Raw genomic sequence first — 72,089 nt, 5'->3', positions numbered from 1 at the left:
TCCATGCAGCGTTACTCTGTCTCAGCATTACTGTGGTAACCGACTACAGAACCTCTTGTTGACATCACTGCAGTCTGTTGAAACCAAGGCTGTCACACAGAAAGTAAGTGCACTGAAAACCGCAGCATAATCAGGGTAGTGGAGCAGAGCTACATTTTGATGATTATTTCAACTTATGTGGTGGTTGATGTAAGGCTTCAGCACAACCTTCAGCAGATGTGAAAAAAGAAGAAAACAGAAAAGAAGCCCAAAGAGAGGAGAGACACAACTGGCTCAAAGGTGAGGGTCTGTCTTGTTTCATAAGCCTTTGCACAGCATTTAATAACTATGAGGAAGTAAAGAGTTTCAAAGACTACACGGTTTCTTTTTAACAATGAATGTAGCAGTTGATAGTTACATTTGTGGCCTAAGGTCAAAAGTTAACCATCCTTAACTTAAAATTAATATTGGATTATATAACAATACCTATTGGAATTAACGGTGTAAATATGATTGGAAAACATCAGTGTTAGTCGGGTCACTCACAAATGAAAGGAAAAAGCTGAATTAATAAGTGAAGAAACATAATGAATGGAAATACCTTATTACAGGCACAAAGATGCACTGAATGTGTTGAGGGATATGAAAATGAAATGAATCAAATGCTATGGCCTTCACAGCCGCCTGACCTCAACTGACAACAACTGACACCTATGAAAGAATCTGAAGTGACGGGTTAGACAGCGTTCTCTACCACTATCTATCAAAACAACAAATGAGTGAACATCTGTTGAAAATCATGCTCAGCATCTGGAGAATCTATGTCGACGAGCTTTGTTCTTTCATATCCTTTGGTACCTTACTATATAATTTAACTCTGTCTGTGTGTGTGTCTGTCTGTGTGTGTATCTGTTCCACATTTTTCTCCTCACTGACTTGGTCAATCCATGTGAAATTTGGCACAGTGGTAGAGGGTCATGGGAGGATGTGAATGAAGCAATATTACATCAATTGGCCAAAGGGGGGCACTATAGCATCCGATTGAAATTACAGACTTTGAATGGGCATATCTCATGCCCCGTATGTCGTAGAGACATGAAACTTTGCACAGAGATGCCTCTCCTCATGAGGAACACATTTGCCTCAAGAACCCATAACTTCCGCTTATATAGATTTTCCGCCATTTTGAATTTTTGGAAAAACACTTCAAATGGATCTCTTCCTAGGAAGTTTGAGCGATCTGCATGAAACTGGGTGAACATAATCTAGGGACCAATATCTAAAGTTCCCTCTTGGCAAAAGTTGGAAAACTTACTAAAACTGAGCTTCTATAAGGCAATGAATATTGTGGAGGGCGTGGCTCATCACATAAAGGTGTATAACATCTCAAGGGTTTCACCCATCACCACGCAACTTTGTAGGCATATGACCACACATAATCTGAGGGGAGCCCTCCATTATTGACCCCATCAAACAAAATGGGGGCGCTAGAGAGCTCATTTCTTATCTAGGCCTAACCGCCATATGGATTTTTACTGAACTTGGTAGATATGTAGAACAGGACGCCTCAAGGTGACTGGAGAAATTTAACTCTAATTGGCAACTGGGTGGCGCTATAACAACAGAAAAATGCTTACAAATGGCTAAAATGCGACCGATCACTGTGGCTCCCCCGTGGCCGAGTGTTTTTTTTAAACACTCTATCTGCCTTTCAACGTGCTACCTCAACTACTAATGTACAGTTTCAGCCCACTAACTATCCCACTATTGGCGATGGTACTACTGTACTTTCAATAAAGCATATTCACAAAAACTCTGTCTGAATACATTGCTCTTCTTAATGGGTTCAGTTGACTATTTAATCTGCAATTTCCTATGACCTGTATCCCAAACACACACCATGTGAAACTGTATGTGGGCAACTGTGCACTCAGTGGGTATGGACTAGTGAACTTTAAAACCAACTTTAGGAGTAAGTTAACGTTGTTTCAGACCTCTGGACTATCGCCCACAGATATGTTCACTGATGCATTAGGTCTGGTGCATGTGCTCATTGATGTCTGTCTCCACTGGTTGGAGACACAGTCGACCAATCAGAGTGTAATTGGCAGGATTTAGAATGGGAAGGTTGTCCTCCTGCATAGCAAGCTACCTAACAACTATCCTGAAAAATAACAAAAGAAAAATGATCACGAGCCTGGAGGAGATTAGTGCAGCTGTACGTGATGTAGGTCAGTTGATAAATTGGCACATTTCTTTGATGAATGTGAAAAACTAATTTGGTTGGTGGGACAGATCTGTCACTTGGTACTGATGGCAAGGGCAAAACAATATACAAATTAACTCCAGTCTCCCATCACAGGCAATGAAAGAGGACCTCCACATGATGGTTATTTACCTAAACAAATGTACATAAACAACATTTGCCATCATGGTAATGCTTCAGTCTTACTTAATAAGCAGCTTTATGCTACAATGATTTCAACTCTTGTCAGATCACTCTGAGGGAAGGAGGTTGTGTTCCAGGGATTTGTTTACCTCAGGTAGCTGGTAAACTACAAAGCAGCAGGCAGGCCAGATCAAGCAGGTAATAATTTGATCAGCCGGAGCCCGAAGCTGCTGTTCTACATGATGGCTTTTCCCAGCAGCATAAAACTGCTGCTTCCTATAACTGGAATGGAGGATTATAGAGAGCCCATCAAACACACCAACAGTGATGTGTGAAGTCACAGAGAAACGTGAGTGCTACTTCATTCAGCTTCCTGTGTCTGTTTGTGGCAATGTCACTTGCTCACTGAATGAATGTATCTTTCAGCTCTGGTTGTACATGAGCTATACTTTGTCATGGTGGTGCTAAAATGCAGTGCATTATCACTGTGTGTTGAGTTATGGTTTGTTTACCTTGAATGCTGACATGAAGCACCATGTATTTGCTTTCATTTTAATGAGTTTGATCTATGGGAGCTTTCGAATTCATGAGTACCTCAACGTTATAGTATTAATAAAGACCAAAAAATGGTATTTACAGTAATTCTGACGTGGCAAGAGCATGATATTTTGAAACTGCGTGGGAGCATTGTTAGGGCCGGTTCACATGCCACGTTTCTTCGTCCCTCAAAACTGCTGTTGACATTCAGGATGCACGGAAGGTGCGCTCAAAAGTGAATGACACCATCATGGTGCCAAGCACATGTTTTACAGGGCATGATGGCTGCACTCTAAACTAACTTCAGCATTTGGAATGCAGCAGCGAGTGCAGCATGTCATGTGACAAGGAACAACCAATCACAGCCATCATATCTCCTTCATTTCTTCCATAAATATCAGTCTATGGCAGAGATGGGACCAAGTCACACATGTGCAAGTCTCAAGTAAGTCTCAAGTCTTAACCTTCAAGTCTCAAGTCAGTCCCAAGTCATTTTTTCTTGGGCAAGTCAAATCAAGTCACAGGTTATGTCAAGTCAAGTCAAGTCAAGTCAAGTCAAGTCCTGTAATAGGTCAAGTCAAGTCAAGTCAAGTCCTCTAATAGGTCAAGTCAAGTCACCTTATTATTGTAATGTTACCTGCAGAATCTGATCTTAATAAAGTGAAAAGGACAAGATATAAGTAACTGTCAGTAAACATTGACTTCATCACTGCAATGTTTACTTTGCGGGGACGACCCCCATGCGTGTGTGCGCACACACACACACACACACACACACACACACACACACACACACACACTAACCAAGGCAGTGGCCAAAATCACCCATTTAGCTCATTTAACCCTGTGTTGCTCGTTCATAAAACGTCCAGCCAGTCTTGTGATGAACCGATCGGAATGTTCACTCACGTTTCTGGGGTTAATGTTAGCAAATAAATTAAAAAACAAGTTCCAACTGATATAAGAGGGCCTGTTTCTCCAGTAAACACGTAAGGTATGTAGAGAGGGCATGACTGATTGACAGGGTAGTGATCCAATCATGACAACGCCATTCTCAGCCTGCGCTCCTACCGGGTAATTGACATAATTTTTTAAATTAATTTATTAATTTTATATTCTAACCAAAAACATGATAACACACAGAATAACACTCAAGTCATTCAAGTCATCGTGTCTCAAGTCAAGTCAAGTCCAGTCCCGAGTCTTTAACTTCCAAGTCCGAGTCAAGTCTCAAGTCTTTTATTTTTTGTCAAGTCAAGTCACAAGTCATCAAAACAGCGACTCGAGTCGACTCGAGTCCAACTCATAATGACTCGAGCCCCCATCTCTGGTCTATGGTAACTATGGAGGAGAAGCTTATCATTTTAGTGCAGGGCAACACAGAGCTTAACATCTGTCCCTACGGACAGTATTTTAAAAACTACACAAAAGACAATCAGCTTACAGCCTGCGGGCCAAATGTGGCCCCGAATAGGGTGCTGGGTGGCCTTTTTTTGTGCAAAAAAACATCAAAATAGAAGTGAAGTGAATGCTGTGTTGAGCTGCTGCAACTGGATTTGCCTCTTGACAAAGATGAATGAAGACATCAAACATCAAAAGGTTGAAAACAAGCAATTCATATTTGTTTATTAACTGCCCCCTAGCCTCCTATCATTTTGCGAAAGTGGCCTCGAGGCAAAGCAAGTTGAGTATCCCTGGCCTACACACTTAAAAAGCAACATTTTGCAAAACATCAGCTCTGACCTCAGGATTTCTGGTGAGTAGACTTTAACACAGTGGTTATGGTCGCTTATCAATGTCAGGCACAACCAGCCTCTGCACCCTAGAGAGTTGGTGCTGAGTAGGCACGAGAGTAACACCCAGTGCCCAACCGTTTTCCACTTGGTAAAAGGCAGAATGTGTTTCAGCCCTTACTTGCTACAGCAGCATAGACTGACTCATCATTTTCAACATTGCACAACATCTTGTGTTTGGATGAGCGAGCAGCCACTGTTTAATCATGGCTGACAGTTAATGTTTAATAAATCTGAGCAAGCTCAAACAGAATTTTCTTATCAGCCAAGTGAGACATTGGGACAAAGTGATGATAGAAAAAGTAATGTGGACAAACAACGCAGACACTGTGTCACTGTATTTGAGGTTGTAGCTTGTATTTCTGTTACTTTCTTTTGTGGTTACGGCAAGTTTTAAGTTAGTGTGATTTTGGTTATAGAAAAATGACAATCCAAGTGAAAATTGGTGCAGTCATGTTGCTCCATACTGAAAGTGAGAAATGTTAGAATCTTTTATATAGTGACTGATACAACAACAATAAAAGCTGTCATTTATAGGAGAAAGCTTTTAGCTCATTATGGCAATTTTCCCTGCCCTTCTTTGTACCTTTACACATCCCTGATCAGTGGGCATGCACTGCGGCAAACATGTCTATTTGGAAACGCAAAGCACTCAGAGGAACAGAATTCAGTTTGTGCAGGTGAATTACAAGAGAAGGCTCTTCAGGCACAGGCAGGCCTTTGAAGATCCCCTTTGGAGTACGCTCTCATCAGTGGGAATGCATTCACAGTTTGCAGGCATGAATCAATGCTCACACACAAGTGTAACAAGGCTTTTAGTCTGGAGTGTCTGATGTACAGCCTCTGTGTTGTACAGACAAATGGACTCAGAAGGCACATTTTCACAGGCCAAGTTTATTTTACATTTTGAAATAATGAGTTTTCTTTTTTTTTTTGTGGAGTGTTGCTGTGAGATTTTGAGCATCAAATATTGGCCAGAGCGTACAGGCTTGAAAAACGGTTAGTATTGTATATTTATCCCCAAAACCTTTGTGGTAACATGACAGTGTCCCTGTGCACAAAGCCAACTCCACAAATGGTTTTCCCAGACTGGTGCGGAAGAGTTTAACTTGACCTAAACGACATCATTACCTGCGGGATTAACTCGGGTGGTAACGGTGAGCCAGGCCATATCACCTGGAATCAGTGGCAATCTCACTAATGCTCTCATGGCTGAATGGGAGCAAATCCTTGCAGCCAGGTTACATCTTGGGAAAAACTTACAGAACTGTAGCAGCAGATTATGGTGATGGGATACGTTCAACTATCTCATATAGCTGCATAGTTTGTCATATAATGTAATGTAATGTAATACATAGTTCAAATGAGTCTAGAGTTTTTGTTTACAGAAACCTAATAATTAGCTGAGTTTACAACACTGATGCATAACATTGAAATATGATATGAATCACTACTTTAAAAAGAAAGTGATGGAAAACATTTTAGTTTGCCACATTTGAAAGGATTCAAAATGTTCTGATCCGTCTATCTCTCACCGCCGATCTGGGTCATAGTGTTAGCAGGTTTAGTAAATTGATTCATGCCTTTTTTTCAAGCTGTTTTGACTGCTGCAGCACACTTTTTACTGGCCTCCCAAAAAACACCACTGATAGACTTCAGCTCATTCAAAACTCTGCAGCTCAGCTTTTAACCAGGGGAGAGAGGTCAGTCTAAGCTGCTTTGCACTGGCTTCCTGTTCCATTTAGAATTGATTTTAAAGTCTTCCCTTTTGTATACAAAGTCCTACATAGGCTGGGACCGAGCTACACTGGTTACGCCCTTTATAGCTATTTGCTAATCATCTGCTGCTGGTTTATTGGAGGTTCCCAGCAACAACCGGAGGAAGATCGGGGATGCAGCCTTTGAGAATTTGCCCCAAAGCTGTGAAACACACTACCTACAGTATAGATGTCAGGGAAGCTAAATATTATCAAAAGAAAGCTAAAAACATATCTGTTCACTTTAGCCTTTAACTAGCTCTGATATCCTGATACAGATTTACGCTTACGCTTCATGCTGCTGCAACTCTTTTAAAATCTTACTTGATTTTATGATGTATAGTTTTACAACTCTATGATTTTATGAATGTTAATCCATGTTTTAAACTGTTTTTAATGTCCTTTTATATTGAGTGCCTTGTCTTTTTTATGTCCATTACATCTACTTTCATGTGAAGCACTCACTGCTTATACTGCCCTTATTGTAAAGGACCTTGTGCTGCATTTCTTGTATGAAAGGTGCTACATAAAAAGTCCATAGTCCATACCCATTGGTAGCTTTGTCACCTTCTACCTACTGTATGCCAGTCCTCAATGCCTATGTGCAGTTTCACATAGATTGACCACGTCAGTGAGTAGAAAAACGTGAGACAGACAGAATGACACACTGACAGTTTCCATGATTATGTACAGCATACCATACCATGACTTAGTCATACCAAAAATTAGAAAACAACAACATTGGTCCACAGGGGGAGCCACAGCCATCGGTCGCATTTTAGCCATTTGTAAACATTTTTCTGTTGTTATAGCGCCACCCAGTTGCCAATTAGAGTTCAATTTCTCCAGTCACCTTGAGGCGTCCTGTTCTACATATCTATCAAGTTTAGTAAAAATCCATATGGCGGTTAGGCCTGGATAAGAAATGAGCTCTCTAGCGCCCCCATTTTGTTTGATGGGGTCAATAATGGAGGGGTCCCCTCAGATTATGTGTGCTCATATGCCTACAAAGTTGCGTGGTGATGGGTGAAACCCTTGAGATGTTCTACACCTTTATGTGATGAGCCATGCCCTCCGCAATATTCATTGCCTTATAGAAGCTCAGTTTTAGTAAGTTTTCCAACTTTTGCTAAGAGGGAACTTTAGATATTGGTCCCTAGATTATGTTCACCCAGTTTCATGCAGATCGCTCAAACTTCCTAGGAAGAGATCCATTTGAAGTGTTTTTCAAAAAATTCAAAATGGCGGAAAATCTATATAAGCGGAAGTTATGGGTTCTTGAGGCAAATGTGTTCCTCATGAGGAGAGGCATCTCTGTGCAAAGTTGCATGTCTCTACGACATACGGGGCATGAGATATGCCCATTCAAAGTTTGCAATTTCAATCGGTTGCTATAGCGCCCCCCTTTGGCCAATTGATGTAATATTGCTTCATTCACATCCTCCCATGACCCTCTACCACTGTGCCAAATTTCACATGGATTGACCAAGTCAGTGAGGAGAAAAATGTTTACATCAGCCTACCTCTTCGAGCTCTTGCTTTGGGATCCCAAGATGCTCCCAGGCCAGACCCTAAGGAATCTTCTTAGATGAATATGTGTTCACAATAACAAAGAACAGGCTTCCAAGTGACATTGTGATCTGATAGTGAACCACCTTGAAAGGCTCTGTAGGAGCAGCAGGTCTTCTCTGACCTCAGTCCCTTCACCTTATCCCTAAACAGCCTGCAAAGGTAACTAATTTCACTTGGTTGTACTGCATTCTTTCAGTCATTACCCAGAGTTTATGGCTATAGATGACTGGTCCATTTGTTTTCAGGCTCAGCTCCCTATTCACCACAGCAGACCAGTCTGTTGCTTGCATCACTGCCAACATACCAAATATTCCAAGTTACCCTCACTCTAAATGAGATCCTGGACCTGTGCTGCTTTAATTTCTTTACTTGAGGCTGCATCTTGTGTCTAATGAAAAAGAGGCAGCCCACTTTTTTCTGGCAGGATATCATGGCTTCAGACTGGAAGGTGCTGATTTTCATCCAAGCTGCATCATACTCAGCTGCACTGAGATGCCCCCAGTGTGTAATGGAAGTCAAAGGTTGATGAGGTCAATATGAGCACGTGATCTGTTTCAGAGAGTTCAGTTTCTGTAAACATGTGGTGGTGTCACGTAAATGAGGGAAATCGGCTAACAAGCCAGTGGGTGGAGAGCACAGATCAAACTGCTGATGGAGCTTGCTGTTAGGCCTAGTGGTAAAGAAGTATACCACATCACTGCATTGTCACATGTTCGATCATTTTTCGATTAACATTATAAAAGAATAAAAAACAAAAATACAAGAATGTAAATTGCATTTACATTATACATTACAAGTATATTCTTTAGGAATTGGGGGCTACTGTTTGTGAGCATATCATTCCAACATGGCCCCTCCTCCCTATTGTATATACACTGCAAGCTACGATCATAGGAACGTTTGTTGTAATGGAAAAGCCAATACTTATGTAAGCTAACTGCAGGCACCTACCTGTCCAACAGAAAACACACCAACTCCACTCGCTTACTGTTCATCCTCGTCCTCTCTTTCAGTGCTTGCCAATGAAAGTGAAAGTGAAAGCCACTCACTCACTCTTGTTATTGAACAAGCTTTGTAGAGCATGTTTTTTAGCCTTGATATATTTGCAAGGTTTTTTTGTGTGTTTGTTTTTTGGCACTGTGTCCATGATTTTTGTAGCTCCTTCTTGGATGCCTGCTGCCACTACCTCGTTGCTATATTCTTGTTTTTGGGATAGGGCTGCGTGCCCAGAAACAACCCGGTCTCATTCTGAAGTTTGCGTAGTGACTTCTGCGACGGACACCTACGTAAAAAGCTGTCCTTTCATGTCAGAATGATACATGGCGCCTGATGCCATCAGAGGGAAATGTGGGTGGACGACAACAAAAGTTAAGGGGGAAAAAGTCTGAGTAGGGTGGGCAAAAAGGTGGTGGATGAGTCTGAGCTTCACCTGGGAGGCAGATGTTCGCATCTTGCATGAATGTAAAGCCAAAGCCTGTTACTTTTTTCTAAACCTAAGTACATGTGTATGTTGGCTAAACGTAACCATGTGCGTTTGTTGTTGAAGGAAAAAAAAGTGTGTGGTGTTAGTATATTAATTTTGAAAGAGACAGTATGCAAATTGTACATTTCCTGTGAAAACAGAAGTGTATGTTAAAAGGACACAATACTCGTAACAGGCTAAACTTGACACGGTGTCCTAGAACATGCCTATGGATATTCTCATTTATCCAGGTCAAAAGGCCTGTTTCCACTGAAGGAGTTCCTGGTACTATTTGGGGGGCAGGAACTATTACAGGAACGTCCGCTCACTCGTCCCTCTCAACCGCCGTGTCTCCACTGAGAGAGCGGAGTCGGAGGAAGGTTCCTGTAAAGTTACCGGGCTCTGTATGTGACGTAATCGTTGCGCGACCATTTTGACCGGGGCGACGTAGGGGCGTAGGGACGCCATTAGCCATTAACCGTTAGCAGTGTCTGTAATAACTCCGGTCACGGTCTGTGAAAAAAATTTTTTTTCCAGCGGATGTCTTAGTTACAACATGATTGAGCTAACTGGAGTAGTTTCATGTCGTATCCGACAACGGGAGGCTTTTAACAGATGATGTCCTGATGTTAGCTTTGCTGCTGCTGTTAGCTGTCCCTGTCAGCTGATGCTTTCTAGACATTGTGACTTCCCAAAACTGAATAAATACCACACATAGCAACACAAAACTGCTTTGCTAGCTCAATCATGTTGTAACTAAGATATCCGCTGGAAAAAAAAAAAAAATTCACGGGCCGTTTATTGAGTTATTACAGACATTGCTGACAGCTAATGGTTAGCCTAGCTAATCTACGATAACCATGTTGTTATTTACAAAACTTCACATCCCGCCTTGAGTATATCCAATCAGCACCAAGTAATCCCCAAGCTCCAGCCAGGAGTTTCTCGGGCCGTTCTGAGTACCTACTCCAAGGCCTGTAAAAGTTCTGGAACTCTGTACTTCGGGGGTGGTTCCTGCGGTGGAGACACGCACCAACGGCCCCAGCCCTGTAAAATTACCCCGAAGTTTCAGCGGTGGAAATGGGCCTATAGTTAACTCAAAGCAATTGAATCGAACGCAACTGGACTTAGTTTTGTCTTAGAAAGTCCTAGAAGATGTCCTAGAACATCAACAACAGATACACCCAGGCTACCTTGCACAACATATTGCTTTGTTATGGACCTTCCACATTGATATGACGGCAAAAATGGAAGAAAATAGGAGTATACAGGCAGAGGGCAGAGTCTCTGCAGATAAATACACCACCATGCTCTTCTAGTGAGACTAAGTGGTGATTGAGAGGGATTTTTTCTGGATGAGTTTATGCATTGTTTTTTCAGGAAATCCTGCATAGTATGCCTTTAAGCTCTTAATAGATACCCAACAAATGCACTCTGTATGACTAACATAGGTATTGGTTCTATATTATTTAATTTGTCAAAAAAAAAAAGTTTAAGCCTTCCCAGGTTTGCCTGCAGCATCTGCCCTTTTCAATGCGCTACCATGACAGAACATGAAAATGAATGTAAGCCACTTGGTTGGAGGCTTTTATCCAAAGCGCCTCACAGTAACATCAGTGCACCCATTTTTAGCTTTAGTGGTCACAGTGAAAACCCCTCTGGCAGTGTGAATGGGCATGAGATTCAGGCCATGTCTGAGGAGGTAATTTTCTGGTTCCTTTGGTGTCGAGGATTTGTCTGGAAGCAGAATTTGATGTTTCCTCACTTGATGATTCTCCCACATTGCACATTCAAGGAGCTTGTTGTACACTTCTTTTAACTGTAGATAATTTGTCAGACATGAGTAACTTTAAATATTTCATCTTTGTATGTCACGCACTGGGATAATTTGACATTTTCTACAGGAATCAAATTTTCAAACAGCTTGCACGCTTCACTGGGTCCCTTTGCCTCTCCCCCTTTTCCTCCATCTTCTTTCATTCCTCTGTTCTTCAGTGACATCGAGAGGAAAGCAAGTGAAGCTCTTTGAGGAATCCAACATTTTCCCATTTCACTGTGAGACAATCCATGGGGTTAATAAGCGTCACAAGGTGCTGCTGTGGAAGAGAGGGGAATCGATAACTCGATAGAAGGTGGTCAAGACAAAACAAGGTGCCCTGCGGCTGTGGTGCAGCTGAGGTGATTGAATCTGACGTGTTTTATTACAAGTCCTGGCTTGCTGCTCTGAAGGGCCGCAGGGCCTTTCACCTCAACGCCTGCAAGACAAATGCTATCTATCTGTGTGCACTGATAAGATGGTCTAACCTGCACCTTAATCAGCCAGTCGCCCCAGCCTTCAGGTTGGAGTCAAATTCACTCTCCTACTGTTCACTTCAATTATAAAAAAAAAAAGGAAAAAGAAATAAATAAGTATAACTTTGATCAAAATGTTAAATAGATGTGTTTAATTCTGCAATTAAACACCTCTATTTATTCATCAGGTTTGAATGAGGTCATTAGCTCAAGTGTGGCTTGCAGAGGGAAGCACAGACAGTAAACTCATGACTCAATGTAAGGCACCAGTTCCCAGTCCTTGATTTGTTTTAACCTCCTGATGCCTGAGATGAACAGTAACTAGACTAAACTGGGGAAGCGCCTCTTCAGAGGATTATGAATTGAATTCAGTTGGCCAACATATGGACTACAATAGAGGCTGTTCACATGAGATCATGTTTCTTTTATTTATTTATTTATTTTCCCAGTGCTGTGGGTTACTGAAGGTTACAGTCTGTTTTAAGTCTGGCCCTATTGATTTCCACAAGTTCCCTAAAGATGGAACAATCATGTGAGTGTTCCTCTACTGGTTGGAAAAAAATCATGCTGCAGCTGATCGAATGAATTTACTTAGTTTCTAAAAAGGTAGAACATGTACAAGTTGTGCACTGTATGTCAAAACAAAAATAAAATTGGTGGACAAAATAACAGAATACCTGATAAGTATAATACCACTCCATCACAAACACTCCAGACTTGTCTGTTTAAAAATAATTCACCAAAGTAGTTCAGAGCATCTTTGCAGATTGACACAAGGACACCTGAAGTGAAAGAAAAGTTTTAGTACAGCAGTTTTCAAGACAACCTATGCACTGAGAAATGAATCACATTTTGTTCAATGAAAAATTTGTTTATTTAATTTCAATTTAAAAAACACTTTTTCTTATAGGAGACATGTTATGCTCATTTTCGGGTTCATACTTGGTCATACTTGGATTTTGGATTTCTATATGTTGTGCTAAAGTATTCACCGACTGTATAAAATGCTCCGTTTTAGTGCCTGTCTCTAACTGTAAGTCCTCCTCCTGAAAAAGCCCAGTCTGCTCTGACTGGTTACGGATTCTGGGTATTCCATATCTCAGTGTCTCTGTGCTGCTATTGCAGCCAGGAAATGACTGTAACAGAGTATAGTGTCACTTTCTACCATGAATAGCTAAAAGCTTCTACACCTAAATTTTCACAACCAGACATGTTTCAGCGGGAGTATGATCTACAATCAGTGACTATGTTTACATGCACACCATATTTCTGTATTATTTGGAATATTCTCAATATTCCAGTTGTGCACGAGTCATGTAAACACGTGCATAACCCGATTAAGGTCATATTCCGGTTGGAGAATATTCTGAATAAGACCCCTGGCATATGCCTGTTTTAACCAGAATATTGTGGCATGTATACACCTTAACTGGAAAATGCCTCGTACCGGAATGTTCAGTAGCGTCTGCGCATGCTCAATTCACAAGAAATCCTGGGTTGTCGGTGTTGTTATGGTTATGGCAAACAGGGAGAACAGCAGAACTGGCTTCGTACCTTCATCCACAGACTGCGGGGGGCTCTGGCTGGCGTGAACGGCATAAGCTGGAAAGAAAGGTCCATACACTTGTTCGCCTTTTCTTCTCGCTCTCGTCTTCCATTGTTGAGGACAAAATGGATCAGCAGGAGTGTTGTAGTTAAGTTGTGGTGCAAAAGCACAAGTAGGACAACACAGGGGTATGTCGGAAACAAACATTACAGCTTCTGTTCATTGTCAACACAACTCCTTCTTCTTCTTCTTCTGTATTTCCAGCAGACCAGATGCCTATAGGAGTATCGCTGCTCCCCGCAGGTTGAGTGTTGCATTAAATAGCGTTTCTGGTAGGCCAGTAGCCCGGGGTCTTTTCTGGAATACGCTGAAAGATGGGAATATGTCAATTAACATTTAAATGGAATATTCCAGTTGCTGCAGCGCCTATAAACACCTTATTCGGGAATATGGTGTGCATGTAAACGTAGTCAGTGAGCAATTATCAACATCTGCAACACAGATTGCATGATTCCCTAACGTTAGCATGTAGCTACATACTACAACAGTTTACTTGCTGCAGGCAAATGGCTGTAACAGAGTATAGCGGTACTTTCTACCATGAAAAATCTCAGATTAAAGCCCCTCCACCAAAATCTTCACAACCAGACACGTTTCAGCGGGAGTAGGCCCTGTGATCCAAATCAGGGAACAATTAACAACATCAGCTACTTAGATTTACATGGTTCCCTGTCATTAGCATGTAGCTACATGTAGCAGTTTACTGGCTAAGGGGAAATGACTTCAACAGAGTACAGCAACACTTCCCACTGTGGAAAAATCACCAGTAAAAGTCTTCACAAATCATCATGTTCCAGCAGAAATATGATCCAATGTCAGGGGGCAATTAACAACATTAGCGACATAGATTACATGTTGCCCTGATGTTAGCGTGTAGCTACATGTAGCAGTGTACTTGCAGCCAGAATTTTTTTGTAATAGTGTAAGCTTCTAAACCAAAGTCTTCACAACTGGACATGGTCCAACAGTAGTATGATCCACAATCGGGAGAAATACATGTTTTTCCTGACTCTCATGTAGTTACGTATAGAAGTGTATAAGTAGCATGTCTGGAGCAGATTAACGTATGAAAAAAAAAAGTCAGAATATAAGAAAAAGCTTAATAGGCCCCCTTTAAACTACGATGTTGAGAAAGGAATGTTTTAGTGTTGGTACTAAAACTTCCACTGCATTGGCACCTGTGTGAAAAGATTTCAAGAGAGCAAAGTGATTACGGCTGCATGAAGCATATCTTCCTTTGCATCATTCTGTCAGTAAGACAATGGAAATAAATCTAAAAATAAACGACAGGAAACTGTTTGGCCAATTTTAGGAACACTAATTCTTCTGCCTTTGTAAAACTTGGCAGCTTCTAACAGGAACACTCAAGTCCTTTGGCAATAAATCCATCGATGCGGCACAGTGTTTTTTAATAAGTGTGGACTTTATGAATCACACCATCAGTTGTATTTATGAAATGCCAATTGTATTCACACAGATGGATGGATAGGTTTAATTTTTAGGCCTCGGCAACGGAGTGCTTTTTTTGAATCCGCAGCTTTGGGGTAATAATTCAGTCTGGGAGCTGACAGGCACAGACAGATCCTTTGATTTTCACCCTGTTTCATTTCCCCTTGTTCATTTTCCAATTAACCAATCCGAGGTCCACCTGCAGCTGTGGGACAACGGTTGTAAATTATTTCTTCTTTCTCTCCAATATATCACCGCAAATGAACAAAGAGAGGAGAGGAATAATCCACCACTCATTAACGACAGCCAAATCAACAAGTAAAATGGATAATAACACAATACTCTCACGCACCTCATCAAATTTCTGATATTAACACAAATATACTAAAGTCAATAAATTAAAGACCAGTGAATAGAAAACATCGGGGGATCGGGGGCAAATGAACACCAGATAAGGCTAACTTTATCATCTATTTTCTATCATCTACTTTAGACATTAGACTTCTGCATTGCATTTTAGGTTTACTGAACCCACATTAGGTGCTGAACTCAGATTGTTGAAGGTTTATTATGCAGGAATTGTAGGTTACTATTTGTAAACAGTATCGCCAGCGAAAGTGAAAGCCAACCACAGACTGACGAGCTTTGTCCTCTTGCCATTTCGCCTCATGATATTTGTGTTTTTTTTCCTGCACTGTGTCTGCAGTTTTTCTATAGCTTCCTCTTGGATGTGTGCTGCTTACAATCTGGCACCTGGTCACTACTTTTTTTATAAAGTCACGACTTCAACTGCATGCTGTGCCCCGGGCTTCCCTGAACACAGCAATATGAGAAGAAAATAAGAAGATAAAGGCAGAGGCCAGGGTCTCTGCAGGTAAAAATGTTGCCACCGTGTTGTGTAGTAACACATTACATTACCCAGTAACAAGTAGTGAAACAAATATCTAATAATATTTCAGTATAAATATTATAGTTATCCAAAAAAACAAGCAACTCGTTACAACCTTACTTCTGTTGTCACTCCTCTAATGATTTAAATTCTAAGACTTAATCACATCCATGAATGAATTTTTTAAAGCCAGCAGGATAGCTTGGAAGATAAAAACACTTACATTTACCATCTGGCAATATTGTACTTTGATTTTATCAGGAGGGAAGATGACAAGAACATTGTTGTTCCAGGTAGTGGTACTAGGACTCTTTTCACTGTGAAAAACATGATCGTCGACCTCCTGAAACACCTGCTACAACCAACAGCGCAACAACATTAAGCTTGTGGAAATACACCCCACCAAAGATGAGCCCTCCTTGGCTGTGGAGGATAGCTGTAGCCTAAAGCCAAGTTCAGACCAATGATTTGCGACGAGAAGAAACCGAGAAAAGAAAAAGTTGCAGCGGTGTGAATTGGTTAGTCTGAGCTTGACTCAAGCCGGCTGATGGTGTCACCTGCAACTCAGCTGGTGGCTGGTTTTAGAAAGTAAAGCACATCTGACTTTCCCTCTTTCAGACAGATCCTTGGTAAAATATTGGTCGCAGACAACAGAAGACTCCCAAGTAAAAAATAATTTGCAAGCTGTCTAGTCTTAGCTGCGTTTACCAGCCCTGATGTTGATAGAGGCGCACATGTGAAGTCTAAATTTTGAGCAGAAAGGATGCAGTTGGCCAATTTTGTGGGGTGAGATGGAAAACTAATCAACTAGTGTAGGCCCATAATGATTGCAACAATATCTTTCTTGGTAATAATAAAGTTGGTTACAGTATAATTGCAGATGAACACAACATGGAGCTACTTCTTTTTGTCACAAAGAGAGACACAAAACTGAAAATTCTAATTAAATAAAAAGTCAATTTTCCTGGTGTGTTATGTTGCTTTCACATGTCTAAACACTATCCAATCAAAGAGCCATACACCATGTGTCAAGCAGAATTACACTCATTACTCACACAGACAAAACTCTCACCCAAAAACTCCATTGATGTCAGTGTCACTTTATCTTGATGTTGCCAGTTATCTGCTGATATAATAAAAATTAATATAGAAACATGCTGTCCTTCAACACTGTCCATGTGTGTAAATGTACTGTAGCTGTCGGAGTTGCCGTGGCTGCCATCTGCCGTGCAGCCTGGGAGGTGAGATGATGGAGGAAGAGCGGGAGAGAGGTTTCTAATGAGGCAGAAAAACAGTGACGGAGCAGAGGTCATGTGGAATGACCCTGAGGAAGGACACATACAGCGTCCTCCATCTGCAGTCCATCACTCTGTCTGCAGCTGCTCACCTGGAAAGCTCCGTCTGGTGGTGGAGATTCACGGTTGGAGCTGTGGCAGGAGTCCACTTGCATGCACCGAACTCTGCTTTTAATCCTGCACAACAACTAGTCCCCCGGGTTACCTCAACAAGAACAAGAAGAAGCTGCTTTTTGTCTGTTTAACTCTAGATCATAGTTTTGTTTGTGCTATTTGTTTGGTGAAATTCACGCCAGTGTTTCAAGATTTGGGAAAAATATCAGAATTTAAACACAGGTTTAAAAGTCCTGTTGTACTTTTGACACGTTTGAAGCCAACTTCAGAAAGCTATAAAATATTTAAAGGGGCAGAAATAACTCTCTCTGGGTTGGGAGCCAGAGGGTTGCCGATTCCAGTTCCCCATCCGGACCAAATATGGAGTGTAGACTGGTAGCTGTAGTGGTGTCAGTTTGCCTCCTGGGCACTGCTGAGGTGCCCTTAAACAAGGCACTGAACCCCCAACCGCCTGGTGTGCCTGTGCGTGGGCAGCCCCCTCGCCATGACACCCCTTCATTTAATGCATGTGTAAGTCCTGTTTGTGCATGAGTGTGTATTTCAGGCCTGTGTGTACATGACAACAGAGTGAAAAGAATTTCCCCAAAGGGATTAATATAGTATATCATCTTCTTCTTCTTCTATGTCAAATCATGTTGTAATAATTGAAGTGTTAAGGCAGTTGTGGCAGTATTATATACTGTCATTTTTTGTGCGGGGAGAGCAGAGATATCAACACACTAAGCCACTTTTATATTGTCAAAATCCCATTTTATCCTGTGGGGATCATGAGTCTAAATTTCACAGCAATCAATCCAATGGTTATGTCCCTCTAACGCCAACCTGTTGGTGGTGCTAGATGAAAAGTCAAGGATCAATAACAGTCATTAAAAATTATTCTCAGGGGACCATCAATGTCCGTACAAAATTTCATGGCAATCCATCTAAGACTGACATTGCCATATAGATCGATAGGTGGAGCATTTTATTAATCCCCGTGGAATTAATAAAGGAGCCCCACCACTAATGTGGCTAAAAATCAATAGTGCAAACATGTAAGTGAAAATCTGATTGGAAATGCCATTTCTAACCCAAGTACTCTGTAGAATTTCTTCCTTTTTAAATTACTTAGAGAGACAGTTTTCCTCTTTGCTCCTCCATAACTGGAAGCACAGTTAGAGACAAGGACTTGAGACGTGACTTGGACTTGGTTCAAGACATGAAAACAGCTGTGCATGATGTAAGTGCTCTGCCTGAACTAATTAATGCTTCATATCCTCTGAGCTGTGTTCCTCACTCAAGAATCTCACTGTAAACTGCTGTGATAAGTGTCATCTTGCAACAAATAACACAACTTTTGGGTGAAGCGGAGGCATAAAATCTGTTCGGGTATTTTAAGATGAAATGATTAGAGGTACTATATAAACGCTGCGGCATGAAATAGGCAGACGTTTTCAATGGATGGGCTACCACACTCTTTCTACAACACTGTTCCTTCAACTATGTCAGCTGCTTTTATCATTCCAGACAGTGAAAGTACACATTTCCAGGGATGGAAACAAAGTTAAGGTAATTTCCTCTGATTAATTATTCACTCCTTCTCTGCACTTTCCTTCTTTAATGTTGACTTTCATTAATAGGATATTCACAGTTACAGCTCTGTTTTATTTATAGGTGACTGTGTGTGGTGTGTGTTGTCAAGTGTGTAAAGTGTAAAAATGCAAGCATCTCTATATAAATAGATGTGCTCTACATACAGTATAAGCAAAGGTATTCTTCCTGACTACTGTACATACTGGGGGCAAACACTTGATACTTTTAACAGCACAGTTGGATGTTTGTGTCACACATCCCTTCATTTCCTGTGGTGTTGCTCTGAGCCTCTATCTGACCAGCGAGATGATTCAAAACAAGCTATAAACAAACACAGCTTTATTACCGGCAGCGATCTGACTCGGGGGCCGGTGACTCCTCCAGCATGTCCGGCTCTGAAAGGCAGATTATGTTGTTCAGACAAACAATGTGAAGGCTGCGTTCAACAGAGGCATCAAAAGGGATTTTGTTTATATGAGAGGTACAGGTGAATCTGGGTCCAAGCAAAGTGGCGGATCACACATTCGTATGTATAGGACACATTCAAACAAGTGTCCTACACATACTGTAATTCATTCTGTTCCATTTGAGAAGCATTCGGCACAGCTGCAGCTTGGTTAGTTATGATCTTTAAGTCCTCTGAAATGTTTTTGTGGGAAGAAACTAAAAGTGTGCTGAAGGGGCCTGAAGCCAGTGTTGGTGGGTGAGTACTAGTGGGTATCCAAGTTCATTTGAAAAATATGAATCAGACAAATTACAAACTTTTTACCTCCACAGAGACTGAGGATGGTTTTGGAACACTGTGGGCTATATTCCTAATTATTTTAGACTGAAACAAATCTTTTAAACTAAAACTAACTCTAAAGTAACTGATGAAGTTTTCAGAATCTCTCAACAGTAAAGAACATTTTAACATAATAGGGTCTATCTGAAAATAACCAGGATTGCCTCTTGAGTCGTCAGAATTCATAGACCTCCAAGTAGTAGTATGCACTACAACCAGTTATTGCTTTTTTGTTTAGTATCTCTTTTTAGAGAAGAGACTACGCTAGTCATTTACTCAGACAGGAAGTTTCAGGATAATATAAATTCAATGGCATCATGTGGCCATCAATTCTGTCTCAGCCGGGATCACTTGTAGTATTTTTCACCGCTCAAACCAAATGGTATTCTCTTCCTTGGCTGGAGACCAGCTGCCGTGCTGTATCTGCATGCCTGCCAGTGAGGTATCAAAGTGAATTTTGCAGGAGCAAATGCTTATCATTTTGATGGGCCTGGGTGTCAAAAATGCAATTTGTAATATCAAAAGGATTCTGTGTCACAGTCTGGAGAAGGAAAACATTCTGTTCATCACCCTCCCATTACCAAGGATCCTGAATGTCTGGCACAGATCTCAAAGAGGGATAAATTCTGTGCACACAAGAAGAGTCTGACATACAAGCCAAACAATAACACAGACATGTGACTCCTTCATCAATGGGGAAGGATGCCATCTTTCTGTTGCAAGGGGTTATGGGTGCTGAGCTTCATTCACGTGGACCACTCCAGTTAAACATACATCAGTTTCTTGTATGGCCACCAGGAGGCTGAGGCGCGATCATATTAGGGCCTAATAAAGTTGTGATGTCAGCGAGAAACGAAGGAGAAAGAGAGATGAGGCTGATGTGGAACAAGGTTTCCTGACCAGGTTGGAACCAAGAGTTTGCAGTTCCTTTGCTATATTCCTAATTATTTTAGACTGAAACAAATCTTTTAAAGCCACAAGAGACATGAGACCCCCCAACAGGTTTCCGCATCCATGTGTCTATGAGGGACCTGTTTGGCGCATGTGGCCAAAATGTCATCATCGACCCAGGTCTGTGAGGGTTCACATTGACCTTTCGCAGACATTCACATGCAGCCCATTTTTTGTGACCACAGAGACTGTATGCATGGCAAGCACACTGACTGCGCACACTGTCATTACAAAATGTAGTCTCCTGTTACACACCTAGTCCAGTCCAAACAACACATTTTGTCTCCAACCTCGTCACATATCAACGTTTGGTCATGGACTTTCCACGTCCATATATGACATGCAAGGTACCCTGGCCTGTGTCAAGTTCTGCCTGTTGCATGCATTGTCTTTTTTCTTGTTTTTGTACCGTTTGCATACAGTCTCTTTCAAAATAAATGCACATGGATACGTTTTGCCAACACACACGTGGTTGTGTTTAAGAAAAAAGAGCAGGGTTTGGCTTTCTAATCTTATGGGAAGCGAATATCAGTGTCTCAGATGAAAGTGGGTAGTGTAGATTCACTGTAGCAATGCCACCTCGTCGTCCGTCAAGACAAACGTTCATGCGGTTGCCATTTTGTTTGTTTAAACATCGCCGCTCTGTAGAAGGAAGCGTAAGCATCACACCGCCAACTACTGGCCTGGCATGTATACTGCAGCATTTTTGCGGATCTGTGTGCACGGTGATTGTTATCAAAACAGAGTCATCTAAAGGCGGAACCTTTTTCAAAATGAAAATGAGAAACGATTCTGTTTTCAGTGCATCGTTTTTGTGTAAACATGGCCTTAGTTTCACTTTGACTTCTTGGGTCTACTTTCACCCAATCTTGGAGGACGGTACACTCACCTCCCAGCCCTCATGTTTACTGCTGGGGCCAGACGTAGACTCTCAAATGCCCAGGTGGGGAAAGTATGTCCAAGCCTTAAATGTTCTGTTTTAATCAGCCAGTCACCAAAAGAAAATGTTGGCATGGATATGTTGGTTTGTGTCCATCCATACCATACATTCAGCACATGGATGCATAAAGAAATATGCATACAGGTTTGGAGACAGGGCCACATTCAGTCCTATAAAGGTTGCTCAGTTGCACATGATGTCAAAAAAGTTAGCTGCTGTAAATAAGGCTGTGTTGGTTGAATGGCACATTTACTGTACTCTCATCAATCAGATAAAAGAGGGCAAACATTTCTGCAAAGCTGTTGGTGGTGATAATTCTTTGTGGGTTGTCACTATGAGCGACCGCATTGATTCATTGTTTGTTAATATTTATTATTTGATGTTCAAAGGTAAATATTTTCAGTCAAAATTGTGGAGTCATGAGCACTTTGTCAAGAGCAGATTAACACATTACAATATGGAGACATGCATAGTCTTACCCTTGCCCTGCTCAGAAGATACAAACACTCTGACAAAGCAACATTTTTGGTCTGACTGCACAATGAAAATGTTACACAAGTTTCTCTGACAATATAGACTTCTCCTCCTGGGAAAGTTTCAACTGTCAACAATTCTCACCTCATCTCTAGAAAATCAATTTCAGGCCCATTACAGGAGGATCTACTAGACAGAAAATTGACCAATCTTTGCCAAGGCATTTTGCGGTAAATGCAGCCTTTGACTTGATAGGGTCCCATGATTGTTGTCAAGTGGAATTACTATGTCTTAGTACTGAATGCACCATCAGCTATTAGGTCCTCTGAGCTGGACTGAACTGATGTCATTGGGTGGAGACAAATGGTCAGATTCCATTTTCTGCCCGGGTAACGTCACTTTAATGGATACATCCAATTTCTTTCAGCCTGGAATCCATTTGTTTGCAAGTTGAGTGCATTCAAGGCTTTTAAATCTCCGGCTCACAGGCAGCGCTTCAGGCACCAACTGTGCTCATAATAACAAATTAAAATTTCATTAGGAGAAGCTAATTTCAAGTGGAGAGAATTTCTTTGACAAGTTGGATGGTTTTGGGACATTAAATGGAAACAGGGCAAACATATTAAAACGCCAGACTGTTTGCACACATCCTAATATGCCAATGTTACACTAATATAGGTGATATGTTCTTCCATGTAGATTACTAGAACTTGCTGCTGCTGTCTCAGACACACATTCACGTACAGCATGCAAAAGTATGTCAGTTTGAAGGAGTGATTTTTGTACAAAAAAACAGGAAAAGCAAATGACTTAAATTTCTAGTGGACTGCCAAATGCAAAAAGAATCATCAGTTTTACTTTCTGCTCACAGCTCTATTTAAAATACCTATAGAGAGACAGCTGTGATGACCTAATCTCAACCTGAATATACAAACATTAGCCATCATCTCATAGAAGGTCATCAGCCAGGTGGAGGAGGAACCTATTTTGCAGAAATGTGATTTCACCACAATGAGCTTGTGACGAAATCTTCTTATCTACATTGCTCACCCGGCCTTGCCTCCCACTTCAGCTCTCATGAAGGCCAGGTGACCCTTATACCACTGTGACAGCACTGTACAGTGCAAACACAGCCAGCCAAGTAATCATTTCAGCTCACATTTTGAATGGAGAAAGAACACATACCTCTGCAGTGCATGGCGGAAAAGCTTTCAAGACAAACATGGGTCATGGTGTGAAAAAGGAATCAGGATTTATCTAAATCAAAGGCGGAAAAATAGAAGGCGTAGGGTGTTGTGCAGATTGTAAAGCCCTCTGAGGCAAATTTGTCATTCTGGGCAATATAAGAAAAAGGACTTGATTTGACTTGGATTGCACAGAATCCCCAGAGTCATCCCATGTTCGATCACAAAAAGACTGGCAGCAGTAATACTGTTGTTTCTCAACAAGGGACAAATACACTGGCCTGTGGCCTGTATTTTTATTATTCATGTTGTTTTAACTGTGTACCCACCTATGTGCAGCACTTTGGTCGACAGCCGTCATTTTGAATGTGCTCTAGAAGTAAATCCTGACTGACTTGACTTATATAACTCACACATTTACATTTTATTAAGGCTTACGCATAACTAAGGGAATGGCTGCTATGAATGACAGGCTGTCTGAGAGGCATTACCACCCCTCACTCCCCCATAGCTCCAGCCTCTTCTCCAAATATTGTCAGATCTGGCTCCAAAGATCCAAAATGGCGATGGCCAGAAGCCAAACTCAAGACTTCAAAACGTGAGCCAGCAAACCAATGGGTGACATCATGTTGGCTATGTTCCCAATTTCTATACGGTATGAGCGCAACACTGTGAAGAATAGCTCCCGTGTTATTCAAATTTGGGTTTTGGCTCCAAAATGTCTCTTAAAAAAGGGTGTGATATCACAGATGCTACACCATATTTTTTACAGTCCATGAGCACAGGCAACACTTCCTTGGAACTGATACAGGACTGGGAATAGAGTTGCAAGCTTGAGGTGGGGTAAGTCACAAGATAGGGATGGTATGAAACAATAATTGTGAAGTTGTAATTCCTATGTTACCCTGTAAAGGATAAAGCGCGAACAGAATTCCACAGAAGCTTCACCCACTCAGGCTGTTTTAAAAACATCTTTGACTGGATTTATTTCCTGCCTACACACAATGAAGAGGGTCAGCGATGTGCTGCGAGAGTGTGTTCATGTAAATTAGTAATCAGCATGGAGTTTTGTGCAGATATTGCATTGAAGTGAATGCCATTTCTATATGCACGTGGCCAGACGCCCACGTTTTGCACATGCCTCACCTGCTTGAAATGGATGATACACTTAATGCTATTCCCCCCGCATAAATTCACACTGGAAAAACTGGAGTGCCCTCTCATCTCCCTCCTACTTGGTGACTGATTCCACTGTCATCACTTCCAGCTGCACTCACGCATCTGTATCAGTGGGCTCGTCAGCGTCATACTACTGAAAATCTCTACTGCAAGTGTCTGAGAATTAACATCGACAATACCAAACTAGACCAAATGAAATGACCCCAACAATAACATGATGCAAAAAGGGAAATGAAGCTCCGTCTTGATTGCTCGACAGTCAAGGACAAACCACATCCTTGTTCTTATTTCCAATCTCTTTTCACGAGTTCTCCTCTGGAGTGGAGAAGAATAGCCCTGGCATGTGTTGGAGTGCGCTCCACTTCTTCTCACTCTCATTGTGATGTTGAGAATATTGAGTATACTGTGGAAAGTATGACATGGAGACAATCACACAGTGACACAAAACATCTCAATAAAATACCACATGTGTTTCATGGTGGTCTCCCATATGTGAATATTGAATTGTAATATAGGCACACATATTGAATTTCCATGTATAAAACCTGTGCATATGAAGTATGTATGTATGTACACTGATCAGCCAACACATTAAAACCACTGGCAGGTGAAGTGAATAACATTGATCATCCCGTTCTTCTGGGAAACTTTTGGCTCCTGTCACCCCCTGCACCTTGATGGCAGTGTCCCCCCAAGCAAAGCAATGCACCATGCCTCACTGCAAAACTGGTCAGGAGTGGCCCGAAGAACGTGACAGAGAGCTCCACGCATCGACCTGGCCTCCAAATTCTCCAGATATCAATCTGATTAAGTATTCGTGGGACATGCCGGTAACCCAGTGGTACCTCCAATCCACAGTGGGGCCTTTTTGGATCAGACTTGGCTCTGACATGTCAAGGCATGGACACCGGACCTCTGGGGGCCGGCTTTGGATTCTGGCAATGGGGCATTGGCGGTGGGTCCTTTGAGACCTGTTGGTCTGTGATTTCCTGGGGAAATTTGGAAGCCAGGTTGATGCCTTGTACTCTTTGTCACACAGTGCATACATAAGCATACAGCATTTCTGTTTATATGTAATATATAAACTGGCAAATACAAATATTACTATAGGTATTTCATATAAGCTATATTATTACTATCACATACATCCTGTGGATAAATGAAGATGAGTTTATATTGCCTTACAGGTAACATGTATGGCAACATCACTCTTATTTCACTTTTATTCATCACTTTTATTAGTTGGAGCCTGACTAGTTTGAATGAGGATAAAAGTTTGGATAGAATTGGTCTCAGGGTAGAAAAAGGTGTCATAGGTGCATCCCTAGCTTTGATCTCTGTCCTGTTCTTCACAGTCAAATACCTAAAAGCATAAGAGCATAAAAAGTTAGCTGATTGTTGTGTTGCCTCCATGCCAAGGTGCAGCTAAAAGGGAAACTCTTTCAGTCTCAACACAGTTCACCTCAGTTGGCTTCTGGTATCTCTGCTCCGTGACTGATTCTTTACAACACAGCAGCAGGTAGCGGGTGAGATCAGCTCTGGGTATATCATGTTGAATAAGAGATGCAGGTGGTGCACATTTCTGACTTCGATCTGCAGGGTACATGTCTGCTGAGCAGCGTCACTGGAACAACAGGGGGTCAATTATCCTGCTCAAGGACAGTACTTCTGGAGTGTGAATGGATTTGCTGGAACAGACAGTGAATGTTACTTCAGCACAATCAATACTGAGCCTTTTAAACGAATGCACATCAATCTTCCACCACGCACACTTAACCAAGGGTTTACGACTACAAAGCGAAGATTATTGTCTTGTACTTGTGATTGTGACCCTTCTAGAGTGATGAGCAGTTATTTCTTTCTGTGTTGTTAATCTAAAGCATCAGGGCTAAGGGGACACCATGAGGAGACAACAAACAGTGTGATTGGTCTGCCTTGGCTGCCTCAGTTTTCTTGATGCTATCAACAGACAAGAACTTTGTTATTCAAAGACTCTGCAAAACCCTGGATAACAATCAATGCCACATCCAATACGGATAGAGTTTCCTGGGGATACTGGGGTGGTTTTCTCCAATATGCTTCAGATGCAGGTAGAAAATGTTGATGGTCAAAACAACATCAAGTGAACTGAAGAAAAGCTCAGCCATCTTCATTAACACCAGGTGTATTCTTTGATCAAGCAAAGCCATTTCCTCTGCCAACATCCCATTTGCTATGTCCATTACTCTCTGTCACAAAGACACTGAAATAAATGTGAACTTGATTACTTTTGGGTTTTATAACTAGAGCATGACACGACCTAATGACATACAACATATCCATCTCGTTGTGGGGCAGTGCTATGAATGGATGTAAAACAAATTATATGAACTATTAATCAATTCTTGGAGGCATCTGTGGTGGGACTGCCAAAATGAAGAGGCGTTGCTCTAGCCTAAGAACTAATGATTTATCAATATGAGGCATAAAAGAACCCCTTTTGCAAGTTATTTTATGCATTTCATCAAGTACATTAGAAGGAGGATCCAATGAAGAATAGGTTGGTCCTCAGAGCACCATTTCTTCACTTTGACAGAATTAATTACATTTAGTTTTAAATTTGTGCATAAATGATCAGTTTGTAGATAATCTGGAGAATACAAAGCTAGCCAGAATTGTCAGTACAGCCAGTAAGAAACGTCCACCACAGGTGGATGTTGGGTAAACACACAGCAACAACAGTGACATCTGAGTTAGTAGCAGGTGAGAGTGAGCAATGACATTAACTGCTAAACCACACTACCTAGTTAGTGATTGCCCAGCCTGCCTTCATTCCCCCCGAAAATGGCAAAATATGTTGTTGGTGTAAGAAACTTATTACTACCGATATTTACATTTACTGTTTGTTACGGCTGTGTATGTGTTCTGTGCTGCTGTGCCTTTTCCCTCCCTTGTAGATTTGCCCAGGTGTGCTGCATTAGTTAATGAGGTGCAGCGCACCTGGCATGGAGGAGGTGCTTAAGAGCTCCTGTGCCAGCAGCAGAAGTGAGAGGCTCTGCTGCAGAGACTGCTGGTCCTGCTGCCTCTCACCGTGGGATTTTTGTTGGTTTTGTTGGGTTTTTTTGTGAGAGGTCGCAGGTTCAAATCCCAGACGAGCCCTCATTTGTTACGCCCCATCCTTAGGCAGCCCTATGGGACGAACAAAACTCCAACACTGACCCAAAATAACCACATAGACACCTTTAAAACAATAAAATCCAGGGGATTTATAGAATTAAAACAAGCAACAAAACAGCACAATTCTCTACAAGTTTTATTCTTCTCACCCCTCTCCTATGCACCTGTTTGAAAATAAACGTGCAAAGCATTACTTAGTTTTGGGGCCGAAATGCAGAGACCTACAGCGAAAAGTTACAATCAACTTTTCGGAGAAATGCAACCCGACATCACACCGCAGTAGCCAGGCACATAACCAGCAATCAGACTGGAAGACACCCATCATCCAGGGGAACAAGTAATAGGCCTACAGTTAAAGTTTACTACGTTAAATATTGGAGTAAGTAAAAAAAAACATTACGTATTAACAGCTCATGTGTAGGCTGTGCACTGTCCTACAAAGGACAGCAGTCACTTTGTTTGTGTGCACACATGTCTTTTGTGGCAGTAAAGATGCTATGGTGATGATAATCAAAAGGAATTCTACAGATCTTTTAAGACGACATAAACAAACTTTCTAATGACAAATTCTCAGTCACCGAAATGGGGAGATTGGCTTTCTACAACTAGTCTTCACCATCCACTCCCCCACAAATGGACCTAATAAGTGACACTCCCACAGCGCCGCACAGCCCTGTGGGTAATGTCTGCAATGCCCAATCTGGTGTGAATGCAGCCTAACTGCCTTTACAATGAGTTTAAACCTGCGGTCGCTGGTACGTGTCTGTCACTGGTACTGTATACTCACCAGTGGTCATATATGTTGTTTTGGGAGTCATTGGCAAGCGACCTCTTCTGTCGTTAAGGTATGAGGATGTGTTATGATTGCCGTGTGCAAGCTGTCAGCTGGTGTGGAGCTACAGTGCCATTAAAGTCTTCTGCACCATCTATGCCAACCCCTCATCTCAGTTCAGCTTTAACTTGCCTCACTGCGTAACAGCAGAGTGAAGCTTTTCTACAGAGAGGCCTGCAAACGTACTAAAGGATATGACCCAAATACGTCCACCCAGGTCCCCCGTGACCTGTGCCTGCTGCTGCGACAGTGCCACGGCCGTGATTTTCCATTAGTGTGTGACAGCGGGGCCGTTAATAGCACCAAAGCCCTGTGGAGAAGCAGGTTAGCTGTAATTATTCAGCTGATAGGTTATGAGCAGAGCAGGCCTGTCACACATCTCCTGGCTCCCTGGACTGAAGGAATCAGAAGCCAGGAGGAGCGTTTGGATATTAGTCACACTGGCGGCAAGCATCCCCGGAGAGGGAGAGAAAGAGCAGTATTAGTGCTCATGGATTACATACTCTCTATGGGCGTTTAATTCAGCCCCAGACTCAAAGGCCTGTATGTGTGCGATAACCGGTCAGACCTTATCTCTCACCCCATATATTTGACTAATATCTCTATTAAACTAGTTCACTCACATGCTAATAAGCTGCTTGCAGCCTGTTTAGGAATATATTTTCCAGTAACAGCTGGATGAAAGCTGACTTTGAGAATGAAAAACCTTTTTTAAGTCTGATTTATGACGGGCCGCAATTTACTTTTTATTTCATCTCACTTTCCAGACTCATATCTGTCGTTCCATTTAATTCTGATTTTCATATCTCACATTATCAACAGAACTGGCTGCACCTTTGCTGCCTGATAATATCATGTAGGCGAACTGCTCAGCAATTCAAAAATGAAATGGGTTGTCACTTAAGGTGCTCAGCAGCAGCACGGCAGCAGAATAGGGGCTCTCAAAATAACAATGGTAAAGTAAACAGAAGCACAGTCAGTACTTTAAAAGAGCACACAGTCTAATGTGGACAGAATGTTACTGTGGCGATGCCACCTGCTTAACAATAATGCTGCAGCATTTTTTGACCACATCAAGAAGCAATAATTTTGAGCATCTCCCATGAATGATGTGGACAGGTTGCCCATGACCATAGATCACCATCCCTCCACAGTTCCATCAACATTAGGACAAGCAGAGTCTTTGTTCAACTCAAGAAAACTGCATCAAAATACACCAGCCCTCCAGACTGCATTAGATACGTCTGTCTTACAGCAGCAGCAGCACTGGTTTGAATATTTCTTCTTCGCTTAGTCTCGCATGACCAGCCTCCCTTACTTCAGAATGGAAGTCTGGGGACATTCGTCTTACGTTTTGTAATAGAAATGGGCGGTGTTGCCACAGGTACCGCACGCTGTAAATCCTTAATTTCTCCAATCTTGTGGACGTTGCAGCTCTGCAATATAGCTGAATCAAATTAAATCATATCCATTTTAATCTCTTCTTCCAATGCACTTAACACTTCCTTTTCTGTTGTACTACAGACAACAATTTGGGGAACAGCAGTTCCGGTGTAGGCGGGTGTAAGGCAAAGCTAATCAACCGTTGGCCGAGGAAGTACGGAAGTACACGGATTTGGATCCAATCACATCACTGCTGTTCTAGTTTTATTACAGCTTTTCTATGGGAATGTCCACAGACGACAGAGTCAGCCAGCATGCTGACGTCATCGGCGTCTGTGTAAGAGACTATTCTTCGCAGAGATTTTTAACGAGCTACATATATTATTACTATATATTTGTATTTTTTGGCATTGTGTCCTCTTGGGTGTGTGCTACTCATGGTCTGGCACCTGGTTGTTAGTCCTGATATCACCTGCATGCTGTGCCCATAAACATCCAGAACACAGCAAAATAAAAAGAGAAAATAAGAAAATACAGTCTCTGGAGATAAAAGCACTGCCACACAATTTTAGTGGGACGTAAGTGATGATTGAGAGGGATCACTTTTGTATGAGTTTATACACTGTTTGTTTTGTTTTTTTAAATGAAAGTCTGGCAAGAAAACATGCATCTTTGAGAAACCAGGCAGTAAACATATTTTACATAAAGGCTGTGCTGCTCCACCATAGCCCCTCCGTTGCTTTGGAAATCATTTTGCTTGTCCATCAAACTGAAGCACTTTTAGTCTAATTCCTTATGTAGCGAACATAATTACTATCATTGTTTATAATGCATTGTTCAAGGCCTGGACTAATTATGTAGAAAGAGTGACGCTGTTTCAAATTTTATTATAGACCTGCACACATTATTATCATTGTTATTATTTCTTAAAATGCACATTGGCAGGTAATATAGAACACTTGAAACAAAGGAATCTCTGTTCCGGGCATTTTAATTTCTAGGAAATTATATGAGAAGGCAGCATGTTGTGGTAGAGTGCCAAGACATATAAGAAATTAATTTAAAGGAGCTGTGCTGTTCACTGTGCTTCACTGGCGTGAGGGAAATGGTGAAGACTAAAAGCCTGAAAGAGACTTTTTAGGGTATTGCAGGATTTGTGCCTGTTTACAGTGGATCTCCTTAGACCAGGAGGGAGTAGGTGGAACCGGGAGAGACGGTGGAAAATGAAGAAAAACATAGTAAAAAAAATGCTGTGTAGAAGTGATGATACACTCATAAACCATGCCATCAGAGTCTGAAGGCTAAGTGATTATATATTTGTAGGGAACATGCCAGGCTTAAACGTGCAATATGTAATTTTCTGCTGCTAGGGGTCTCAAACCAAAACAATAACAGAAGACGGAGTTGGATGACGTCACGAAGTAGCGTGGGATCATGGAAGTTGTAGTCATATAACAGATGCAGATCTGACGTTCCTCACTCCGCGAATTTATCGGCATCAGCTCAGCATTATAGAAACCTATTGTTAGATGTTGTGGTTAGCCAGCCTCCACTCCACACCGCTCCGCAGCGGAGGCCGCTGGCCGGAGCGCTGGTGCCCCAGCAGGCAGCAGTGCTTGCAATACACTGGTGGAAATGATTTCGATAACATCAGCCAGATGTTTGCTTACCTGTCTAGTGGAAGACACGCGAGGTCGGCGTCGAATTGTAGTCCTAGATTTTCACGAAGCTCTCTCCATCTCGGAAAGGCCACACCAATATTTATCCTTGATTTAGCTCTCTTCTTATCCCAAATTCTTCTGGGATGGCTTGGTTGACCCGTACGTTTCCGTTTTACCGGCTTGTTTACTGGGACAGCTTCGGTGTCAGAAGGTGCAGCAACCGTCAGTGCATAATCATGATCCATGACGAGTTAGCTTAGCCTAGCAACAGTAACGTTCATTCTCTGACGTCTCATCCGGTCTGCTTCTTCTTCTTCTCCTTCATTTAATGGCTATGGTAACTGGAGTTACGTTGCCATTGCGACCTAATGACACGGTCTGTAACTGTTATTAATATTTCATATTTATCTAGGTTTGAAAAATTGTTGGAAACATTTCTGATAATCAAAGTACACAACTAAACAAAATATATAATATTGGTTTAGTCGTTTTTAGACATTTTTATGTGGAAAAACTACATATTATACCTTTAAGCCATTGATGTCTGCAGAGAACAACACACAGTGTTCCAACACGGAGCTCCATTCCTTGAAAATAAAGTTGCTTCAGAGTGTACACCGGAAACATGCAGACATGCAGGCAAACATGCACATTTTTTCCGCCCACAGAGCATTTAAGTCCGTCTCTGGCTGACTCCTCACATGGCTCAGAATGCCATAATACAGTTGTTGTATCTTGTTTGTTTTTATAAAGGTCATACAGTATATGAGAAAAAACCTGAACCATGTCAAATGACCTGCTACATCAGCTGGTTGATGCTGTTCCTGTGAGCTTAGCTGGGCCCTCTGAAAATGAAAGATTAGCACTCTATATATGTTATTGATTTATTGTCTTATATTATATTAAGACTCCAAACCAACTTCATAAAGCATGTTGTCATGCTGCCATTGGTTGACATGCAAATGAAGGCTATTGCACATCAGGCATGATGAATAAATGACAAGAAAATATGTAATGCTGCTTTGCAAAACTATTCATATTAGCAGTGATGCAAATTTGTGTCAGTTGCAAAACTTGCTTAGGAAAATGTTTTGATGCAAATATTTGCCAGCAATGATGCACACTGGGATCCTATTGACCCAGATCAGCATCTGATGTGTGTTCTATAGTCTAAGCTACTGTAAGCTATTTGATATAGTTTCCTTTCAGTAAAATGTTTAAAGTGAATTTCAATCATGAGAGACTCATTTTTATTGTTAAAAGAATATTTATTAACATGTGCACATCAGAATGAAAAATGTGAAAAGTCTTTGGCGATCAGACCCCGTAGAGATGGTATGAGTTAAGAAGGGTGATGAATCCATAGTCCAATAGCAAACCCCCCCAGGGTCTGGACACTGGTGGTGGTAGAGGTGGTGAAGATGAGATGTGAAGAAGATGGAGAAGTGCTGATGATCTGTGATCAGTGAACGCCCATAGTCAGCTGATTAGAGGAAGCGGTGATAGTAGGAAGGAGAGAATTGTGAATGGATGAGCACAAAGAAAGTCTTCCTGATTGAACTTCATTTGAGCTGGTAAACAGCTCCAGAGTGTATACGTCTTGGGATTTTATTGTGAGAGGTAAGAATGTGAGAATTGGATTTGGTATGCATTGCCTTTATCAAGGTTAGAAGGAGTAATAAAGTTTGCTTGCTTGGTTTGAACTACAGAGCCTCTGTGTTTTTGTTTTATAATACTCATAGGCGCAACATGATTGGTTGATGCCTCGGAATAATCAACCTTGTTTTGAAAAGTCAAGTTGCTTTTTTGCTGTGTAACACTTACACTGATGAAAAAATATATTGACATGCAAATTAATTGCATGAGAAAAATAACCAGTGTATGAAGGCATTTAGCTCTAAACACAAGGCACAGCTGAGTCATTAGTTTGCAGGTATGTTTCTACAGAGTACTGAACAAATTGAAGTCTTTACCTGACAATTGTGCCAGGATGAATTGCAATAACTCTCTGAATTTTCATCTGAGGTGACATGGATGTCTATATGAGATGCGGTGCCAGTTGATCAAACATATGCTGAGATATTTACCCAGATAAGTGGAAAAAGATGATCTACTGGCAGGGCTGGGTAAAAAGTCAGGGGATCAACAAAGTCAGTAGGCTCCATCCCCTGGTGACCATAAATGCCTGTACAGAATGTCATGGCCATCCAGCCAGTATTTGTCTAGATATTTCAGTCTGGATCAAAGTGGTGGACTTTGCAACCTACATTCCACCAATGTAGAGCCTCACTGCTGGTGTCATTCTGTCCCGCTGATTAATATCAGTTCAGCTGCTTATAAAGAGAGAAAGCCAGTTGTTGTAACATGACCCCACTGGTTTGGATAGACTCTTGTGTAAGTGCTCTTTTGCATCAGAGATCACTGAAAATAAATGCTTTTTGCTGGGAAATATTTCACTTTCAGACTGTGAACTTTATTGTGGTTCGAATGCAACGATCAGTAGGAAGGGCTGGAGCAAATGCAACCCTCCTCTGCCTTCTTCATGCTTGCGTTATTTTTCTTTTACTCATTTTTCTTTACATTCCTCTACCACTTGTCTCTCTTTTATGTGATCATTTTATGGTCATGTTCTTTGGCTCTGACTCCTGTAGTTCTTGGTTCCAGGGCTCTGCTGATTTTGTTGCCGCCACACTATAAAGTGTGCAATAGCTTCTACTTTGTTCAGCCCTGCCTCTCCCTTTGGGGTTTGGAATGAAATCTTGCGTGCTGTTCTATCAAATCAAAAAGCCCTGACTGTATACTGCAGATCTGCCTCTGCGCCAGTGTAACTAAGACAAATTAACATGCATTTACTTTTCATATCCTTTCTCCTTCTGAGGAAAAACAGCCTCACAGATCGAGCTCTGTGTGACTTTGCAGACAGACAAGCGCATCGCTGTAAATCATGATGAGTAACGCCAAGGCGCTTCTCACTTTTCTCCATTAGTGGGCTTTTGAATGAGTGCCTCTGGTCCACTCGTACCAAATCAAAAAGCCCTGACAAGGACAGCTGCCAGAGGGCCTCGTGTGATTTGCAGCAATGCCATTTTCTCTCTGGCAGCCAATACAGATCGCAAACCATGACAGAGATTAAGCTACAATTCGTCTTTAGATTACAGTAATTAAACTGTCAGAGCTCACAGCTGCAGTATTTCAACTGCAGGAAACATGCAATTCTTCAATGCTGGGTTATGAGTTCACTTTAAACATCTTTAGGGTGACATCTGGAACAAAACAGGCTCCATTAAAACAACACAAATTTAATGAAGCTGTGGGTGCACAGGGTTTGTGTGTCTGATTGTGTGTGAAGCCGAAAGTGGTTTCTTTGCAGGAAGAGAAATGAAAAGGAATGACAGGAGAGAGCCTATTTTGAATATCATGAAGATTGTTTCCCCTTAACCTAGAGATCTGACTCCAGTAAAGGGCATTACATTGATCTACTATGCGTGCCATCCTGAAGTGAACTGACATGCATTCATTCATTGTGTGTCTCTCTGACTAAGAGCATCAGCCAAACGTCTGGAGTATAAATATCACGAATTCCAAATAAAGCCCTGTCTTGCAGTAGCAGAGGAGAGTGTGGAGCAGCCCTGAGGCAACAGCTGGCACACATCTGCTTATGGGCCACTTATAAATTATTAGGCAAAATGTCAGTCAGCCAGCTGTAGTTGCAGCTGGTGGGTCAAATACTCAGGAGCAGCATCCACCATGTTGATAGTGGTGGGATAAGTATGTATGACAAGTATTTGTCTGGGCCTTTGTACATAGAGAAAGAATACAGGTAATATGTCTGATGAGAATTATTATTATTGTGTGTGTGGACTCCTGTGGGCAAACTGTCATCAGTCTTCACAATTCAAAGAAGGGCTCAAATTGGAGAATGTGCACACCAGAGGACTTGCGGCACAATAAAAGTGTTATTAAAACATAAATAACTCAACTAATGACATTTATTATGAGGCACGATATCACAGAAACTGACAAAACACAACTTTATGCCTACATTCGACAGCATTTTCAAACGTAGATAGAAGACATAACAGCTTTTACTTGAAAAATCACAGCCACACATATTACATCTGCAAGGCATAAAAAAGTCAGGAAAAATTAGTATAACCAACCTCTGAGCAGCATATGTCACAAGAGACCTCTCAAGGAGAACGACAGCATCATTCATTTCAGCAAGTGCCACATTCATAAGTGGCAATACCCTCTAAATAGTAAAGAAGGAGGTTGGGGTGAATGGTTGAGACAACAAAATGCCAGATTTAACACATGAGACTATTTGCCATATCTGTGGTTAAGGTCTGATTATGTTTAGACAAGTGAAAAGACTCAGTTAAGAATAGGTCAAGCATGCTGAGGCGAAATTTATTCCTCCGCGTCGAATTGACGTCGGCTCTGTGTCAAGGTAGAGCCTTACGCCATACCCTCCCCTGTAGCCTGTCGTGCACTCCCCAGAAATGTAACTACACGTCGCGGTGACGCAGACCTCCTATTTTTGTAAACTGAAACCATTTCCCTCAGTGGAAATGAAGCTTTCATTTACTTCTTTTTCCTTTCTATTTCACAGATACGCCTCCACGAAAGTATTTTAAATCTTGTGTGTGATTTATACTTCAGGATTTATCCTGGCTTCATGTGAGTAGAAGAAATCTCCGCTTGTCACTAGGCAAAATATACAATGTAAAATGCCATATGCTTGTGCTAATAACGTTAGCATCTTATATTTGTTTGGAAAATGTGTTTAGTATAAGACAGTTGTTTTGTCAGTGAACCTTGTGAGTTGTAATGGAGCCGAATTTTGTAACGTTACCTTTGTTAAATGTTGCTGTTGTCCCTGGCTTCATATATGTTGTATTTGTGGTGAAAATGTGTGTAGCAAAAGACAAGTGCTTTGTCTGTGAATGCTGCGAGTTGTAGTGAAGCCAATTTGTGTTCTTGTGTTTGGAATTGTCTCTATTAAGCTGTGTTTAATGTGTGTTTTGAATCAACTAAACATTACAGCACTACACAGAAACCTCCACTGCTGACTAGTGTTCTGGAGGTGTAACTGCAGAGTGACACAGACACACCACCACACAAGTATAAATGCTCACAATGGCATAGGCCATGTGCATAGGTTACGGCGTAGGGTTTGCCGGACAAGTATAAATCCCCCTTATCACGTCTCAGTCGTGTCTCTTCCTCATATCTTAGCTCCTCCTAGCAAGTATATGAGAGAGAGATGTGAGGATGATTAGCCAAAGCTGCCAAATGAGAAATTCTTGCTTCCATAGCATCAGTCTTAGGCTATGTCAGTTACTGTGTCCACGCATCTCTGTCATGCACTGTTTGTACATATACCTACAAAAAAGTAATGCAACACAGTTCATACGTGTTCAACTTAATCATAAGCCAGTAATTCTTGTATTACTCATGTGTTTGGAAAGAATGTGATCAGATGACCAGTGTGCTGACAGGAGCACGGACAGAAGATGTCATCTTAACGAGGCAGGTTTGGGTGGTGGATGGGTCAAACAATACAGGACTTTCCTCCAGGAGACCTGTGCTAGGAACTGTGTAAAACCATGTGAACTGCAAGACATTTTAAGATACGTTGTCTCCATGTTTCTTTTCCTAATTTTATACTGAGTACGTAACATCATTCATGGGGCACAAATGTGCTAGATATCATACGAACTGTCATGCATTTTCGTAAGAAAACATACAAAGTGTTGCATGAGGATACATTGTTGTGCCACATGTAGAGATGTGGCATTTATGTCATGCCACTTGATAAAAAACTTTCCCTGAGCTCTTCCAGGTGTGTTTAACATATTCATCTGTGATGGTGAAGGGTGAACCATTTCCAGGTTTCAGTAGAAGCAAAAGTTTTCATAGTTAATATAAATCAGCGCTGACTGTTGGTGGGACAACAACTGACTTTCAGTGGTGGTATAACAATGCCACTCTACCTCTGAGAGACAGCAGCCATTGCTCGCGTTACTCGAGGTCAGTTGTCAAGAAAGCATAAACATGGGTCACTTTAAGTGTTGGAACAAATGGCCAATGCTGATGTTTTTTCTTGTCTTGTTCAGCAAGAAGGATGAGTTGGCAGCAGAGGATTTATAGTGAGGAGCACAATGGTGGCCACTTATCTGTCACAGCTGGCCTATCAGAGACTAGATCAGTCACCAAATTTGACAGACATAACTGCCGCCAGCCTGTCAGTACTCGTATATTTGTTAAATCTGCTGCAGACTTCATAGAAATAGATCAAAAGAAAAAGGAAAAAAATGCTTCCTCAAGAGACTGAACTGTCTTTTTAACGAAAGCAGAGATAATCTAGTGCACTAAAGCATGATTTTGATTGATATACTTTTACATGATTTTTACTCAAACCCCAGGTAGGAAGACAAATCATGTTGTGGAATTACCCAGGATCCACGGTGTCAATATACAGCCATGAGGATATGTGAATACGCACTTGTAAAATCTTTCATTATTTGTGTGTTGAATGAAAACAGCCGAAGTGACTGATCTCTAGCGCTGTGACACCACAGGCTGTCACCAACAACAACTGCAACGCAGACAGCTTCTTCAGCACAGCCAATGGCTTCTTTAAGCACAGACAATTTCACACATGAAAGATTTACACCCGAGCAATGGGAAATCCATCCATCTGAAGCCTTTGAGGTGTAAAGGAGTAAAAAAAACAGAGCCTGTCAGCCTCTGAGGTACGGACTCATGTCTGGGAATACAGATGGCAGCAGCCTTGGAGGTATGGATGTTGAAATGAATGAAAATACAGGTTCAGCGAGCCTCCCAGGAAAGAATAAATACAAATCCCTCAGCCTTTGGAGGTACAGATGTAGAGGGAAAAGGCCTCTAGCTAGCCACACACACACACACACACACACACACACACACAAAGTATTACTGTAGGGCTATCAAACTACAAAGAACCAATGAAAAATACATTTTAGTGGTCAGTACAAATTAAACACATTTAGGGTTTTATTTAAAATCTTGCTTACTCAGTTACCCAGAGGGTCTTTTTATGTCTTAATCATCATTTTATTATATTTGCATTGGTTCTTTGTTCTATTAGCATGATGAGCATTGATGAGGGGGAATATGACAATGGTGTGTTCTGATGCATGTCAATGAGGTTTTAAATCAGGGTCGGCAAAATCCAAAGAGTGCACATCATGGTTCCATTTTAGGTTTGATTGACTCACAAAGACACATTCAGAAAAAATTCCGATTCCCATTGGCTTTCAGGTCTGCTGATCTTCTCCATGTATGACATATAAAACACGCAGTCCAACACACACACACACACACACACACACACACACACACACACACACACAGACAAACATACTCCCCTTCGTGTGGCTTATTACTTGCGGCCAAACTCAAAACTCTAGGGGCTCCAGGTGAAGCAGAGTTCAATGATACCATCTGTCTGCAGTACATGGTGGCTGCAGTGCAAAGTGTAAGTCCATATTTGTGTGTGTGTATGTGTGTTCACGCAATAAACAGACAGATTGACAGAATCAGTGCTGGTACACACCTAAAATACAACCATAATGTTGTAGCAGTGGCAGTTTCCAAACACCAAAGGAATCAATGAAAGCAATTAATCTTATTCTACAAGACTGTAAATCATTCAAAGTAATAATTTGAACTCTAGTTTGCACATTAACAAATACTGGAACACATTTACAGCTTGATCCACCTGTTGCTGAATTAAAAAGTGATACTTACCCTTGGCCAAAATTATATAGACTTCTGAACATTACAGTAATATGTGATTCATTCATCATCTCATCCCAAAGCATGGGCAATAATCTGCTGTTACAGTGGCCTCCGGCTGTCCAGGAAGGCTTTTCACAGGATTTTCTCAACCTGACTGCAGGGATTTGCTCCCATTTAGCCACAAAAGCAGTCCCAGCTCACCTCAAAGGTGTTGGATGGGGTTGAGGTCAGGACTTTGTGCACTCCAGGCAAGCTTTTCCACGTCAAACTGGGAAAAAACATTTCTTGAACCTGACTTGGGTGGAGAGCCTTTCTTGTTTCAACATGACAACTCCACCACAAAGTTGGAAGCACACTATGAAACTCAACTTTCAACCCTCCTAGCTTTTAAATGGAAAGATTTTTACTGATGAGAAAATGTTAGCTTCCTGTAGAAATCCATTATTAACTGTGGTTTTCACAATAAGTGCTATTAAATAAAGCTTACAAAATCTCTCACTGTCAATGGCTCATGTCTAAGTGAATCATGCCCAATGACGGAGGCAGATTTTATCGCAATTACAGTCTTAAAATGTTGGAGAATAAAGAACAAATTGACTGTTTCCCAAGTTCTTCATTCTGTGACCCAAATTGTCTGATTCCTGAAAAAACTCCCATACAATTAGTCCTTTCTGCGGTGCATGGCGGCATATGAGGTAAAGCCCACAGGGCTTTGACAGCTAGTAGTTAAGTGGAGTAGAATAAGAGGCTTAAGGGAAGAAAAAAAGTTTGAAATGTAAATGGTTACATGAGGACAAAAGCACTACATTTAGAGAATTTAAAACTAAAAGTGTCCAGTTTTATAAAATGATTTATTCAGTGCATTTAAATTGTTTCCTCCCAAGGCTATAAAAGTGAAATTAATTTCCAAAAGCGTACACAGATTATTAGTCAGTTGGAAAGAGCACATACCAAATGACTCCGTAAATAAAGAGGACAACACTGGACAATAGGCACACTATAATTACAGTCATGCTAGACAACCCCTTAAATTCTGCAAAAAGCCACATTCTTTCATGTTCCTGTGCAAAAACAGAAATGGACATCCATCAAAATCTGTTTTGCTAATTTATGCTGCAATTTCAAGTGGTTATTTCCAAATTTGCCACACAAAACACTGTAATTAAACCCACTTGCAAGTGCCAAGACAGACACCCACTTGTGAGCCATGTGAAAGTAGGTTTCATACTAGATTAACGAGATGAACCCTAATCTTTACACAGACATGTCCAGAGTTCGTGACCTCGCTGTAATGACTGGGCAATCTTTAGCTCTGTCTGTGAATGGCAATAATTTTAGAGCGGACCTGATTTAGAGAAGATTTGTAGTGCGGGGCCTGGTGTTTCAACATTTCTAAGGCTGCAGGTTCTTAGAAATGTTTCCCTTTTATTCCCCAAGAGCAGTCACCTCATCCGAGCTTTTCTTTTCCTCTTCTGTATAGTCAATAAAGTTTGTTTTTTGCACTTCAAATGCAGAGAGACACTTTGACACAGCATTTCAGAACAACAATGATTCGTCTGGGCTCACAAACAGTGAGAGCTCTGTAAGACAACAGGAACATGGGTGGTGAGATGGGGAAGCTGGAGGAGTGGAGCAGAGGAGCTATTTCCACCAACCAGATTTAGCTGTGGAGGATTGCTTGATATGTAAATGGGACCTACACTGTATGAATGTTTCATTCAGGCTTGGCTGAGGTAGGGTGTGCATAGAAAGGGCCAACAGAGCATGAAATATACATCATAACTTTTGTGTGAGCGTGTGTGTGTGTGTGTGTGTGTGTGTGTGTGTAAACTGCATGTCTATGGGTGTGTACTGTAAGTTAATGAAGGAGGATTGGTTTGTGTGCGCGTGTGTGTGTGTGTGCGTGTGTGTGTATGTGTGTGTGTGTGTTTCACCATGTACTCACTGACACGTTATCTAGCGAGCGTGAACCCACATTGAGGTTATCACTCGTGCAGTAGAACTACAGTCTCTCCATAGAAGTGGAGATTTCTTGGTGTGACGCAGATAAGAACCTCAGATCACGCGGTTTACAGCCGGCTAATAAAAGTGTAGAGGGAGTCAGTGAGAGTTCACGCCTGCATGAATAATAGAGAAAAAACACATTTATAATCTTTGGATAAGCAAACAGTCCTCACAGGTAATAAGACAAGAAGGAACCAGCATTTAAAGACCTACAGATTCCACTTACAGTCATATAGAGAAACGCAGCAGATTGTCATATTAGAGAAGATGGAAGGAGAACACTTGTGCTTGATAAATGACTTAATGTTTTTAATTGGATTTATTAAGACTGATGATCAACAGATCATTTCAGCACCAGTCATTAGTCTGTCATTGTCTTAAAGAAGTAATTTAGGAAATGCAGCCACTCTGATACACACAGAGACGTCTGTTTTCATGCAAACTGCCAGACAAAGCATTCAATCAAAACTACTTCCCCAAACGTCTCACACCAGTTAGCATCATGTTGCGTCGTCATTGGTCAGTTATGGTGTTTGACACTAAAACAGTTTTCAACGAGTGAGCTTTGTTTACATTTTTGGGGACTTCCCTTTCTTTCAATAGCCTACAATTCTGGTAACTGGACTGAAAGCCCATTTTTCCAGACCATTATCCCAGAAACAAATGCCCATTGCTCCAAAGTCCAGTTTCTCCAAAAATACACACTCCCTGCAGTAAGACAACTCCATCACCAGTAAAAAAGTTTGCATTACATTTCTGAAAACCATGGATGCTTTATATTTGTCAGCAACACTGTGATGACTGAGGCCTCTAGTTTCCCGGCGCGGCACAGGGTGGCGCAGGGTGGCGAACCCCATGCAGAGCTAGTTTGGAGCAGTGCAACGCGAGGCGCGCTCAATTTGGTAGTTTTGCCAACCGAGGTGTGCTGAGATGGGTGTGGCGGCGCAGCAGGGGGAGGTGTCGACAGATCCAGCTTGGCGCAGTGACAGTTTCATGCCAAAAGGCTTCGCCGAAGGTGCGCTAAAAGCTCGCCAGCTGAAACCAGGTCTACTGTCAGCGCAGGCGGAGCGCAGCCGGTGTAGTGAAAGTTTGGCTGACCGGCGGACAGTGCGCACACGTCACCAAAACCTCACAGGCAGGTTTCCAGAATGTCAGGCACATTAACGATGCAATAAATACCCAAAAACCACTATTCAATGCAACTATCTGCAATCAGCACATAAATGTGTCTCTGTATCGACTGTCCCGTCACATCTGATGTCAGATCAAAGGATTGGCACCGTTTGGCACGTTTGGCACACGTAATGGAAACCCAACCTGATTTGATTAACACAGCTGCAAACTAATGAGTTCACATCCCTCTCAGCCAACCACAAACAGCCATAGCATCAGATAGGGAGTATATATTCAGCATCTGTCATCTTAGAAAAGTCAAAAGAAAAGAAACAGAGTGAGACTGCGAGAGAGAAAGAGAGAGTGCCCACGCACGAGAGAAACGCAACATTGATTTCTAATTGTGGTGACCTCCTCCCAGGCTACCTTTGCATCATCTGCCCGTGGAGGTCTGCTCGCAGTTCCGTATATTCGGACACTGCGAGCTTGGACCTCCCGGATCAAAACATCAGTTTCCTCCTGGGAGAAGTTTGGCCATCTGACGCTGCTGCTCTCTTCTGCCATGGCGAACTGAGTAAACTCTCATTACGCCTTCGCATGGCGCATTTAAGGGCGAGGAGAGGGGCTCATTTGATTGGTGTGATGTGAATCGGATGTGTAAAACCCACTCCACACCTTCTCTCCTCCCTCTTTCTGACTTGTGCAGGTAGGAGGGAGGGAGGTGGGAAAGAGGAGTAGCTGCGCCAGTGCGCACGGTGTGCCAAACTTGCAAAATCCGCCTGGCTACACCCAGTTGGCGAAGCGCAGGTGCACTGCACCTCCGCCTCGCCCGGTCTGCGAAACTAGAGGCCTGAGTGGTAAGGATTAGGCAGAAACGTCACTTTGTTATGATTGGGCAAAGATCATGTTTAATATCCACGATTGGTGGCCCTGAAGTTGCTGGTAAAGTGGTGGAAAACACCTCAATTCATTGGCTCAGATGTTCCTAGGCAATGTCGCGCAGGGTTGGTTAAAACACCTGGGATCAGTGGCTTAAACATCAACCCGGTCTCACTCCAAATTCACCGAAATCCAGTGCTTGGGCAGTGACTTGCGACATCAGACACCAACAAAACCATCCTTCAAGGCTGGCACGCAGCTGGTCGCTGTTATAGTTTAATGGTGCTTGGTGGCGTTAGGGGGAAACATGGCTGGACAAGGACAAATGTTAAGGCAGCAAAAGTCCAAGAGGGGTGGGTGAGAGTGGTGATGGATGGGTCCAACAAACACAGACTTTCACCCACAAGAGCAACGTTCACATCCTGAAAGATTATGAAGCCAAACCCAGTTCTTTTTTTTTTCTAAACCCAACCTCGTACTTTTGTTGCCTGAATCTAACCTCTTGCATTCATTGTTGAAGGAAAAAAGGCAATTTGCAGTGTTGTGCCAATGCAGTGCATTTGTTTTGAAAAATACTATATGTAAACGGTAAATTTACCTTGCACATCTTATCTGTATGTGGAAAGTCCATGAACAAACATCGATATGTGACAGGGTCAGAGTGAGAATGTTTTGTATACGTTGCTGAGAAACAGCAGGCAGGGTTCGTAAAAACACCCTGGGTTGGTGACTTAAATGCAGCTGGGAAACTGAAACTAAGTGTGTACGTATGAGTAAAACATGAATTGGAGCAATGGACATTTGTTGTTTGTATAATAAGCTGTCATAGACATGGGCTTTTGGGCCAATAAGACATTTTCAGACTAATGGGCTCCAAAATTTTTGGTCTTTGGAACAATGGCATGGCATCATATTTCTCTGCATGGTTTACATTTGCAGAGGTGTATTTAATTTCAAATGTAAGTAAAAGTAAATGATACTGGGGCGTCAGTAGCGTAGTGGACAGTGCTGGCGCCACATGTACAGAGGCATCGCCTCGCTGCAGCAGCCGTGGGCTCAAATCCAGCTCGCAGCCCTTTGCTGCATGTCAGTCCCCACTCTCTCTCTCTGTCTCTCTGTCCTGTCAATAAAGGCAAAAAGCCCATAAAAATAATCTTAAAAAAAAAAAAAGTAATTGATGCAGTGTTTGCCTGTATATCATGCTCCTGCCATGGTTCATGGGCAGGTAAAACAATGGGCAGGGGAAAATCATTGCACATGGTGGTTGGAATACTAATCATTTCACAATTAAAAAATTCCAATTGTAATCAAACTAAATGCTCAAAGAGAGCAATAATGGTAATTACTAACAATTTGCTTTTGACTAGGAAAGCAGGTGCTAGCAAGTGCTCTCTAGAAAAAAGCCCAATTCTAATTACAGAATGCTGAATGTGAAAGAATAACAGTAATAAGAATAGATAAATAATGAATAGATAAATTATGCAGAAGCTGACATCCCTGCAGAGCTATGAACATTATGTTTTCTGTGGCACTGCCCTCCCATCAAGTCATGGAAGAATGCAATTGACGTGGCACATTTTCAGCTCAGTGAACAAGCTAATCAGTCTTGAAGGAGTGCAAAAAGAAGTCACTCTTTTAAAAACTACAAATGATAAAAGTTTAAATTAGCCTTTTACTTAATTAGCGCTCAAAGGAAAATGCTTGTATTTGACTTTCCCTGCTGATATTTTGCCCCCAGAGATTTAGCTCCAACAATGAGATGATTATGTTTGCCTCCAGAGCATCATGTCTGCGAGTGACATAAACAATGCATCTTGCTGTGCAGAGTTTTCTGCCTCAGGCATGTAGCAGCTACCAATCTGCACTGCTGTGTAATCTCTCAGCTGCCATTCAGCAGCTAACAACCTCTGCAACTTGTGAACAAATCAAGCTCACACACTACTCATCACCAGTGCAGTGTGTTGGCGGTGTCCTGATGAGAAGCTGCTCAGGCAGGAGCTCCCACTGCACCCTGAGCTGAGGACCATTATGTGGTTCAGCACCACAGAGCTTGTCACACCAGGCAGAGTCACAGTGGTGCAGATGGGTTAATTGGTTCTGTACTATTCAGAGTGCTTACAGTCTTTAAACAAAAGAGCAAGGGACGTGTTCACAAAACATCCAGGGGCTGAAAGTATCTCTTAAGTTAAGAGTCCTAAAAATAAAAATCATGTCAGTCCTAAGTTTTTGGCCTACAAATGAGTTACTTTTAATGCATTGTGAGTTACTCTGTAAGAAGTTAGATGCAGTTTAGAAGATTCTCAGTCAGTAAGACCTGCTGCAAATACTCCAGGTAATGCATCCAAACAGCAACTTCTGGGGCTGAAAGATGAAGCCAGCAAGAGCATACTAAAATCTGCAGTTCCTCTAATAGCCATTTGAGGCACGAACCTGAAAGTGAGTCGATACCCAAACACCCCTATGCTGTAATGCCCAACGTCACAGCAGAAATAAATATGTTTCCAGCCTGGTACAAAAAACAGGTTTCTTCAGTCCAAAGCTAATTTCAGCAGTCATGACAACTATAAAAAGGGTGAATTTCTATATAAGTCACCCCTTTCCGAATTGGCATTTTAAGTCTTTAGATTTATGCACTGTTAAATGCCATAGGTTTATGATAACAACATTAGCCTGATATATTTGTGGGGAAAATGTATTTAGCAAAAGGCAAGTATTTTGTCTTTGAATCTTGCAATTTATAATGAAGCTGATTTCTGTATTCGTTAGTAAGCCATGTTTAATATTTGTTTTGATTCAATCAAACTTTACAGCACTTCCCAGAAATCTCACTGCCAAGTAGCACTTCAGAGGTTTAACTGCAGAGTGACACAGGAGTCCGGTGTCACTCCGAAGACGTCAAAATACGATGCTTAGGCAGTGACTCGCGGCATCAGAAATGAATGAAAAAAGGCATCCTTTAACATCGGCATTATACACGGCCAGTTACTGTATAGTTTAAGGGCGCCTGCTTGCATCAGGGGGAAATGCAGCGGGACAAGGATGAAAGTCAGGCTGTGAGAGTCCAACTGGGGCGGGCGGGAGTGTTGGTGGATGGGTCCAGAAAACATCAGCTTCCACCCAAGAGAGCGGTGTTAGCGTCCCATAAGATTCTAAAGCCATTCTTTTGTCCTAAACCTAAGCACATACTCTTGTTGCCTAAACCCAACCATGTGTGTTGTTGAAGGAAAAAAAAGGTCAATTTGTGGTGTTGTACTGACGTAGTGCGTTTATTTTGAAAGAGACTATGGATAAACATTAAATTTCCTGTGACAACGGAAGTGTAACTTGAAAGCAGACAATGCATGAAACAGGCAGAACTTGACACAGTGTCCTAGAACGTCAACAACCAACACACCCAGGGTACCGTCCATGTCGTATGTGGACGTGGAAAGTCCATGACCAAACGTCGATATGTGACGAGGTCACATTGACATGCCACTGCACATGTATAAATGCTTACAACGGCGAAAGCCCCTTGCTTAGGCTCTGCATAGAGCCATTTAGTAATTTGGTGACATCACGGCAGCTGCGTCCATTGTTTTACACAGTCTATCATCTCATTATGTAGTATTGAATAACCAATCACAGTAAATACAAAGGTGATTTCATCTACCCGTCCATTAATCTCTTTAGCTCTAATTGCTTCATTTAATTTGTTTCTCGTGCTCTTGTGTATTGATGAATATTTTTTCTGACACTCATTGTCCAATAAGACCCAGTCTGCCTGAAATCCAGTGAGTAGAGCGCAGACAAATACAGAAATCCGTCATGTGAAATGACCAAATTTCAAACCCTGGCAAAAACCCGTGTATTTTTGTGTATGACATTACCACATTATGGCATAAGAAACTAAGGACCTAACTGAGGGTGTTTAACGGGTGCTGTAACTTACAATTTTTCTTGTATCTTCAGATTCAACAGATCATCTGGAGTACATCAGAGTTCAGAAATAAAGAAAGTAAAAGCTACAAAAATAAAACACAATTAATTTAAATTGTTTCAATGGCATGTTTCACAATAAATATGAACAACACAGACATGTTTTACTCACTTTACTCACCAGACTGCAATTATTTAAGCACAGGAATGAAGCATAATTATTGATGACTGAAACACAGCAGCTTAAAGGCAGCCAAGCAGTTTGTATTGCACCTGTTGAGACAAAAACCAAATGTATTCCATCTCTTTATTTGCCATTAATTTCCTCTTTTGATGGATTTGCTCTTGCTCCTTCTGCAAATGGATCTTCATGCTGTGTAGCTAAATGAGCCTCCTGAATTTTTCATTAATAATTTCTGCCATATACAGCCCCAATAGTTTCTGCACAGGAGGAAGAATAATAGAGCACAGAGAGCAGAGGAATTCTTGGGGAAAAAATTACGACTTAAAAAATGCAGACTCACACAAGATCAGTGTTCTCAGTTGAGCTCTTGTTGTTGGTACTGTAGGTCATTTATTGTGGAAGCTTTACTTTATGGGTCATGTGTTAAGCTGTTTGTATGTTCTCCCTGTGCTTGCGAGGGTTTCCTTGGGTGGGAAAGGAAGACCTCCCAAAGTCCCATGACATGCAGAATAGGGGAAAAGCTGAACATGAATTTTATCCTTTGTTAAAAGATATGGGCATTTATCTGACATGCTACTGATTTACATTATCAGACAAGCAGTGAGAAAAGGGACTTTATTAAAGGTCGGGATATCTCAGCGCGGTCTACATCAATTTTGACCACTTTTTAAAAAAATCTGTATCTCAAAGTCTCAAAACTTTCCAAAGGTTTTGGAAACCAAGCCAAGCCTAAATGATCAATGTATGAAACACACATTTAAACATGGCTGACAGACAGTGATTAACAGGCAAGCGTACACATTCTGCACCTGCCTCAGAACAGAAGTCTATATAAAGGTGCTGGAGAAATGAGTCCTGAAATCCAGAAATGAGTTTGCAAGTCTGCACCAGGGTTCCCACATTTCAAAGTCATTGGGTTTTTTAAAGGGTTTTTGGTTAGAAGCCTGAAATAAGGCTTTTTTCCCTGCAACATAAATGTGTCAGTATATTAGTACGCACCCCACTTGTAGAATTTGAACCTTTTATGTTTCTTAAAATGACAGGTGCTAACAAGTGGCTAAATGAGATAACAGAGTGTTAGTATGTATTTTTACATCTCCACTGACCAGTGGATACTTGGTCAAGACCCCCTGGGGATCGTGTTCCAACATGGCAGACATAATGGCGTCAGAAGTGCTAGGCTTACTGATGAACGGAGAAGTAACAACTAATTTTAGTTGGCCCAAGGTCAAGTTAAATGTGTCAAGGCACCGTTTTAGGTAAAAGTATACATGCCACCATCCTGTATAAGCTGTGTGTCTCTCTGTTCACACTTATCACATAGCTTCTGCATGTAGCTGTTCATCCGAGCTCGTAATTAAACGTGCATTAAGAAAGAACTCTGTGATCGGCCTCATCCTTGAATGGTCCAGATCATCACAGAAACACCTACTCTCACAGAGGTTTTCTGAAACATTACACTTCATCACAACAAATGTAGAAACTCGTCCACTTATTACAGCCTTGCTGTGTTTATACCTGCGCGCATGCAAGCTACGTAAACTCAAACTTTCCCAACTGATGCAACCATGACTACTAGCGCTATTACGTTATCTGACACAATGCTAGAAGAAAAGGCTTTTGTAGAAGAGGTAAATGCGCAAAATCAATAAGTTGAAGGCTTAGTGGTGTGACGCTGAAGTCACGTGACCGTGATGAAGTGCGTTTATAGCCTATCATTAGAGCTTTTCTTCTGCCAATAGCACTTACGCTTCAAAAATCATGAGTGGTGTTCATTTGTGGAGAAGATCTTGCTGAATGCTGAATGAATCATGCAAGTATCATAAACTTTTGTTTGCCACAGAGCTTATTTTCTGCAATAATCCAAAATCTAATGGAAAAATACCACTGGCTTTTTTTCAGTGGAACCAGGGGCGACATTAACTTTGGGGCTGGCCTACAAAAAAAAAAAAAAACCTCTTTCCAGTAGTAATGCACTCTAGTATGTAATTTAAAGAAAGTCAGACTAGGCCAACATTTTCATGCAAATGTGAATCTGTTTCCACAGTCTTTGTATTTAGTCAGAATTTGAATTGGGATGCATCTAATTAATACGACTGGTAGTGTAAAAGGCACACTTTAGGTCTTTCGCTTGTGGAGGAAAAGAAGAAGTGAAGATGAAAATTAAGACAACAGCACTAAATAGTTGAAATCACTGTTCCACTAGGCTAAGCAGCTAACCAGAGAGCATGTTTGCACTGACTGCTGAAATGGCTAAACAACTATAGGACACTAATAAGGACTGACTGGAGCCAACAGTGTTGGACTCACAGCCAAAATGACATCCAGTCAGTGACAGATGCTCAACAATGGCTTAACAGTGTCCAACAGCCAACCTGTCCAGTGTGTATCATGCCAGGTTGGTTGGTTTTGTCCTGTACAGTTAATGACGGGCATTTGCACAAGATTAAGGCTGCCTTCAGTCCAACATTAGCTGCATCAACACATGCGGCCTCCTCGGGGGGTTGGGGGTGGGGGTCTACAGGAACAAACATTGATGCAGGCTCATCTGGCGATACAGCCAATTAAATGCACATTCTGTTTTTACTTTGTAACATGAACATCAGTTCCACCAGTTACCTATGAATGTCGACCTGGGGACAAAAATAATCTTTGCTAGGACAATTTCCCTGAGTTGTATAATGACCCACTATTGACATATGATGAAATTTCTCACACATGGATGTATTACTCAAACCAGATTTCCTGAAGCAGCAGCATGCACTGCCCTTCACTATTCTTTCCAGTCTGGGCAGGGCCTAAGAACACCGACATCCTGTAGAGGTTTTACAAATCACAGAAGAACCTCATGATTCTTGGCGAATGCCACTGAAGCCCTGTCCTCAGAGGTAAATTGCCCATTAACATTTCACCTCATGTTTCAGTCATTCCGACTAAATATTCTCTGCTGCACCGACGACTCTCCTCATCCATCATACTCAGAAAAACATATTAGCTTATGTTTTTGACTTGTGCCTCAGTATGAATTATTCAATGAGCTATTCATTATCCTGACTGGACCTGTACGTAGAGGACGATCTACGTCTCAACTTCTCCTTTCTCTGAGGAGTTGGGAAAGCTCTCAGAATAATTGAATTGTGGTCTTAGAGAGTTGGTGTTCTCTTTCCATCCCACTGCATTAAGCACAAAGACAACTGCACTCTGCTGCCATGATTCATTTAGACACAGGTGATCTTAGTCTGCTGCCAAACGCTGATCTGGACCACACAGGACAGTCGTAAAGCTGCAGGCTGTTCTCATGCACTGTTTGTACATATACCTATAAAAAGTAATGCACCACAATATAACCCCAGCAATTTTTGTATAACCCATGTAATAAGGAAGGCTGTGATGACATGAGTAAACAAAGAAGTACTATGAGGAGTGAAAGTCAGAGCAAGGAGGCAGTTTGGGCTACTGGAGGAGTCAAACAAACACAGGACTTTCCCTCAGGAGACTTGATGAAACAAAGATCTTTAAGTTATTTCAGGGTACATAATCACCATGTTTCTCTTCCTGAACCTTACCTGTGTAACTTTAATTACCTAAACCTGAAGATGCCAACCCATGTTTCTCTTCCTAAACCTAACCTACATAATCTTATGTTTAGTACATCATTCATCCAGTGCTATTTTGTTAGATATCGTACATACCGTTGTATGTGCATTTTTGTATGATATCATACAGACAGTTGTATAACATCATATTTTTACTTGATTTAAATATCACCATGCAGGGCTTTATGAAAACTCCTTACAACTGGACAAAGTACCATCAGCTTTCCCTTTACTGATTCATTCATTATCCGTAACTGCTATATCAGTCAGTCAAAATCTGCCATGTGTTCAGGATTAGACAGCTGGTGGAAAGACTATTTTTAGTGATGATAGCTCCAGGTATTTAAATCTGATTAACATTGAAATGTGAACTATTCACTGTACAGCTTTGTTTAGTTGTGCAAAAATACCTCCAAATAAAATTTTGTGTCATTGCCTTCAGAAATGAGGCATACGAGTGTGTTCTGATCAGGCACCTTGACTACAGGACATCTACTGAAATGACAGAAATATGGAATGAAAAAAATAAATAATAAATATGGTCCATTAAACAGGATGCCATGAGTCACATACTTTTCTGACCCAATCATCCACCACTAAAGTTAAACCTCAATATCTTGTTTTCTCTTTCTGCACAGTAAATATAGCCTAAGCTTTCGAGTTGTTAAACTTCTTTGACTAAGTTAAGTAACCATGACCATGAAGTATTGTTAGGACACCAAATAAGGAAGTATTTCATGTGTTATATTTTATTTCATGTGTTATTTATGTCATGATCCTGGGTTTTGGTTTTATTTTCTATTATCTCGAGGACTTTGTTTCTGAGTTTTTCTGTTTGTGTTCCCTGTTTCATGTTGTTTAGTTCGTATTTAATCTGCTTCCTGTTTAATTCTGTAGGTTCTCTCCTCATGTGTCATGTCTGGTTTTACTTCCTGTCTTTGTGTGTTTTCCCGCCTGTTTCCTGCCACACCTGTTTCGTTAAGTCTTGCCTGTTCCCCGAGTCTTCCCTTCACACCTGTTTTGTATTAGTCTTGTCTGCTCCACCCTTGTTATCAGCCAATCCCTGTTTCACTCCTTGTGCCCATGTCTTCCTTCTTCAGTTGTGTCTCGTCCTTGTGATTAGTCTTCTGTGTATATATAGGCCTACCTGTGTTTCCCTTTGTCCTTGGTCAGTCTGTCTGTGTATTTCTGTACTACTTCGTTTCTGTTCCTGGTTGTTTTTTGGTTTGGATTTTGTCTCTGCTCCTAGATGTTTTTTTGAGTTGCATGCCTTTTTGAAAACTGCTATTATTGAGCTACATTAAAGCTCGCTTTCTGTTGAAAACTGCAAACCTGCCTATTTATCTGCATTTGGGTCAACCTCTCCTGAACTGAAACGTGACAATTTAGACCTGTTACGAACAGACTGATATGAAACAGGAATCCACGTTCACATATTGGGAGGTGCTGAATAAAAGCGTACTCTCATCCCCAACCACAGATATGAAATCCAATCCATTCCATTGAATTTAAAGATCCAGTGTGTAGGATTTAGGGGGATATATTGGCATAAATGGAATATAATATAGTAAGTATGCTTTCTTTAGTGTATAATCAGCTAAAGATAAGAATCGTTGTGTTTTTGTGACCTTAGAATGAGCTGTTTATATCTAAAAAGGGAGCAGATCCTTGTCCACGGAGTCCATCATGTTGCACCGCCATGTTTCTACAGTAGTCCTGAACAAACAAACCATACACTGGCCTTAGTCAAAAAGTGTCGGAAAATCCTCAAATTTTTAAGGTGAAATGGCTTTATTCAGTGTTATTACCAGTTTAAATAGCCAGGTCCATTTATTTTGAGAGACCTCAGTGGATAATTCAGCTCCTGATAAATAGCTCCTGAATGTCTGAATCTAAAGTTATGAGAGAAAAATATGAGCACACGTTAGCAGGTGCTGGGCTTGTGACCTGTCTGTGATAACCTGAAGAGTACACTAAAGGAATCCTGGTCTGAAGTTCACGCTTGGCACATGGGAAAAGTTTCAGCTGGTTGCAATCTGCCTTCCCAGCGGCGAGAAGCCACTACACCCTGAATACTGCTCCTTTAACCATGTTTTACAGCTAGTTAATGTGTAATTTTCTGTGGCAAATTTCTGAAATTAAATCAGCTCAAACTCATGTTCAGAAGCAATTTTCATAAATTAGGAAAGCCATGACAAATTGAGCTGATAAATGTTAAGCATGTTGTCTGAGTTGTTTACAGCCCACAGATTTACTCTATGCTAACCAATCTTTTTTCATCCTCTCGCACCACCCCATGTCCCCACTTCTGTCATCAACAACCTCCACAAACTTAAGAATGACATCCCATGGCACAACGTGATTCACTCTGCCACAGGAAATTGGATTGCATTTAAAATGGACCAGGAAAATTTAGATACAGACAGACAGATGGATGCACATACCACGCTGCTATTTGAGGTTATTCAGCAATGAAGTAGCCACAGTAATATGTCAGGACACAGAAATAAAATGAAATTGTCACTACACTGTGTCTCATTCTGTTTCACGTCTCTCTCCACGGCAGCAGTGTCAGTCAGACAGAATGAAAATGAAAAACTTTGACTCAAATTGGATTTGCACTGATGAAGGTCATTTCACTGGGAACCAAGAGCAGACTAATTCATGAAATAAGGATTGATTCCGCAGCTCATTTCTTCTACTTCAGTCTCTTGTGTTCCAGCTCCACAATCACCAGGCTGATGATATATATATATATATACTGTATATTTCTCAGAATTACCAAACAATATTTGACAATCATTCTCCATTATATGAAAGACAGTGTCACCTCAAGGATCACAAATAGATTGTCTGGCCTCAAACTTAGTTAAACATTGGCATCAAACAAAATATTATAACATAAAACCATTCAGTGTGGAGTAATGTGTACTGTATAAAGAGATGTGATGCCTTCATAAGTCCATTTTTATTATGAACAGACAAATAAAAATGCATTTTTGGATACATCTATCTTTTAATGTCATGCTAAGCTGCATTTCTGCACAATTTTGGTATAGTATCCTTAGAACCGTACGTAATCTGTACGGACATGTACCTAAACAGTGATTTGTTTTGTACTTTAACTGCAGGCTGTACTCTTAATGTAAACTGGGTGGTTACCAGATGGTAGTGTCACTGCTTCAACCATCTCTCTCTGTATTCCCTCTTCACCAATGATGTCTGTACTTTGCTGATTGTCCATGACACGGGTTTGCGCAAAATTTTCAGAACAAAAAAGAACAGACTGGAGTGGATGCTCCACTTTTCTTTTTTTTTTCTTCAAGGGAGGAAATAGAGTATTTGCAGTTCCAATAATCCTGTGCAAATTCCATTCCAATCATTATCACTAAAGCCTAGTTCACATTACACGATTTTCACCAAGATTATGACCTCACAGAGGATCTTGAGAGCCACCTTGGGTCAGAGGTGAGTCGGCAGATAGTCTGCCACAACGAGTCCTCGTGTGAACAAGCCCACAAGCAAGTCGCCCCCTTGTCTGCGACAGGGACTGGATATCTGGCATGCTAGAAACTAGGGTTGGGTCAGTTCTTGGTAATACCAATTCGATTCGGTACTCCGTCTTGGACTGGGTTTTTTTTTTTTGAGACCGACCGGACCGCATACTCGGAGGTCCGTCCAGTAAATGTGGACATCCGTAAGCCCTGTGCGCGCAAAGCACGACTGCGCGGACTCCGCTCCGCGCACCAGTGTCACACAAAAGACTGTTCGGCATGTATTTTTCACATCGCGGGAATTTTCACGGACATTTTTACACAGAGACCACTCTGCTTATAGTACGCCCGAGTCTGTGGGCACCTGTGTGCACAGCAAGCAGGAGAGAGAGGGGGGTGGGGCGGGGACTGAGCTAGGGGGTGCGAGCGCGCAAAAGAGTTTGTTTAATAGTGACGGGGAGTCGATAATGGCGGACAATTTAGTCTAAAAGAAATCAAAGAATGTGCCATATTCAAATATTCTCAGTTTCATTATTGTCTTGATGTCACACACCACAAAACACAGGAACAATTGCAGGACAAAAATGATTTATTTTGCGTTTTCACACACAGTCACCACACAAATAACAAATGAACTAAAAGTCTGAGGAAGAGCTTTGTGCTGGAAACATCACACAGCAAAACAAGAGGTATTTGATCTGGCTCCATTTTGTTGGTTCTGGGATATGTGCATGCATGTCATTTTCACAGCTTATTATTGGACTGTCACTGGTGGCCTGTGTTGTGGGTGAGAATGACAGAGATGCAATTCCGTCAACTTCAGGCAGCCGCCGTCCAAAAGTCCAAGCAGACCGCACCAAGCGCACTCCTTGATCGCCTGAGCGGATCCTGTGCTTTTTATCTAGCGCCCCTGCTGTCACCCTCCAGCATCGCAGCTCAAGTTACGCTGCACATGTGCAGTCCCCCCATGTTTGACCCCGTGTCTCAGCCATCTCTTGAATAGCCTTGACATCAGCACGCAGGAGGACGGAAGAAATGTGAGGAGGACAAGCCGCAGGGTTGCCACTTGCCAGGTCCGCTTATTAGCCACGACTTTGGGCTTGTTTCTAAAGTGGAGTTGCTTATTTGGGCTTGCTCTCTAAACGTCACCTTTCTCTTTATATATCCGTCTAATAAGTTATTTAAACGCATGATAGTATGCTGGACTGCAGTCGCTTCTTTTGGGCCTGTTTCCATAGCTCTGGTTACTTGTTCCTCTCCCAAGATCTGGCAACACTGACAAGCCGGCAAGCAACAACAACAACGGTGTCCACAGGATCGCGGGGAGCGTGTTGTGTTTGGACCCAGGCCCTGGAGGCAGATCTGATTCAACACTGGGAAGAATATCCATGCCTTTACAATGTGTCCTCTCCAAGTTAGAAAACGTAGTGTGGTGACGTCACCGCGTTATCTGGGGCTCTGTCGGCGAGGGCTCGGTGGAGAAATCTTGTGGTGTGCACACAGGTCATAACGCAGTTGGCAAGACTCCCGATGACAGAAACACACGTTGCCAGGTATGAACACTCAAAAGATTATGATAGTCTCCAAATCAGGGTGAAAGTTGTGTAATGTGAACTAGCCTAAAAGCGCATGTTATGCAAAAGAGAATAAAAACAAAGGGAATGGTCAGTGTTGTCATATTGACATTTAATTTAATATCATTACTTTTTCCAGTAACGAGTAGTGTAACTAATTACTAATGAAATTTCAGTGATAATATTACAATTACTCCAAAACCAAACGACTCATTACAATGTTACTTTTGTTATCACATCACTACTGACTTGAAGTACAACAGTCACATCAGCAGACTCATTTTCACAATTGTCGTCAAAAAGCAGCAAGCTAGTTGGAAACACCTGCCTTAGTGGCTGGAAATATTCCCATCACTTTAGTTTTGTCAGGAAGAAAGATGACAAGAACACTGCTGCTGCAGGTAGTCGGACTAAAACTCTTTCCACTGCAAAAACACATCTACAAACCTCCATACCTCTAGTATGTAATAGTAAAAATGAAAAGGCAGCAAAACATTCTTTCATGTTATAGTTGTAGTTGACTGATTGCCCTGGTTACAGTCCACTGCAAGAAAGCCGATGCACTATTGACTAATCTACAGACTGCAGTGTTTCCAGCTCCATCTTTCTCTATCACATCAGTGTGCTAGATACCCCAGAAGGGTGACAAAAAACGGGATGGTACCGTCCACAACCTTTCACCGTGGAAACTGAAAAATAACCTTGGTAATGTGTAACAAACTGAACTGAAGCAGACTAGACTTACTGATGGAAACAAGTTGATGGGGGTCAAAGTAATTTCCTTCTTTTTTTTTTTTCCAGAATGACTTTCAATATCCAGGCCTGAAGTCGCTGCTCCGAGCTGTGAGTCATATTTGTAAACGGAGACTTTCAGGGTTTACTGTTAATTATAAAAAGTCAGCAGGCAGCCACAGGAGATATTTATCCAGCTTGTGAATGACTTGTGATCCACCGAGAAAGATATTTACTGCAGGAGAAGCAATTAGTGAGTCATTTAATAGCTTACACTTCTAATTCAATTGTGGATTTTGAACGTTTCAAGAGGATGTTTGCTTTTTAGGAATGTACACAGAAGGTCTAAGGATAGAATGTGTCAAAAGCTGTTCAGAGTCTAAACCCCTCTGAGGCAAATTTGGCATTTTAGTGTACAGCATATGAACAAAAATTGACTTAGGATAGTGTCTCAGTAAATTCAACCAAGGGCAGGTTGACATCCCCCATTAGTGTGATATATATTTTAATTAGATTAGTGACAAATTACTCCAACGTGGCTGATTGATTTTACAAATAGGCTTCTTTTTTTAATACCTGGACACCTTTGCTAAGCATCATTGAGTAAAACTGCTAATTTTTCCTTCTAATAAAATATTCCGCTTCTCTATTATAAACTCTCATTTCCCCCCAGGACCACCCTGTGATGATTCGAAGCTGCTGCTTTTTTATTTATTTTTTTCTTTTCCAAATGTCATTAAAAAAGGGCATTTAAGAGAGCATCTAGCAGGATGGTACAAGCTGGTCTAGGAGGGATTTTAAAAGGCCTCACTTCCCTTTCACCCGTTTCTCTCTCCATCTCTGTCTCTCTTTCACCCTCAGGGATTTCACCCAACCCAGCGCTGGCACTGAATACACAAAACAGAACACAGCTCATAGGGTAAATAGTTACTGAGGCAGCAATGAGAAATATTTTGGATCTGCTCAGGGCTTAGCAGCCACACTGTAAAATGATACAGCAAAGCAGCATTAGATGTGTGGCTTTTAAACCTGGAATAGGGTAAAGAAGTGGAGAGGAGCTCGGAGAAAACATGAAGGAGGACGGGAGGAGGCAGAAGACGACAAGGTGAGATTAAAAAAAAAAAAGAGAAGTGTGTATAAAAATATAGCAAGAACAGGAGAGAAGGTATAAAAGGAGAAAGACATGAGAGAGTTGGTTTGTTTAGTGCGATTGCTGGAGCGTGAAATGCAAAACAAATTCCTATGCATGCAGACAGTAAAGTATTATGTTCAAGGGAGAAAAAAGAGAGGTGGTTGAGGGAGCGTATCATTCCTGCGAGATCTCCTGGCCTGTGTACTCCACCCCCCCAAACACACCCACTATCTTCACAAATAAAGACCAGGATTTTTTTTTCCCCTGTTCTTATTGCTCAGCATTCTTATCAGCTGGCACCAGCAGGAAACCCAGATGTACATACATAGAGCTTACATCAGCTGAGCCTTTATTTATATGACACCTTATAAGATATGCAGCAAATTAGAACATAAATATAATTCAATGAAGACATGAAAAACAGATGTGGAGGGAGACAAATCAGGAAAATAGAGATCCACTGTTTGGAAGTATTCATGATTCAAGACAGAGCTATGAATACTTAAAGGGAAACGATGGTCACTTTTAAAATATTGATATTTTCCTGGAGGCCATATAGTGGTGTTATGTTATAGGTGAAATGTTAACTCAGTACAGTACAATAACTTAGGATTTTGTTAGAATTAATTTTATATATTGTGCAATATCATGTATAACAGCAAATGTGGTAAGTTATTGCTATAAATATGGGTCTATTTGTCCATTTTTGGCCAGTCCAAGCATCAGTAGCACAACACCACAAATACACAAGCATTAAACTCCACTCTGATGAGCTCCCGTGTGTGTGTAAGAAGCTGAGCGCCACACACAGCCAAGCACAACTTGCCATAACTGACAACAAAAAACGCAATATGAGACTATTTATTTATGTTATTTAACAAAAAAGATGAGCACTCAGTATGACAGTCTTGTGCGTTTATGGCACACGGTGTTTAGTCGCAGGCGGGGGAGTGACGGACAGAAGTGCAGATCCAACGTCAACCACCCTCACTACACCACTGCAAAGTGCAGCAAAACCCCAGGAGCAAAACCCACATAAGAGTTTTATATAAATACAGCCTAATCCACGCAAAAGATTCACAGATGACAAAAATAAACACTCAGGTAAAGGCTGCACCAAAGCAACAAACACTGAAGAATAGGCTACTCTCTTAAAGGGGCAGAGACATTTACTTGAGACAGTGACAAGGCCAAAAAGATTAGGAAGTGTTTGTTATTTTAGACAGATTTAAATATTTTGGAAAAGTTTAATAAATAAATAAACATTAAGAAACAGCTTGGAAAGGGGACTTTTTTTTTCTTAAAAAAAATGCATCTTAATGCATCCACAGCTAAAACCTCTCATCCAAATAAGCTCACTTCTGGCCCCAAAAATCCTTGATGGCGACGGCCTAAACGCCAAACTGCCAAAGAGCCCACAAACCAATGTGTTACATCAAGGTAGCTGTGTCCATTATTTTATACAGTCTGTAATTATTTTACTATCTAACTAGCTTGCTACCAAAACATAATATGCCATGCCTGTTGCTGCTAGCCGCAGTTCTCCTGTGTGTGGGATGACTGTCACAACATGTGCTGAAATCCTGCAATGGATTTCTCTGTTCCAATGGACAGAATAATGTCAATATTTTAAAAATGCCTTTTGCTTCCCTTTAAATTTGGTCTGATTTATGGTAGGTTTTTATGTTAATATGTAGGATGTCTTTGAAGCTGTGAACAGACTGAACTGTCCTCGAGTGAGCTCCACACACACTAAGGGCCTCAGCGTTCTTTATACAAAGTGATTGTTGGATTGTCTAACATCTGAAGCCCCCTCTCCACACCTTTCCTGGAATAGGTTTATATCATCAGCATCTACCAGGTAGCAGCAATTGCTACTGCTTGCATATTAACTTGAAGCCCTGTCTGACATGCTGCCATCAACTTGTCTTCCAGGGAACACCTGAGTATGATCTAAACATGGTCTTGTGCAGTCCTGAAACCCAGGATGAGCTTTAGCTTCATCATGTGTCACTTGCAGATTACATCAAGGACAGCTGCTATCTCATTAAACTGGAATCACAAATGAATGCACAGGAGTATCATGAGCACTGAAGACCTTTTAACTTGTATAGTAGGAAAAGCACAGGTGTTCCTAATAATGCTAATGATGGCTCTGCTGCTCTATTCAAATGTTCCAGTGAGAGTGACAGTGAGCCAGCATGCATAATATCAGGAACTTAAATCAAAGCTGCTAAATTGAATTTAGACATTAATTTCATTATTGGCATCTGTGCTTCTCCTTCTGTGTCATGTCAAACGCCTTCTGGGAAAAAGCCCTTATTAGCCACGTGTTTGTTTTTTCTATGGTCTAAACAGGAATGATTTTCACCTGGGAGACAGTGTAAACAAACCACTGACTAAAACAAATGTGAAAATAATTTGGATTTGTCAATGCAATGCACTGAATCAATGACAAGATGGGCGACAGTCTTAGTGCACTGGAGATTCCCATGCCCTGCCTGTGTCAGTACTTTACCGAAATATACATCCAATCTTTGACAGAAAAAAAAAACTAGAGAAAACTTCCCGACAGGGTGCTGGCTCAACCAAACAGCTTGCCTGAAGTGCAGATTTGCATGGCGTGTTGTTAAAATTTGGGAGGTGTACATGTTGACTCCTCTGCGAGCATCTGCTATAACATCCCTCTCTGCATAGGTTTGCAAAGAAGCTTACATGCATCTCTGCAGAGGCATAATTCCAGCTTAACGTGTGCATTAAAAAGGTCACTGACAAACAAGGCCAGAGTTGAAATTGATTTCACTTTGAGCACAGCAGCGGAGCATAAAATCTGAGTTGGGCCTAACGCCAAAGGTACTGCCATAAGATTTGTTGCTTTGCTTTCTGTAGTGAAAAACAATGGCTCGCAAAGCAAATCTGCCACTGATCATCTGTTGATGGCTTAAAGGACATTTCTCATCAGGACTTACAAGGTACCGTGTAGGATTTAGTTGCATGTAGCAATTAGATTTGCAGCTTGCAATCAACTGAAACTTCTCCTGTGCGCCAAGTGTGTAGGAGAATTGCAGTGGCTGATGTGAAAATGCCAGTGGTTTGATTTCTCTGACCTGCACTACTGTAGAAACTACATGATAGACTCCTTGGAAGAGGACTGTGTGTGTATGTAGATATAAATGGTTGATTCTAAGGTAACGAAAACATGATTCTCATTTTTACGTGATTATGTCTGATGAAAGTTAGGAATATTACATTGCATTTCTGCATTTCTGCATCCTAAATTCTACACAGTGGACACTCAAGTGCCTTGAAGAGGACTTTATTGTCAATTGCCCTCCTCCAAAATAAGACAACAGGTTGATTGTATAAGCAGCCTATTACAACCCATATTTACCTTATTGTTAAGCAGTGACCTCTAGTGGCCATAGAAATAAGAGCAGTGGAGGAAGTGAGGGGACACAGCATTCAAGAGCCATTAAGTGTGCAGGGAGGAGGTCAGTGTGGTGGACAGGTCAAAAACCACAGGACTTTCACCCAGGAAATTGCTGTTCGTGTTCTGTATGAAACCAAACGTCAACACTAAGTTACTACTGAGTTTTCACTGTGTAACATAGTGTGTCATGTGACATATGTTACGTTACGTTAGTAACAGACACGTCTTTCTAGACCTAACCAAGTAGCTTTGTTGCAGCTGTGTCCACTTCACGTTCTTAAACTTTTATTTAAAACAATTAATGTTAAAGATCATATACCACTAATTGCCATTTTGGTACAAAACCATAGGAGCACTATTTTAGGAAACACTCCTGTGGGTCAAATTAGAGGGTAGGATGAAACGACTTATGTTGTCATTAGTTTCCAATGCTTTGCAAGCCGATTGCTTGTGGCAGTACTTTGCTGAAATGCAGCCTTGTCTCACTCCCAGGACTTCGAAATACGCTGCTTAAGCCTGGACCACACTGCCTGCATGAGCAGTGCTTGTGCATCGCAGAACATCTTGTGTGTTTTTTTCAGCACCCTGTTAAGAGGTTAGAGCGGTGCAGCTCAGGAACAGTTCAGCTGCTGCTCAGCTGTGGAACATCTAGAGAATAGGAGGCTTGCCTATTGTCCACATGACGTGCAAGGTCTTCAGCAAAAATAGATTGTGAAAATTGTTATAATCATATTGACATCTTTTCACTTTTTCACGACAGTTTTGATGTCTATATCTGTCACAGCCCTTTGACAACATTTGACGCAGTGGCTTTTAATTGTGAAATATTTGCGTGACCATGTTGTTGACATGCAGTGGCTTGCACCACTCCATAAATGAGCAGAGTGCGCCGCAGCAACAATGCTTTATGTGTGAACACCAAAGGCATGCAAGCCTTAGACGTTTAGCAAGGTAGCTGTCACACGCTGCTCACAGAGGTAGTGTGGCCCATGTGTCAGGCATCTGTATGAGATGCACTAGGTTTTCAATAAACTCCAATGTAAATGGTGCAGATGGAATTACATCAAAGCAGCGGATGTAGTATAAAGAAAACCAAATTAGCTTAGGGTGGATGCTGCCAGCAAGCACAGGACTTTGACCCAGGAGACGAGTGCTTGGGTCTTGTGTGAAACTGAAAGTTAACACTGAGTTATTCTGTCACATCAGTCATTAGTCACATGAGTGACTGACTAATGTTAACCTTGATCTCTTCCTGACCCTAAACATATAGTTTTGTTGGCTATAACTAACCACTGTCCCTTTCTTAATCATGTGAACTGACTCGCATGACCTAGGGCAAACCACCTCTGCCTCAAGACCTGCCATCACCTTGCATCAAGATGAATGCAAAGGGCTACCCCTACTGTCATTATAATACCATCAGGGGCTGCTGCCCAAGTGTCAAATATGAGGAGTAGGGATGGGATCACATTGCTGAAATATGCATCCAACCTCTAGAGAAAACTTCCCGACAGGATGTTGGCTCAACCAGCTTGCTTGACATTCAGGTTTGCACTACATGGTGTTAAGCTTTGGGAGGTGCACATGTTAGCTCCTCTGTGACCCTCTGCCCTCAACATCCTTCTCTGCATGGGTTTGCAAAAACGCTTATATGCATCTCTGCAGAAGCATAATTTCAGTTTAACGTGTGCATTAAAAAGGTCACTGAAAAACAAGGCCAAAGTTGAAATTGATTTAACTTTGAACACAGCAGCGAAGCATGAAGTCTGAGCTGGGCCGAACGCCCTAGGTACTGGCACAAGATTTGGTTGCTTTGCTCTCTCTATTGGAAAACAATGGCTCACAAACTCATTTTAAAAGGTTATAAGGTAAAACCATATAATGTTTAATCATTTTTTTTTAAAGTACACAAATTCACATGCATGATTGTGCATGCCAAGTTGTTATCCCTGCTGAAAATTTGCACCTAATCATTAAACACTTAAGTATTTGTTGAAGGTGGAAAAAGGGGAAATATTCAGTACTCTCTGTATTCAGAGCACACACACTGTCTGCCGTTTTATTAAATGATGAGTCACAGTGACAGAGACATTGGTTCCCCTCCTACACACATCCCTGTAAGCATGTGGTCTCTAAATAAAAAGTTTGAGCTCTACTTTGGAGTTCAGTTTGGATAATCAAGTCTTTTGTTTATTCATTTTCCAAATATAATTTCTTGCTAAAAGAGGCAGATATCCATGAAATATGCATGATCCCCCCCAAAAAGTGGGAAGAAGCAGAGAAAGAAAAACAAACAAAGAAACTGTGCGATAGAGAAACACGGGCAGCACACACTTCAGATTTATTGGTAACCTTGGAAATGAACAATGGAAACAAAAGGCTGTTAATGAGTGAAATAAATGAGGATCTAATTTCTGAAACAACTTCTCCCTTCTCTTGTCATTTCTTGAATTGCTAGCGTGTAAATATTCCTTCCTCTTACAGATAAGACTTTTCTTCTTTTCTTAAAAGCTCTCAACTTGGATTCCATTTGCTCAAATAGAGTAACAGAACAGTATGCTGTCTTTAACCTACGCATCACCACAAGCTGACTGAAAAAATGAAATATCAAAACTACTGGATAGAGGCTGCTTATAATGCAAAGAGCCATCCTCTTTTTTGTTTGTGTTTGTTTTTTTAAAAGCAGATCACATTTAATGTTGCAGGACCACCCTCTGCTGTTCACCAGTTTTCATGAGCTATTCTCAATCTGTTACAGCCTTCCACGCCAAATGCAGCAGTGAGACACTTTAACTTAAAGGGAGAATGGGAGTGCTAAAGGGGTGATGCTCGTTTTACTACTGTGTAAAATGAGACTGTCCTTCTCCAAAATATGACCACATATGTTGTTTGTGCAAGTAGCAGTTGTGATCCATATTTCATTATTGTTTGGCAGCAACCTCTAGTGGCTGTTGCAATTATGACGGGAGTAAAAGAGAAAGTCATGTGATGTAGTATACTGAGCATGAAAGTCCCCTTGGGGCTGGAGGGACTGGAGGTCAAACAGTCACAGGACTTTCATCGAAGAGACTAGTGTTTGTGATTCGTGTGAAACCAAAAGTTTATATTGAGTTATTTTAACAGTGTAATGAAGTATGTCTTAGTATGCTATGTGACATAGTATGTCACATGAGATGCATCACATTGCATTAGTATCAAAAATACTCCCATCAAATCCATTTTCATCTGCCTATCTGGGGCCGGGTCGCAGAGGCAGTAGGCTGAGCAAAGCACCCCAGACGTCCCTCTCCCCAGCAAGGTTTTCAAGCGCTTCCTCTGGGACCCCAAGGCGTTCCCAGGCCAGATGAGATATGTAGTCCCCTCCAGCGTGTTCTGGGTATGCCGTTGGGCCTCCTACCAGTGGGATCTACTCCGAACTCGTATCCGCGATCTCATTCTTTTGGTCCCAAGTGAGAGCTGCGTCCGCATTCATGGCGTAAAGTCAAACACGTTCTTGATGGGTGGTGGCCTCCGCCAGGGTTGCCCCTTGTCACTGATCAAAAAATACTTATTTTATACCAAATCATGATGCATTTTCTAAACCTGACCAGGGGGTTTTATTACCTAAACCTAACAATTTAGTGTTGGTAAAACTGCAACCATTTCACAAAGTTAACCATGTGTTTAAAACTGCAAGTGTTAACCTTTGTGGTTGTATGTATTGGAGCAGTGGTTCCAAACTGGTTCAGCCACAGGGTCCAGATTTCTTCTTAGTCAGGAGTTGAGATCCACACAGTTTAATACAGCATCATACTTGCATTTGGCCATGTCGTTTGCTGTCTCTGTCAAGCAGCTGTCCGATAGTCACTTTGAGATAAAAGCTCTGTGCTGGAAATTCACTGTACTTCAAAATAAAGTGTGTTTTTTACAAACCTGACATGTTTGCAAATTACTTGTGGTCCATTTGACCCACTGTTGGACCGCAACCCACCAGTCGGGGACCAACTGAATTGGAGGACTATGGACTATGGACATTGCTACCAGCAGGCAAATTTGTCCAGCATAGAACCGCCTATAGGATACTCACTAATGTAGAAAAAAGTTGCAGATAAATCCAAAGAATTATGGGGTTGTTGGCCTCTGGAAAGTGAAACTGAAGTGTAGGGAATTAAAATGCATCAGTGGCTTCACTTTGTATGAGGGAGCAGCTGAACAAGAGTTGGAATAGAAGCTGTACTTTAAGTGCCTTAGTTAGAAAAGGGTAAATCATCAGCTGAGAAGGAGTTGTGTGCTGTTTGTGTAAAGAAAAAAAAAAGATTTTCTTTTTTCAGTTTACATAGCCTGCTGTAAGCTGCTGTTACCTTTTTGTTGCTTTAATTTAAAAATCTAGTGTGCACCCAAGTAAACACTGTGTTTCCATCTGGGGGCTTTTAATGTGAAAACCCTGCTTACCCAAATGTAATTTCTGGATAAAAGGTTAAAGGTTTTCCACGTCAGCAGCAGTCACAACAGTAATTTGCAGGAGAGCAGTAGTGAATTTGAAAACATGGGAATAGTGAGTCCCAGCAGTGACTGAAGCTGATGCTGGAAAGTCAGATTAAGGAGCTTTATTGATCTGATTCCTTGAACATGAGGCTGCATGTGTCAAGCCAGCTGTCAGCATGAAACACACACACCACCTATAGAGGGTATGCAATAACATCACTTTTTGACGTGGTGCTGAGATGTAAAGGGGTCTGAAAATGCATCACTATTAGACAAGCTGGGAAGTAGAGCTGGTTGCCTCACAAACGCACCAGTGGCCGTGACAAATGGGTAAAACTATGATGGGAGGAAATCAGAACATCTTGAAATGTTAAGACCCTTGAGACCAACATTCATCCATATCTGACTCTATCGGACAGTCAGTGGACTGTGGATGCTTAATGTGGACATAAATTCAGTTTCCGGACACATAGTAAATGCATTTAGCGTCACTCTACGGAAGTAATGTTGCATGAGCCTGTGTTAAAGCCTGAGAGCATGCAGATGCCTGGGGCCTGTGTTACAGAGCAAGATTACATTTGGGCTCCGAAACTAGGTTTGGATCTAATTTGTAGAATTTTAATATAATACTCGCGTGACCAGATGTACAATGAAAGAGTTATTGGTCCCTGTAATCATTCCTCCTCTTCATAGCGGCCGTGAAGAGGCCCCTTTATAATAGAACTTCAACATAAGAGACGGGCAACAAAATGCACATTCAAGAGCGTATCATCCACTCTTAGTCCTGGTAGTCTGTATTCCGTCTTCCTCTTTTTGGACGATAGGAACACAAATGGAGATCATGGTGTGCACATTTGGAAAGTCTCTCCTTGAAGGGGTTCATGATGTTGCACATAATTATAACATGAAAGTGACAGAAGCAGTGGTAAGAAGAGTGCAATAAACGGACCCTCGCCTCAATACGTCTGGCCAGTCGCTGGCGAAAGTTGTCTGTTTCAGAAAAGTTACAAAAATCGTCAGATATCCAAACTGTGCCCTCGTTTCAAACCTGCCTCTGCAGAAACAGAGCCCCAGTTCCTATTAAAATGTAAGTTTTTAAATTAAGCGGGTTAAAGACAATCTCCAGAGATAGAATGAATTTTGGGAACACAACATCTATCCAATTGGTAAAAGTGAAGGGAGAGTAATGCATTTCTGACAGCCGGATGTTAACCGTGTCACATCAGTCCTCTTTGGGCAGCGCTGATTCACCCTCTGTCACTCAGTGATGGAATAAAATGATAGAGTGGCATGCGTGTGTGTCTCTCAGGCAGACAGACAGACAGGTTTGAGAGGGAGATAATTACCATCTATAGATTCCCTTCAGACTCCTCAGAAAGACAGACAGAGACTAAGAGAAAGAGACAGGAATAAATTGAAATAGATAAAAGAATTCAAAATGAGGGAAAGTGAAGACGAATAACTAAGAAGGGCAGAGAGAGAGACGTCAGTGCTAAGTGCCGAGGTGGTAAGTTTCATTACCCGTTATTAAAAGAGCCACATATTATCCAGGTCAGGGCAGCAGAGAGCTCTGCACAGCCTGGCTGAGAGTCCTCTGGGTCCTTTTAAATTTAAATGGGCTGCTCGCAGGTGGCAGGAGACGAAGAGAAAGGAGGCATCAAAGACGACGAGGGAGAGGGCGTACGAGACTCAGATTGCGAATGTTCGGAAACGAGGGAGGAGACTGATGGCTTAGGTCAGGAGAGAGGGGAGTGCTGATAGCTGCTAATGCTGTTTGTTTGTGGGAAGGTGAGACAGTGTGAAAACTTGGGTACTTGCTGTAGTCCCTGTTTGTTCCTGCAAGTTTGACCAGCTGATATTACTTCTCCACATGAATGTGTCCCTGGTGTATCAAGAGACCCACAGAATGTTTAATACCTTATCTATAAGACAATGCGTCTTCCATAAAGTGAGTCTGCTTTGCTACTTTATGTGACATCCTACGCAGTTTGTAGCAGAGCAACACCTCCAGCCAGGTGACCATCCCCACCCACAGAATACCTAGTGAGGCCCTGTTTAGACGACAACGATTTCTCTAAAAACGGAAGGGTCTGTCCTTTGCGTTTTAAAAAACTTCTGCATTTATATGACGACGTTATTGAAACGATCCCCGTTCACACGGAGCCACAAAATTTACTGGAAACGCTGTAGTATGTACGCCAGGCCAATGGGTGGCAGTGTAAATTTGCAAAGCAACACCACGGCATGACGCCACATGCCTGCGCTGAAGTGCCTTCCTCTACAGCACGGTTATTACAAACCAAAACAAAGAAGACACAATGGCGAAAGCACGTACAGATAACTTTGTCTGCATGGACGAGGTGGAGTTGCTACAGTAACAGATCTACACTTTACTTCAAATCAACAGGGTGAGCAGCACAAACAGAGCTCGGCATTGTTGTTGTGACTGTTGGCATGCCTAGTTTTCCGTTTTCAGAGGACCTGCATATTGCAAGTTTGTTTTCAAAACGTTGCGTTTTCAGGCACCCAAAACGCAGCTGTCGTGTAAACGATCAGCCGAAACGCAACTAAAGTTTACCATTTTCAGTTGAAATCGTTGTCGTATAAACGGGGCCTGAGTCTGCACTGCTGTCCACAGTTGTTTCCTTTCTAGTATTCTATTTCAGTTTTGTTGATTTGTATTCTCACAAATAAAAACTCAAAAGATCAATGATAAGCTTAGTAAGACTGTAAGTCACAAACAACACAGTATGACGCTGCTAGGTCAATGGCCTCGGCATTAGATACAGATGCATCCAAGGCACCCTTCAGCGTCAGTATGAGAGGCAGCAATGGTGCAACTTTTTTTGACGCTCCAAGCAACCGCTCTCGTATGAAAAGCAGGAAAGTTTGTGTAAGAGGGGAGATCTCCAGACTTTCACCTGGAACTGAAAACCAATCGAGTTGTTTTAATATAACATAATGTGCTAGTATGTGTAGTATACTAGCACATACACTGGTGACATGTGTCACGTGACGCTACATTACATTAGTAACAAACATACTTATTTTAAGCTGAGCCATGTTATTTTGTTCTAAAACTAACCACATGATTTTGTTGCCCAAACTTAAGGAAGTAAACCTATAAACAATATTTTTTTACCTACATTCTAAGCACATTTTGAGATGTGACTGCATGCATTAAACAAGCAGAAACTGTATATTTCCTCTATTTTGAAAGACACAATGCATGTAAAGATTATAAATTAGCATGTCATCCCTGAGCATCCAAAAGGGACACTGGAGGGCTACCTAGCATTGAAGTTTGACGTGTAAGGGCACTGACTAAAGCCCTGTTTGGACAGGATTAGTTTTACATAGGTTCGTGGGGTAAAGTAATAATTACCAGAGATTTTAGTCCCGTCCAAATGTGCCATGTCAGTAATCATTACCACACAATGTCAGTAAAGATTACCACGACTTTTACCTTCTGTAAAAGGGTCCCGGACAATTACCTCAGGTAATACTAATCCCGTGCAAATAGACCAGCAGTAAATATGTGTGTAGATATTTCGTCATATCCTGTTTACAAGTGGTTTGTCTTGGATTTTCAAGCATGGAGGCTCTTGAAGAAGCACTCAGTTTTGCACTTCACAGTCAGACAACTCTGTGTAAAAGGTACTGTGGGCCTACGACAAACATGATTCAAGTGTGTTCGAGTGTGGTACGCACAGGAAGCAACATCATACGCACATGACGACAGGAGGGGACAGCGGTGTGTGAATGGATTTACCCGTCCCGCTTGTGGTAGTTTTACTGATATTTCTTATCCCGTGCAAATTGGCCGTTAATATAACCGATGTCCTGTGGTAAAGTGACATTACCCCACGTGCCCATGTAAAACTAATCCCGTCCGAATAGTGCTTAAGTCAGTATCATAGACTGGGTAAAATAATGGACAGTGATTTTAACCATTGGTTGTGGACTGCCGTTTTGAAACCTCGAGTTTGGCATTTCAGGCGTCGCCATCTTGTTTTTTTGGAGCTGGAAGTTACTTAATTTGGATGACAGGGTGAAGCTGTGGATGTTTGAAGCGTGGATCTTATCTATTCACTCCCCATACAGTTGTCATGATTGTTAAAAACAGCTTACGAGACTAAAACTTCTTTTGTGCCAGACTGTGAACATGTTTATTTCTGCTGCAAAGTTTGGCCATGGGTAGTAACTTTGTGTGCGAGCCAGCCTCAGGTGGCCATTGAAGAAACGGCAGTATTTGGCACATCTCTATTGGCTTCATTTTTTAGCCCCAGAGGTTGCCGCTTGATGAGTTGGGAGTAAGAGTGTGTTGGCTTTGTGAGTCCCAAGCGGTGAGGAAAGGGCAGGCAGTCCTCAGTGATGAAGCACATCCTCTCCATGGTGAATGAGTTTTTACCATCAGGACAGAAATACAGAGTTTTCAGTGTAAGTCTATCTGTTCCTCATTGCTGGTTCATTCCTGTGTGACATGACAATAGTGTCCTACAGTATTTACAGTATCAATGCTCCATTTGAGCAACTATTTAATCACTTTTACTCCCATGATCCATACACAGATACTCTACCTTGACTACTGCTTTGTTATTGGCTCGGTTCAAATTTTTACTGATCATCACCTGTAGTGTGATTACTTCTGCACCAGTCCAAAGTTCTGAAAGAGCTTTGGACTGGTGGTTTGGACTGATTTTTGTATGCATGTGGCACTTTCAAGGACACTAGCAGATAAACTAAAAGAAAAGAAATCCAACCCAGGAACAAGAGTAATATAAGATAGACCACTGCTTTACACAAAATCTGTCTGCTGGTTGGTGCAGATTTGTAGAAGTATTCAATTTACAGCAAAAGTAAGGTGACATTGCTCCAACACTGTTTTTACAGCAGCAACAATTTATGGAATTCTGCACAAAGAAGCTGTCAAGATGAAACATGTGTACCCCACGACCGCCCTGCAGTTTATGGACACAATCACTGTAGACTTATGGAGTTTTCTCCAGGATCCAACCTGTTTCAGTGCCAATCTGTAGCAACCAACCGAGCAGCTGAGAACACAAAGATGTCTGCAGTGCGTAATGTATAAAAGAAAAACCGTGACTGTGGACAGAAACTGTTTTTGTTTGTGCCAACACCAAAGAGCAAATCATTGTTCTGGTTCAGACCTCAGGATTGAATCATTCCAGCTCTCAGAGCCTCACAGTATGAAGACGGGCAGCTTCCTCCAGCACACAAGCTCAGAGCTGAATGCTACTAAGCCAGCACCAAATGGAGGACAGTCAAAGTAAACAAGTGTCCGGTGAAGAGACAAACAATTTGCAAGCCAGACAGAGCCAGATATTTTTTTCTTAGGAGCTGGCATGAAAATATTCATGCTTTGAAGACTGTCACTGACCAAAAGCTGGTTTATTATACAAGATGTTCGCACAGATTTTTCCCTTTAAAAACTTTTGACTCTCATGAGTTGGCACTAAAATACCAGTAACCATGTTTTTAGTGCTTTTTAGGCTTACAGATTTTTGTGTGTTGTTATATTTGTGCTTTTATTTATATTGAACTCCCAGGTTGCTCTAATCTGACCATATTTCAGTGTTTCAGACAATCCTTCTTTGTCGCTGGTTTATGATGTTGTTGCTTGTTTACAAATGCATTATTTTCATGTGTTTGTTGAGAGAAAGAAGAGCAGGCTGACAGAGGAATCTGCAGCCAGCTCGTCCAAAAAAATTTGTAGACTTCTCAGCATTGAAAGCACTCTGCATCTTTATTTTGATATAATGGTTAAGGATGATCGTACTGACCTTTTGACGTCAATCCAGTGAGAAAATGTTAAGGAATCGTATTCGATTGAATAAAATAAATTCAGAGGATTATACAGCCTCATAAGGTGTGGGGCAGAGGTTGTATGTTTCAGTCACACAACTTTGCATCTGCGAAGCTACAGTTTGTCCTCTGCCGTTCAAATGCAAGATCATACAATTCCTACATTTAAAATGTTGCTGCAACTATTGATTTCAACCCAGGCTGCACTTGAGTGAGGTTAAGGGGAACAAGCCTAAAACCTAAAATGCTGGCTACATGTGTGTTGGCCCTCTTACAAAACTGATGCTGTCAAAGATGCTGGAGCCTGCAGCCATCTGCTCAGGCTGCAGAGTGACCTGAACCTGGTGGATATTGGGCAACCATGACAACACAGAGATACAACTGATGGGCTTTTAGAGGCAAAAACTAGATATCTTTACCAGTCAGTGTCTTTTAAATTTTCATGGAATTAAATAAATATGCATTGCTTTTAAAAGCGCTACATTAATGAAGTGTGGGTGAGAAAAATTACACAAAGAAGCCATATTAAAGGTCAATAAAACAAACATGGCAGGGTGGTATATTGGTCTAATCCTAATGTTTCCACACCCACGCACACAGCATAAAATGTTGTTGTTCCATTAGCAAGAAATGATCTCCCTTTACTGTGGAAAATAGCTACTTTAAATGACTCATTTCAGAGATAAACTCTAATTTAAAAGATTTGGA

The sequence above is a fragment of the Epinephelus fuscoguttatus genome, linkage group LG12 (assembly GCF_011397635.1).
Source record: "Epinephelus fuscoguttatus linkage group LG12, E.fuscoguttatus.final_Chr_v1".
NCBI lineage: Eukaryota > Metazoa > Chordata > Actinopteri > Perciformes > Serranidae > Epinephelus > Epinephelus fuscoguttatus.
Note: the sequence above shows the minus strand (reverse complement) of the source record.